Raw genomic sequence first — 71,117 nt, 5'->3', positions numbered from 1 at the left:
AGAGAAGCTCCCTGGAGAAAGAAACGAAAGTTCACCGCCGCTCTGTTCAAATTTTCATAAAATTTACCAAAAGTTTGGACCCAGAAGCGACCAAGAGTGTCATGGTTTAGGAGACACTGACTAAGAGCGATGCCAATAACATGGCAGCAACTTCACAGTAAACTGTTCGACATCTATCCATGAGCTAGAATACTCTGGGAAAGCCTGAGTTCAGATAAGAAGCCACAGAGGGGGTTGGAGAGATGGCTCAGCGGTTAAGAGCACTGACTGCTCTTCCAGAGGACCCGGGTTCAATTCCCAGCACCCACATGGCAGCTCACAACTGTCTGAAAATGCAGTTCCACAAGATCTGACACCTTCACACATAAAATAAAGTTAAATACATCATTAAAAAAAAAAAAAGAAGCCACAGAGGGTTGGAGGGATGCTTGCTGCATAAGCATTGAGGGTCTGAGTCCTGACTCCTAGAACCCATCTAAATAGCTGGGCACAGTCACACACACTTGTAACACCAGCACCGGCACCGGGGAGGCAGAGATAGGAGGATCCCTGGGGGTTGCTGGCTAGCTTGTCCAATCAGAGGGCCCCAGCTTCAGGGAGAGACTTTTTTTTGTTGTTGTTGTTGTTTTGTTTTTTTTAAAGAGGGGGGAGAGAAAATGATTGAAGATTCCTATCCCCAACTGTCACAACTCAGAGAAGAGTGGATCCTTGCACAAGTCTTCAAGGAGCGCATGAGTGCATGCATACACACACACACACACACACACACACACACACACACACACCAAAGGCAATAGGACACTGGTAAATAAACACAACAGATCTCCAGGAACTGGTCTTAAGTAAGAGATTTCTGTATTACCGGAAAAGAGATTTTAGATAATGGCCTGGACAGATAGATGGCTCAGTGTTTATGAACACTTGGTACTCTTCCAGACGACTTCAGCTTGATTCCCAACCCATACGGCAGTTCACAGAGAATAATGAAATATTTTCAATTTAAATAATTGTCTTAAAGACACCCAAAAGGATGACTCAGTATTGGGAAAGGAATGGATAAACAAAATGAGAATTTAACAAAGAGTGAAATAATTTTTTAAAAGATTTGCCTGCTTGTGTTATGTGCACCATGTGTGTGCAGTGCTCATGGAGGAGAAGAAAGCATTGGATCCCCTGGAACTGGAGTTACAGATGGTTGTGAGCCACGATGTGGGCGCTGGAATTGAACCCCAGAAGAGCAGCCAGTGCTTTTACCCACTGAACCATTTCTCCAGCTACCCCTCCCTAGTTTGTTTTTTGAGACAGAGTTTTATGTTTTAGATTGGTCTGTAGTTCTCTTTCTTAGTATTGTCTTTCTGTGGTTTGGGTATCAGGGTAATTGTAGCCTCATTAAAAAGAAGTTTGGCAATGTTCTCTCTCTTTCTCTTGTGTGGAATAATTTGAGGAGTATTGGTATTAGATCCTCTTTGGAAGTTTTGTAGAATTCTGAGCTGAAACCTGGCCTTTTTTTTGGTTGGGAGACTTTTGATGACTGTTTCTATTTCTTCAGCAGTTATAGATCTGTTTAATTTGCTTATCTGGTCTTGATTTAATTTTGGTAAATGATATTTATCCAGAAAGTTGTCAATTTCCTTTAAGTTTTCCAATTTTGTGGAGTACAGGTTTTCAAAATATGACCTGATGATCCTCTGGATTTCCTCCATGTCTGTTGTTATGTCCCCCTTTTCATTTCTGATTTTGTTAATTTGGATATTCTCTCTCTGCCTTTTGGTTAGTTTGGATAAAGGTTTGTCTATTTTATTGATTTTCTCAAAGAACTAACTCTTTGTTGCATTGATTTTTTTTGTATTTTCTTTGTTTCTATTTTGTTGATTTCAACTCTCAATTTGATTATTTCCTGCCGTCTAGTTTTCTTATGTGAGTTTGCTTCTTTTTGTTCTAAAGTTTTCAAAAGTTCTGTTAATTTATTAGTATGGGATTTTCCCAGTTTCTTTAAGTAGGCATTTAGTGCTATGAACTTGTCTCTTAACACTACTTTCATTGTGTCCCATAAATTTGGGTATGTTGTGTGGTCATTTTTATTGAATTTTAGGAAGTCTTTAATTTCACCCTTTATTTTTTCTTTTAACCATTGATGATTCAGGTGAGCATTGTTTAATTTCCATGTGTTTGTGGGTTTTCTAGGATTAGTGTTGCTATTGACTTCTAGTTTTAGACCATGGTGATCTGATAAGGGTACATTGGGTTATTCTAATTTTTTTTGTATTTGTTGAGGTTTGTTTTTTTACTGAGTATGTGGTCAGTTTTTGAGAAGGTTCCATAAGGTGCTGAGAAAAAGGTACATTCTTTTCTGTTTGGGTGGAATATTCTATAGATGTCTGTTAAGTCCATTTGAGTCATAACATCTGTTAGTTCTCTTATTTCTCTGTTCATTTTTTGTCTGACTGACCTGTCCAGTGGTAAGAGGGGAGTGTTGAAGTCTCCCACTATTAGTGTGTGAGGTTTAATGTATGATTTAAGCTTTAGAAGTGTTTCTTTGACAAGGAGGACGCCCTTGTATTTGGGGCATAGATGTTCAGTATTGAAATTTCCTCTTGGTGGATTTTTCCTGTGACTAATATGAAATGTCCTCCTTTGCCTCTTTTGACTGATTTTAGCTTAAAGTCTATTTTGTTAGATATTAGGATAGCTACACCTGCTTGTTTCTTAGTTCTATTTGATTGGTATGTTTTTCCGAACCTTTTACTCTGAGATGATGTCTGTCTTTGAGGTTGAGATGAATTTCTTTTATGCTTAAGAGGGATGGATTCTGTTTTTGTACCCAATCTGTTAACCTGTGCCCTTTTATGGGTGAGTTGAGTCCATTTACATTAATGTATATTAATGACCAGTGGTTGCTATCTCCTGTTAATTTAGCTTTCATCGTTGGTGATGTTAATTTGTGTATTTTTTTCCTTCTTCGGGATTTGCTGTAATGAGATCATCAATTGTCTGTGTTTTGTTGGTGTAGCCATCTTCCTTGGTTTGGAGTTTCCTTCTAGTATTTTGTGTAGGGCTGTGTTTGTGGCTAGGTATTGGTGAAATCTAGATTTGTCATGGAATATCTTGTTTTCTCATTTTATGGTGATTGACAGTTTTGCTGGGTGTAGTAATCTGTCCTGGCATCCGTGGTCTCTTAATGTCTGCATAATGCTTGACCATTACCTTCTGGCTTTCATTGTCTCCACTGAGAAGTCAAGTGTAATTCTGATAGGTCTACCTTTATATGTTACTGGCCTTTTTCCTTTGCAGCTCTTAATATTCTTTCTTTACTCTGTATGTTTAGTGTTTTGATTATTATGTGGCTAGAGGACTTTTTTTTGATCCAGTTTGTTTGGTGTTCTGTAAGCTTCTTGTATCTTCATAGGCATATCTTTCTTTAGGTAGGGAAAGTTTTCTTCTATGATTTTGTTAAATAAATTTTCTGTGTCTTTGAGTTGATCTTCTTCTACTTCTTCTATACCTATTATCCTAAGATTTGGCTTTTTTATGTTGTCTTATATTTCATGGATCTTTTGGGTTAAGCTTTTGTTAGATTTAGTGTTTTCTTTAACTGATGAGTCTATTTCCTCTGTTTTATCTTTAGCGCTTGAGATTCTGTCTTCTATTTCTTGTATTCTGTTGTTTATACTTGCGTTTGTGGTTCCTGATCTTTTCCTCATGATTTCTATTTCTATAATTCTCTTGTCTTATATTTTCTTTATCTTTTTTCTATCTCAGTTTTCAAGTCCTGAATAGTTTCTTTTATATGTTTGAGTTCTTTTTCTTGGTTTTCTTTAAGTGATTTGCTGATATCTTCCAATTTTTTGTTTGTTTTTTCCTCCATTTCTTTAAGGTAATTTCTCATTTCATCTTTAAGAGTTCCAAACATGGGGGCTGGAGAGATGGCTCAGTGGTTAAGAGCACTGGCTGCTCTTCCAGAGGTCCTGAGTTCAATTCCCAGCAACCACATGGTGGCTCACAGCCATCTATAATGAGGTAACCCAGACACAGAAAGACAAATATCATATGCACTCACTCATAAGTGGCTTTTAGACATAAAGCAAAGAAAAACCAGCCTACAGTTCACAATCCCAGAGAACCTAGACAACAAAGATGACCCTAAGAGAGACATACATGAATCTAATCTACATGGGACGTAGAAAAAGACAAGGTCTCCTGAGTAAATTGGGAGCCTGGGGACCATGGGAGAGGGTAGAAGTGGAGGGAAGAGGAAGAGAGGAAAGCGGAGAAAAATATATACCTCAATAAAAACAAACAATAACAACAGCAACAAAAAAGACTCAGCAGGGCGGTGGTGGCGCACGCCTTTAATCCCAACACTCGGGAGGCAGAGGCAGGCGGATCTCTGTGAGTTCGAGACCAGCCTGGTCTACAAGAGCTAATTCCAGGACAGGCTCCAAAACCACAGAGAAACCCTGTCTCGAAAAACCAAAAAAAAAAAAAAAAGATTCAGATCACTGGGGAACTAAGGCTGATGGTCGACAAATGGGACCTCAGGAAGTTCAGGCAGGATCTCTCTGTAGGGCCAAGGGGATGGAAGCCGAGTGAAAAGACTGCGTAGAGGATAGCGAAGAATCTGTTAGTGACTGGCATCATTTTACTGCCTTCTTCTTCGACCTTGGCTTTGTCTCCCCTTATTTACCTTCTGGGCAATGACTAGACAGAATTTCCTAAATTTTTTTAGGAACAATAAGTTTTTCAGTGTTTTCCATAGGTTCCTGTGTGTCAGAGTCCACCTTTCACACACTCGGCCTTAACCTTCAGATCCTCTATTTTAGGGCGTCTGTCTGCTCCAGTGGCCATCGAGGGGAGGGAGCGCTGAGGACAACGAAATGCCGCTGTGAATCGCCACTAGAGGTCAGCGCTCTATCCCAGTCTCCTGGAAACTGGAGGGACTTTCCTCGGGGTGTCTCCTCCAGGACCCTTTCATAGAAGCCTCAGGGAGTGAGAGACCTGGAATGATCTTTCTTTACAATCTTAGACTCCACTTGTCTGAGCCAAACATGACAGCTCAAGACTTCGGGAATCCTCCTGTGGAAATCAGTCTTTCTTTTTCCAATCACAGAGAGGGAAATGCAGTCTCAGCCCGGAGCAGGTGCGTGCGTGCGTGTTGGTAAAAGCATGCCGATGGCGCTCCTGTGGAGGACAGAGGAAAACCTCCAGTGTTGACCCCCCACCTTCCACTTCGTTTGAGTCTACCTCGTTTGAAGTAGAGCCTCTTTTGTTTTCTACAGCAAACACCAGGCTAGCTAGACAGTAAACTTCCGGTAGTCTCCTGACTCCTCACATCACTCCCTTTCCGCCCGCCCCCACACTAAGATTACAGATGTAATACGGTACACATATGGGCTCTGGGTATTTGAACTCAGCTTCTCACATTATTGCGGCAAGACTAAGCCACTGAGATATCTCCCAGCTCCTGTGAGGCAGAATGGAGTGTTGGAGATGTGATTAGGTGAGGAGGGTGGGACTCTCATGGATGGTATTAATGGTCTCATAAAAGCAGTTTTCTGGCTCAGTGATTAAGAGTGCTTGCTACTCTTCCAGAGGACCTAAGTACAATTCCCAGCATCCACATTGGGTTGTTAACAATCACCTCTAACTTGAGCTCCGGGTAGTCCGATGCTTCCTCTTCTATTTCCAGGCACTTGCACACATGTGCTCATGCTCAGGTGCATACAACACATGATCTGCACTGTGGAAGCTTTCACCAGAAGCTGACTGTGCTGTGCTCTGACCTCACACTCCCAGCTCTTAGGAAGAAATGTTTATATCCTGCCAAACCTACATTCTTCCCTACAGCATCCCACAGTGACAAAGCCTCCTCGAGACGGTCCATCCAAACCTATACACTTTATCACAGCATCTCATAGTGACAAAGCATCCTTGAGATGGTCCATCCAAACCTATGCACTTCACTACAGCATCCCACAGAGACAAAGCCTCCTCCAAACCGTCCTTCCAAACCTATGCACTTTACTGCAGCATCTCATAGTGAGAGACTCCTCTAGAGGGAACCAGTTCCTCTTTGAGTCACTTCTGATCTGTGCACTCCAGTCAGTCTTCTGGCATGTGCAGGTGGTGTAGTGTCCCAGCTCCTCCACTGGGCTCCTAGTCCTATCTATCCCTCCAGAGGATCTGGCTTCTCTCTAATGCAACTTATCCTAGGGGGAAGAAGAGACGAAAGACGCTTGTCTCTTTATATTACAAAATTTGGGTGAGGGTTTTTTCTACAGCTGTTATTTTAAATATTTGCTCAATTATTGCTTTATTTTGTGTGTACATGTGTATACTATTTATTTATATCTATGAGTATGTGTTTCTGTACACGTGCATGCATATTCATGCCTGCAGAGCTCAGAGGACAACTTTCACGAGTTAGTTCTATCCTTCTAGTGCATACCAGGGATTGATCTCAGGTTGCAGGTTTGGGTGCAAGCCCCTTAACCTGCTCAGCTATCTCTCCAGCCCTGAACTTCTTACAAAGACAGTGATCTTATTTCTGATGGACCCACCCTCATGACCTGATCACATCTCAAAGTATTGGGAGTAGGTGTCAATATTGATAATTGGGAGGGGGCAGTCCATCTCAAGAGCACAGGAATCATGGATAGTGTGAAATGGAATTTACAGAGCAGTCACAAGTGTGCGCTTGGTGATGGCCTCATCTCTGAAAATACCCGAGTGATGGTTAGTTTTAATTGCTAACTTGATATCTACCTAGAATCACACCAGGGTCTGGAGAGATGGCTCAGAAGTTAAGAGTACTTGTTGGTCTTGCAGAGAATCTTGATTCAGTCTCCAGGAATAATATGGTGACTTACGACCACCTGTAACCCCAGTCCCAGGGGAATCTAGCACCCCCTTTTGTCCTTTCCGGTAAGCCACGACCTTGTGGTAAACACAGATCAACAGAAATGGGTTAAATCAAGATGTGAGAGTTAGCCAATAAGAGGCTAGAGATAATGGGCCAGGCAGTGTTTAAAAGAAAACAGTTTCTGTGTGATTATTTCGGGTGTAAGCTAGCAGGGCGGCTGGGACCAAAAGCAGGCCCTCTCTCTCTCAACACATGTAATTTTTTAAAATATGGCAGTCTCAATGAAGGATTATCTAGGTTAGGTTGTGGGGTATTGTCTGAACTATGTTCACTGAGGTGTGAAGATCTGCCCACTGTGGGTGGCACCATTCCCTATGCAGGAAATACAGGACGAGTGGAGAAAGCGAACCGAGCCCGTGCCTGCATGCATGTATGCATTCACTGCTTCCTGTTCCTAATTACAGTGGTGATATGACTAACTTCTGCCACAGCGGCTTCCCTACTGTGATGGACTGTGACCTGGAACTATGAAATAAACCAAAACCTTTCTTCTCTGAGTTGCTATTTTTCAAGGAGTTTTATCATAATGAGTAGAAATGAAAGGAAGACAACCTGCCTACAGCTTGTTCTGAGGCTGGTGTCTGGCATCTGTCTTTGTGGGTCCTCTTCTTCCTCCAAGCTCCTGCTGGATGTAGGTCTTGGAGACAGGTCCTGATGATGAGCTCTTATAGAACCTCTTATGTGGCTTCAAAGACTCCCCTACTCCGCCAAGAACAGACTTCACAGATATAAGTTTGGGAGCTGTTGGGAGTGTCCTATGGAGGGACTGGTTTCCACATGAATAGCCCATACCATGACTGTTGTTGAGACTTCACTGGCCCACCCAGGATTTTCTGTGGGTTTGTCCCCAAGCCATCACCACCTTATCCACCTGTCTATATGAGACCTCTTAGCTCCAGACAGAATCTGGGCCCAGGAGCTCACAGAGAGGTGAACTCTGGCCATAGACAGTAGCTAGCTCAGTACCCCTAAAGCCTCATGGACCATCTGCTGCTGGAATGAGGAGCCCGATTTACAGGCTGGATGATATCAGTGACAGCTTGTCCCGTGGAGTTCAGTCCACTCTTCATATTCTCTATCAGGTATCTCCTAAGAGCTGGGCCTTGTGGTATGGGCTTGTAATCTCAGCTACTCAAGAGGCTTGAGGCAGGAGGATGACACATTTATGGTAAGACTGAACAACTCAGTGAGGCCATCTCGAAATAAGAATTAAAGAGAGGGTTCAGGCTACAGTTTAATGGTAGAGCACCTGCCTAGAATCCCCCAGCGAGGGTTTGGGGTGTTGCTCAGTGGTAGAGCCCCTGCTTAGAATCCTCCAGTGAGGGGCTGGGGTGTGGCTCAGTGGTAGAGCACCTGCCTACCATGCAGGAGATTGTAGGTTTAATGCTTTACACACACACAGTAATTTTTTTTAAGGAGGAGGACTGTGAGCAGAAACTCAGCCATAGTGTCACTTTGTGAGGCCATCTGTGATTTTGTCATGGAGGTGAACACCTGCAATCTCAACACGAGGCTGAGACAGGAGGAAGGAGAGGTCCAGGCCAACCTGGGGTACATTACAAGGTCCTATCTCAAAACCCCCAAATGCAAGAAATTCCTACCTTATCTAACTCAGCGTCCCCTTCCTAGGTCCTGAGAAAAGCTGAGCCTCCCACTGTGGGGAAGGTAGGGCCAATCACCAGCTGCAGTGGCCAGAGATAATCATAGACCGAATTCACAGGTGGGCCTGGTGACGTCAGGGTCTGAGGCCGGAGAAATTTCAACTCTTTGGCCAGGATCTCCAAAGCAAAGAGCACTATTAGCTTGAGGAAATAACTTTTATTTTTAAATGATGCTGCATGTGGGTCTGGTGAGGTCCGCATCTGTCCCCACTGGGATACTGCTGTCCACCCCCAGCCCCTCCAGCAGCTGAAGCGCCCTGGAGAGGACAAGAAGTGGGTCTTGGGAACAGGAGTGGGGAGCCCCCAATCCTGCGACTGGTAGGCCCTCATGAGGCCACAGGTTCTCCTCCCCAGCTTCTGGACCACACAGAGGGCCCCTCACGAGCCAGGCGGACAGCGGGGGCCAGTAAACGGGTTGTCTTCCCTCCACAAGCCTCTTTCTCCTTCAGTGGGGATTTCTGATGAAGAGCGACAAGTTTAGCTTGGTGATGCTGTCAAGGAAGGGGGACAGTTTCCCAGCCAGGGTCCCTATGTTGTGGCCATGCCTAGGGAGGCGCTAAAGTCCGGGAGAGTTAAGATCAGCTGTCCTCTTTGCATAGCGGGTCTCCTGGGGAGTTCAAAGGGTTGGGCATCCAGGACTAGACCACGCCCATCGAACTGACTTCCTTTCAACAGCCCACCCGATTCTCTGCATCCTTGTCGTTATTCTGTCGCTGTGTGGGTCTCTGCCTATGCCTGCCTCTTTACCTCTCTGCAGGCCCCCAAATTCCTCTCTCCCCACACCCACCAACCCTCTCAGGGCGTTGGAAACCTTCAAGTACGCTAGGAAAGCTTTCCTGGAGGTCGATAGCCGGGTGAGGGGCGCCATGGGCCACAGGAAGTAGCAGGAACAGCAACACCAGTGGTGGCCACATGATGCCCGAACAGGGCGCTGCAAAAGAATGGGTTATCAGTCAGAGGCCCTCCCTGCCCAGCCGTCCTCTAGTCCCTCCCTCTTCTGCACGTCAAGCCCACCCAGCTGTGGTCCTGGAAGGCCCGCCTTCTCACTTCCGAGGTGCCCTGTGTCAGCCCTCAACCTGATCAACGGTCTTCAGCTCTCCAAGAACTGTCAGATGCGGACAGTTGTGATCCAGCGTGTCTCTAGAACTACTGGTCTCCTCGAGCCAGCTCACAAGTCCTGGCCACACCCCTCATCCAGAGCCACGCCCCTTAAGTCTGAACTGAGCCACCCACTCCAGCCACACCTTTTAGCCCAAGCCTTACACACCCACCCAGAATTGTTCCCTTATACAATGTCTATCCCTAAAGACTTAGCCACATCCACTCCTTAAAGTCTTTCTCCACTGGCTGGTCACATCCTCCCGCTGAGAAATATACCTCGGCAGAGCTGCTCAGGTTTTTGTTGAACACCATCCTGGATACGGGCTTGGCTCTTCTCGTTAGTCCTTTGCAGAACAGGTCCCACCAGCACAATTGCCAGAACTCTAGGGGCCCATGGTCCCTTGTTCCTTTCCATGCTCTTTTCCTTTTGCATATATGGAGTCCGTCCTTTTTCCTTCTGTCCGTCTGCTATGTGTTCCTAAGTGACCAGTGGACGGATTCAAATACCTTTCTTTATCAGGCTCCACCTTTTCCTTTGGGCAGGGTCTCTGCCTGAACCAGCAAGTCAGCAAGCCCCGGCCATTCTGGCCATTCTCCGGTCTCCATCCAGCTCAACGCTGGGATCACAGGCAGGTGTGGGAGAACACTGGTTGCCTGAGAACGGCTAAGATATGCTTTAACTTATTTTGTACCTATATGTATGGGGGGCATGCATATGTCATGGCATGAGTGTGGAGGTCAGAAGACAGCTTGCAGAAGTTGATTTTTTCCTTCCGCCATGTGAGGAGTCCCAGGTTGTCAGGTTGGGCAGCTGGGATCTTTACTGGCTGAACCATGTGTCGGGCCTCCTGAACATTTCTTAAGTATAATCCTTCATCAAATTAAGCACTTTATATTCACCCCAAAGGAATTTAAATCTTAAATTTAGAAATATAAAGTTCTCAAAGTTGGGAAATATGAGAAGTGATTCACATCCAGACACATACACACCACATACACACAAAATAAATGTAATAATAAATATGAACATTATGGTGGCAAACACCTTCAAACTCAGCCTCTGGAAAGCAGAGGCAGGTGAATCTCTGTGAGTTTGAGGTCGGCCTTGTCTTCATAATGGATTCCAGAACAGCTAGAGCTACATAATTAGACCCCGTCTCAAAAAAAAAAAAGTACCAACACATTTGTATATGTAAAAATATGGGGGCTCTTCGACCTTTTCAAATATTTTACTCAAAACATACCATAATGGTAAGCTTCAAGGTTGTGGTGAAAGAAGTCATAGTAGGTGCCCCCAAAGCTGATGTGACCATAAGAAGGAGCTCTGAGCAGAGTTACAAGGACTAGATATATAGTGTATTGCTAGACATCAGAGAAGTAGGGCGAGGGGCATGTTAGCAGAAATACACAGTGCAGAACACACCAGAGTGTTTAGCACCAGATTAAAAATGGGCAATGGCAGAAATCAGATAAGTAGCCTCTGCAAGCCTCAGCTAAAACTAAATGGTGTACTGATTGACCGACCGCACAGACGTTTCGCCTGTGTTCATCCTTCACCCAGAATCACACTGTGTGGCTGGGCTTCAGCATCCTCCCTTCACACTGTCCAACAGGATTCCACAGTGGAAACACACCCCTTCTACTACATACGTGAGCCTTGAGTGTTCTGGGATTTTTTTTTAAAGTTTCACCTTATGTACATCTCTAGTACAATCATGTGTGACTCTGTGTATGCGCCGTGTCTATGTGTGTTTCTGCATGGTTTGAGTAAAAGGGTATATATACACTCGACTGAAAGTGTCAGTTTTCCAAAGTGTGTGATCAGTTGTCCCCTTAGGCACAAGTTCCTGTTATAGGGCAGGAGGGACGGTGAGGCAATTGACAACTGTTCTTGCAGTTCATACAGTAAGGGAAGAGGAATGGAGTTTGGCTCAGCACTCAAGTGTGGAGCCTCACGACTGCCTGGAATTCCTGTCCCAGGGGTTTCAATGTCACCTTCTGGCCTCTAAAGGTACCAGCACACATGTTGCACACACACACTCACACACACACACACAAGCACACACACACAAATTAAAAATGAGTATCTTTTTTAAATGTTCCTGTTGTATACATACTTATAAATACCTGATGCTTTTTGTGCTTTCATTTTAACTGCTTCAGTGAGCAGATTTTAAAAATGACCGTGTATGCTGTGTGAGCCTGGGCACGCACATGCCAGTGTGTGCGGTTCAGACGGAACCTTTCAGGAGCTGGTTTTCTTCCTTCCACCACAGGTTCAGGTCATGGGAATTATGCAACCACCTCACAGTCCTTGGTGGCTGGGTTTTAAACCTACATTCCCTTGATTATTAATAAGCTAAAACATCTTTTCACATACGCATTGCTACGTAGACTTTAGTTTCCTTTAGTGATGTGGATGGCCATGTCTTTTGCTTATGTTCTCCTCTTGTTGATGAGGAGGTGTTCTTTATATATTCTAGATAAAGCACCAGAAAACCAGGAGTTCCAAGGCCAGATTTTGACTGCCTCCCTTGTAAATAACGGCTCGGTAGGAAATAGCCATGCACACTTGTCTGTATACTCTATGGGGTTGTCTGTCTACTATAAGAGGAAAGCCAGGCAGCTGGGAAGGGACTAATGCTACAGGGTTAACCAACTGGCTCTTTACTGGAAAAGTTTACCAATGCCTTTCCCTTCCTGTATGAACTGCAAGAATGGTCAACCTTTCTGTTCAGGAAACTTTGTCTTCCAAATCACTTAAAAAAAGATTTATTCTTAGAGCAGGTCTGAGGCAGTGAACTCCACAGAAGCAGGACTGAGCCAGTGACCTGGACCAGAGCTGGCCTGGGACTGTGAACTCCAAGGGAGCAGGATCGGATCCAGACCAGGGACATTTGCGGAGGTAGGACCAAGCCAGTGACCTGGGCTCAAGCTGACCTGAGACAGTGAACTCCACAGGAGCAGGTACAGGGGAGCAACTGCTGAGTGAGTGGGCCAGAGCCAGAGACCACTGCAGGTCCGGGCCTAAATCTGGAATCTTTGAGGGAGTAGACCACAGCCAGGACCTCTTGTGGGTCTGGGCAAGAGTCTGGCACCTCTGAGGGAGTAGGCCTGAGCCACAAATATCATAAAATATCTCAGAGTAACTATAACCATCAAGTGGAAGACTTGTATGACAAAAACTTTAAATCTTTGAAGAAAAAAATTGAAGACACCAGAAAATGAAAAGCTCTCCCATGCTCTTGTTTAGGTAGAATGAACATAGTAAAAATGGCAATATTACCAAAAGCAATCTACAGATTCAATGCAATGCCCATTAAAATCCCAGCAAAATTCTTCACAAGACCTCAAAAGAATGATACTCAACTTCATATGGAAAAGCAAAAAACCCAGGATAGCCAAAACAATCCTTTACAATAAAGGAACTTCTGGAGGCATCACAATCCCTGACTTCAAACTCTACTACGGAGCTACAGTATTGACAAAAGCTTGGTATTGGCATAAAAACAGACAGGAGGACCAATGGAACCAAATCAAAGACCCAGATATCAACCCACACACCTTCGAACACCTGATTTTTGACAAAGAAGCTAAAAATATAAAATGGAAAAAGAAAGCATATTTAACAAATAGTGCTGGCATAACTGGATATCAACATGTAGAAGAATAATCATGCAGACTCATATCTATCATCATGCACAAAACTCAAGTCCAAATGGATCAAAGACCTCAACATAAAGCCAGCCACACTGAATCTCACAGAAGAGAAAATGGGAAGTGTGCTTGAACACATTGGCACAGGAGACCACTTCCTAAATATAACCCCAGCAGCAAGACACTGAGCAACGATTAATAAATGGGACCTCCTAAAACTGAAAACTTTCTGTAAAGCAAAGGACATGGTCAACAAAACACCAGCCTACAGAATGGAAAAAGATCTTCACCAGCCCCACATCAGACAGAGGTCTGATCTCCAAAATATACAAATAACTGAAGAAATTGGTCATCAAAAGAACAAATAATCCAATAAAAAGTGGAGTACAGACCTAAAAAGAGAACTCTCAACAGAGAAATCCAAAATGGTTTAAAGACACTTAAGGAAATGCTCAACATCCTTAGCCATCAGAGAAATGCAAATCAAAACAACTAGGAGATTCCATCTTACACCTATAAGAATGGCCAAGATAAAAAACACTGATGACAACTTATGCTGGAGAGGATGTGGGGTAAAAAGAACACTTCTGCATTGTTGGTGGGAATGCAAACTGGTACAGCCCCTTTGGATATCAGTGTGGCAATGTCTCAGAAATTTAGAAAGCAACCTTCCTCAAGACCCAGTAATACCACATTTGGGTATATACCCAAAGGATGCTCAATCGTGCCACAAGGACATGTGTTCAACTATGTTCATAGCAGCATTGTTTGTCATAGCCAGAACCTGGAAACAACCTAAATATCCATCGACCGAAGAACGGATAAGGAAAATGTGGTACATTTACACAATGGAGTACTACACAGCAGAAAAAAATGACAGCTTGAATTTTGCAGGAAAATGGATGGAGCTAGAAAACATCATTTTGAGTGAGGTAACCCAGACATAGAAAGACAATTATCACATGTATTCATTCATAGGTGGTTTTTAAACATAAAGCAAAGAAAAACAGTCCACAAATCACAGTCCCAGAGAATTTAGACAACAATGAGAACCCTACGATAGACTTACATGGATCTAATCTACAAGGGAAGTAGAAAGTAGAAAAAGACAAGATCTCCTGAGTAAACTGGGAGCATGGGGACCTTGGAAGAGGGTAGAAGGGGAGGGGAAAGGCAGAGAGGGGAGCAGAGAAAAATGTAGAGATCAATAAAAATCAATAAAAAATATACAATAAAAAGATTTATTCCTAATTTTGTGTGTTCTGCACACATGAGTACCAGTGCTCACAGGGACTAGAAGAAGGCATGAGATCCCTTGGAGGTGAATTAAACATGGTTGTCAGCCATTTTGGGTGCAGGGAAATTCTCTCAGGTCCTCTGCAGGAGCAACAAGCACTCCTAACTGCTGAGCCCTCTCTCCAACTGTAGGGATAGCCCAGCCCATTGGGGTAAACATCGCCTTGGGCTAATGTTTACGTATAAATCTGGTGGACATGAGCCCCGCCACTCTCTTTTTTGTATCTCCTGCTCATCGCTGGATCTGTGGTGTTGTAAGCTATCCCTTCATTAAAATGTTTGCTGTTTCACATTAAGCTAGCCTGGTTATTACACTGTTGAAATATGAGCGGTGGGCTACTTTCCCGCCACCCAGCCGCCCGCAAGGCTAGCTTTATACCCGAAATAATTACACGGAAACTGTATTCTTATTAGCTAGCTCTTACATATCGACCTAACCCATTTCTAATAATCTGTGTAGCTCCACAAGCTGGCTTACCAGGAAAGATCTTACCCTGCGTCTGTCTGGAGTGGGAGAATCATGGCAACTCCTTGACTCAGCTTCTTTCTCCCAGCATTCTGTTCTGTTTACTCTGCCTATCTAATTTTTGTCCTCTTAAAGGGCCAAGGCAGTCTCTTTATTTAACCAATGAAATTAACACAAGCCTCTCAGCACAGCTCCTTGCAGGTCCACTCTGCCTGATTACAGCGGCAGAAGCAGCTGAGCTTCTGAGTCACTGAACATCTGCAGCGACTTGATTTTTCCTGGCGCTTGCTAGAAAGTTGGCAAAAGGGACTCCTGAAGGGCGACTCAGCCCTGCCCACCATACTAAACAGGACCTAGCAAGTGGTGCAAGCGCCTCTGTATTCAGCCTCCCCCCCCCCCCCACCAGGGCACCTAGCAGTAAACAGCATGATTGGTACACAACGCCACTCCGCTCTGCTCCGGCCTTGGCTCTGCCCCGTTTCCTGGTCCTCCCCCCTGCTGCTTACAGTTAACTTTCAGTTTTGGGTTTTGAGTAGACTTTTCAGACTGGCTCTGACTTCGGCCATGTGGACTCAGGTGCATTTCACCACCACTGGCAGGAAACGGTCATTACAGGTAAAAATTTTCTTTTATAAATAAAAATAAATACTGATTTGATTGAAAATGTTACCATTCAAGACTTTAACAGCCTTTTTGATTGTACCATGTGGGAGATTTTACAAAAGGTGTCTGTCACCCCACATCTATGGATCTTTCTGGGATTCGTAGTTTTCCTTGGTACTATATGGTTTGATAATAGTAATATGATAAAGTCTTTACGAGACGAATCCAGGATTCTTAAGGCAGAGGTTGAACGCTTAAAAACAATTGAGAATGACAACAATCTTCTCAAGAATCAGTTTGAAGTTCTCCAGGAAGAGAACAGATCATCAGTCTTTGATTGATGACTCGATCAACTGAGCAAAATTTAGAAAAGGTACAGGCTGATATTAAGGAGAAATTCATTACTATAGAAGAGGGAACAGCTGATTTGGATCATAATCTTCAGTCCCTTTCTGTAGGAACTGAAACGTTAACAGCTGATATTAAGGAGAAATTTATTACTCTGGAAGAGGGAACAGCTGATTTGGATCGTAAGCTTCAGTCCCTTTCTGTAGGAACTGAAACTTTGACTGAGAGAATCAAAACTGCTGAATGTGACAATCGGATTTTGTCTAAAGCTTGTGACAGATTGGCAGAAAGATTGTCAATTCAAGAAGGCATGGTGCCAGGCAGTGGTGGCGCACGCCTTTAATCCCAGCACTTGGGAGGCAGAGGCAGGCGGATCTTTGTGAGTTCGAGACCAGCCTGGTCTACAAGAGCTAGTTCCAGGACAGGCTCCAAAACCACAGAGAAACCCTGTCTCGAAAAACTAAAAAAAAAAAAAAAAAAAAAAAAAGAAGGCATGGTTTATTCCATGAAAATTCTGTCCAAAGATGAGATGTTATCTCTAATGGACAAACTTCATACTTTAGAATCCTCAATGAAGGCTTTGGAACATAATTCTGGACAGGAGATTCAGACATTGCAGAAGGCAATGGTGAATTGATTTGAAAAGATTGAGGAATTTCTAAATTCTGATGAAGAGGAGCAAAGAGTAGACAGGCAAATTTTAACTACATCTGTGGGTAAATCTCTCTGAGATAATTCCCACAAAGCTCTACCTACAGCTCTACCTGCCTTTCCAGTAATAACAACAGAGTAAGTGACTGGTTCCAGAAACCCTAGGGTCATCAAGGAAGATACATGGGAGCCTGTCCGTATGAATAATCTCAAAGAATTTAAACAGGCTGTTATGACTTTTGGTATGCACGCCTCCTTTGTTAAAGAGATGCTAAAATCTTGGGCCACAATAAACAAGGCCACGCCTTTTGACTGGCTTCAGTTAGCCTCTGCAGTACTTGAGAGTGGACCACAATTAAACTGGAAATGCTTATTCAGGCAAGAGACTAGACTTTTAGAACAGCAGGAAAGAGTGAAGGGAATGGAGATTTCCCTAGATCAAATTCTAGGTGAAGGGCTCTTTTCCGACCCTCAGGAACAAGCTAGTTTTGATGAAAACACACTCTCCATATGTACTACAGCACCCTTAAGGGCTTGGGACAGGGTGCAAGACCCAGGACAGAGAATGGAATCATTTGTCAGAGTTAAGCAGGGTCAGAGAGAACCTTTTAGTAACTTTTTACAAAGACTAACTAAGGCTGTACGAATAGGGATATCTGACCCAGAAGCAAAACATATAATGATTGAGTCTTTGGCTTATGAAAATGCAAATGTGGAATGCAAAAGGATCTTGAGGCCTTTAAAGCTCAGATCAGCGCCCTTGGAAAAATGGGTCTTGCATACACTGAATGTTGATACATTTGACAATAGCACTGAAGCATGGGTAGAAGAAGCAATTTCCAATGGTAAAAGGAGACACCAGAATACCAAATGTTTTAATTGTGGCAAAATGGGTCATATGAAAAGGAATTGTAGACAACAGATTTTCAGAAATAATAATAATGCATCTTCTAGAAATAACAGAAATAGAAGGACTCAGCCTTCAGGTTTATGTAGAAGATGTGGGAAAGGCAGATACTGGACAAATGAATGCAGGTCTACAAGAGATAGACAAGGCAACCTGTTACAGATAGGAAACATGAGGGGGGGGGCTCACAGGCCACCATGACAAACATGGTTCAGTCATTTCCAGTTACTGTAGAGAACATGCCTCATCAGGACAATTAGGAAGCCCCATGCCTACTGTTACAAGCAATAATGATCAGAAGGAGGAGTTCCGTGTGTTTTGGCAAACTTCTATAAGTGATCAAAGACCAAAGCTAAGAGTGTGTGTAAGTGGCATTTTTATTACTGGCCTGCTGGACAGAGGTATGAATGTAAGTATCATTACCCCAGAATCTTGGCATCTGTATTGGCCTCTTCAGAATGTAAATGTTCAGCTCCTGGGAATTGGAACCCTAACTCGAGTAAGGCAGAGCACGAGATGGGTTGAATGCATAGGGCCAGAGGGACAAATAGGAAAATTAAGGCCATATGTAGCCAATATTGCAGTGAATTCATGGGGTCATGACCTATTACAACAATGGAATACTCAAATTAACATTCCTGCTACTTCTAGAGCCTATATTTCTGAGAATAATATTAAAAGATATTACAAATGGAGAAAAAAGGCCATTCGGGCTATACAAGAACACAAAGCAATTGATAACCCTTCAGAGATACCAACAGCCTGCCTCTAAAATGGTTGACTGGGAAACCAATATGGACAAAGCAATGGCCTTTAGCTGAGGAAAAGTTACAGGTTTTAGAACAGCTGGTACAAGAGCAATTGGAAAACTTATGTGGAAAAAGTCTCTGAGTTAATTATAAAAGGCAAGTTGAGACTTCGTCAACTAGCAGGCATAGACCCAGCAGAAATTATAGTGCCTTTCACTGCTGATGAACTAAAGAAATTATGGGAAGATAATGAACCATGGCAAAGAGCTTGTGCTAATTTTTTGGGAGACATTAATAACAATTATCCAAAAAGCAAGAGGCTTAACTTCATAAAGAGAACTTCTTGGATCCTTCCTCGAATTGTCCGTGATGCTCCAATAACTGGAGCCCATACATTTTATGCTGATGCCAATAAATCAGGGAAGGCAGGTTACAAATCAGAAGACTTGGGTAAGGTGGAACAAAGTCCTTATGATTCTGTCCAGAAGGCAGAATTATATGTCATTCTTATGGTGCTAAGGGATTTTAAAGAACCTATTAATATAGTTACTGAGTCACAATACGCAGAAAGAGTTATTTTACATATTGAAACTGCTGAATTTATACCTGATGATACAGAACTAACCTCATTGTTTATCCAGGTACAAGATATGATCAGGAACAGGCTTTGTCCTATGTACATAACACACATCCGATCCCATACGGGTCTGCCAGGTCCTCTAGCAGAAGGTAATGCAGAAATTGATCAATTATTGATTGGTAGTGTGCTACAAGCCTCTGAATTTCAAAAAAAACCCATCATGTTAATAGCAAAGGTTTGAAGAAAGAGTTTTCTATCACATGGCAACAAGCTAAGGAGATTGTAAAGAAATGCCCTACTTGCTCTTTCTATAACCAAACACCACTGCCTGCAGGGGCTAATCCAAAGGGCATTCAAAGGAATGAAATTTGGCAGATGGATGTGTTCCACTTTGCAGAATTTGGCAAATTAAAATATGTTCATCACACCATTGACACTTATTCAGGCTTTCAATGGGCAACTGCTTTAAGTTCAGAAAAAGCTGATTCAGTAATTACTCATTTATTAGAAGTCATGGCTATCATGGGTATACCTACACAAATAAAGACGGATAATGGTCCTGCTTATGTCTCTAGGAAAATGAAACGGTTTTTTGATTATTACAATATCAAGCATGTTACAGGTATACCATACAATCCTACAGGTCAAGCAGTCATAGAAAGATCAAATCGAACTATAAAGGATATGTTGAACAAACAGAAAGGGGTGGGAAACACCCCCAGAAATAGGTTACATAATGCTTTGTTAACCTTGAATTTTCTCAACGCTAATGAGAAGGGAACAATGGCTGCTGAAAGACATTGGATAATGGAAAAGTCTACTGAACTAAATCAACCAGCTTATTTCAACGATGTGCTGACCTCACAATGGAAGCCAGGATATGTGCTGCGTTGGGGAAGGGGTTTTGCTCTTGTCTCCACAGGTGAGGAAAAATTGTGGATACCGTCAAAATTAATAAAGAATCGGTTTGAAGAAGAGAAGTCACTTGGAAAAGATAAATAACAATTCATTCACAAGGATGGCTAGCATACTGATGGTAAGAAATACAGATAGGTTGAGGGCAGGGTTCTTTTCTTATCTCCACAGGAAAATACCTATCTTCAAAGAATTTAAGGGACCCTGAATATTTAATTACTGATGGATGGAAACTAGTTACAACCCACTAAGGATCAACAATAAAACTATACATGTTCTGTAAGTATTAATTTTTTTATATGTCTTATTAAACATTTCTTTATAAATATGTAGAGCTGGTTTTGGAGTTGGTCTATGGCTCAGTCCCTTTTCTATTCCAAGCCTATTGATAAGAGATATCTCAGAGTTTCTGTCTCAGGTCAGGAGCAATGAAATGGGACAGTACTTGATAAACTTTCTTTGCCTTTCCTCATATCTGTGTCTTTCTTTATATGTCAGTAGATGTCCTTGTTGTTAATGTTTAAATTTCCCATAACAAGCAACAAATTTTCCTACGGTAATCTTTGAAGTTTCCAGGATGAAGATGGGGCCCCATGACATCAACTCAATCTGGTTATTATGACGTCATGAATATTTTTTTAAGTGCTAAAATTAGACCTGTTTTTTGGTACCAACTGCACGAGACAATTTCGAATGGTGCACGTTTTTGACAACACTCTGGCCGGATCTTCTCAAAATGCTCAGAGACTAGTTACAATTTTCTTAGGTCAAAGGTTAATTTGGGAATTTTACCATCATTTGCTTTCACAGGACCCCCTAAGAAGAACGTCGCCCCCATGTCAGCTAGAAGCAATCTTAGAGGAAGATGTCCCCTCTCTCAACAGAGTTTGCCCTCAGGGTTAGGGACATCATTTAGTGGTTGGTTTAGGGTTGAGGGGATGGGGAGATATTTTATGGAATTAGGAGTATTTAAAAAAAAAGGGGGGGGACTAACTGGTTTGATGGGATGATTGGTATTTATGAATTACTGTTTTTAGAAAATTGTATTGGTACTGTTTCTTGTATATTGATATATTGAATATTGAATGTGAGTGTTCCTACCTCTATTTTTGTATAAGAGTATGCTTATAACTTTGTCTATATTGTATTGATACATTTACCATATTACAATGTACATTTCTACCTCTGATATTATTTATATAATAACATTGTTTACAGTTGATATGTAATGACATTGTTTACAGTTGAAGATCATTGTCTTCATATATTGCACAGTTGTTTATTCTCTTAGTCTTCAAGTTAGATAGGTATTGAGAATTAATCAGGTCTTTTAGATACATAGAGATTATATTTAGTATAGATAGCATAATCTTCAGCCTCTTCAAAGAGCTGTAGAAAATGGCCTTTAATCTAACCTAGAATTCTGTGCCAATGAGACACAATCACCCCTGGCGACATCACTCTACTCCCGAGAGAACGTTGAGCACCAAAGACACTCCACTGGGAGCTTGTCTTCTTGGCAAAACTGGCCTTTGGGTTAAGAAAAGCACATACCTCAACTACTGACAAATATACAGAATAGCCATAAGTGGATGAAACAGGATTGTCTTATCTTGCCAAGACAGGGTAGGATAGTTCTAAGAAAGTTCCTTGCCTTTAATAATGGTATGTCAGTTATGTTAGGCCTTAGCCAAAGTTGGTTGACTCAACATTGCAAACAAGACTTTGGGTGATTGCCCAGGTAGTCAGTTGTCTCTGTCATTTGTTGCACATTTTGGATATCTCTCATTTGTTAAGTAATATTAATTCCCTTCTCAGATCTTTGACTGAGTTGAAGATTATATAATTGTAGTTACTCTCTACATTATTTAGACTCCTTGAGATAGAATGTTTAGCAAAACTTTTGTTATATGTTTCTAGCTCAATATTGTTTGTTATATTTATTAGTTACTATTGTATATAGTTGTATTTGGTTTAGTCCTGTCTTATTTAGACAAAAGGGGGAGATGTAGTGATAGCCCAGCCCATTGGGGGGGGGGCATGTTCGCCTCGGGCTGATGTTTACGTAAAAATCTGGCGGGTGTGAGCCCTGCCGCTCTTTTTTGTATCTCCTGCTCATCGCTGGATCCCTGGTGTTGTAAGCTATCCCTTTATTAAAATTTGCTGTTTCATATTAAGCTAGCCTGGTTATTACGCCGCTTACATCCAGCCCTTCCTGCTCACTCTAAACTGTATCTATGTATATGTGCCAGTGAGCGCGAAGACCAGAGGTGTTGGCTCTGGACCTGGAGCTACAGGTGGTTGTGGATGTCCAAATTTTAGTATAACCCAAAATAAACTTTTATGCTTTAATGCCTTTTTGATCTTGCTTGGAACGCTGCCTACACCAAACACATAAAATCTAATAATTCTGAGACAAGTTCTCATCATGTAGTCCTGGCTGGCCTGTGTGGATCAAGATGACCTCCACTTGCCTCTGCCCTTGAGTGCTGGAAACAGTAGGAGTGGTCACCAAACCTGCCCCTTCTGTTTTCATAAAACGTTGTTACATTTCATAAACACACCGTCTTACTTTGGTTTTCCTGGTTTTTGTTATAGTAGACAGTGCAGCTGACACAGCGTCAAATGGAAGCGACATCTTCTCCCTCTACTTTGGTGTCACCTGTTGAGTCAGGTGACCCACATTTCCGGGCCCTGTAGAATATTCTATTCTGTTCTCATGGGCAACCTACTTCTATGCCATAACTTCTGTGACTTTCTAACAGGTCTTAGTATTGACAAATAGAGGGGGTTTTATTCTGTTTTGATTCAGGGTCTCCCTCTGTACACATCTTGTCACCCAAGTCTTGAAGTCATGGTACTTTTGCCTGCTACTGTATCCTGAGTGCTGGGATTGCAGGCTTAAGTCAGCACAGACAACATGAAAAAATATTTTAAAATTATGTGTATTGTGTGTGCGCGCACTTGACTGCATGAGCCCATAGAGGTGAGAAGAGGGTGCTGCACCCCCTGGAGTTGGGAGTTACCGGTTGTTGTAAGCCACCCCATGTGGGTGCTGGACCAAGCCCAGGTCCTCTGTAGGAGCAGCACACTTGTGACTGCTGAACCATCTCTCCAGCCTCCACACGCAGCAGCAGTTTTACAAGTTAGCTTCTGTAATTATTAACGATTGTTTCTGTACACTTCAGATTCAGCTCGTTCATTTCCAACAGATAACTAAAATTTGAGATTCCACTACTTGTGGGCTAACTTTGGGGAAACTGATATCCCTTTGAGCTTGCGTCTCCTGGAAACCACAAGGTTTCCTACTCTGTGGCAACGTATTTTTTCTAGATAAAATTTTTGTGTTTAGACAAAATTCTTGAAATATATTTTTTCCTTATACATTTGAAGGTTTTTGTAAAGGGTATCACTCTCAAAATAGTCAATGCTTAAAAAAAAAACCCTAGTGTTATAAAATGACCTTGATGCAAGAATCTTGTTTAATTTCCTTATTATTTATAACTCATATATCAGAATATCCCCCGGAATGTGCTTTGGGCAAGGTTATGCCAGATAGAAGTCCTACTCCTTTACTGATTTATTCCTTTCTTGTTTTTTCCATCGTTTCCTCTGGCCGTGTCCTGTGCGATGTTGCATCAGATCACTGGTGCCCTATTTTACCTGGGGAGAAACTGCCAATATGGCCCTCTTCTGAATGGTCTTGCCGTAGCTGAAGTCACCCTTTCTCCAGTTAAGGAGGTTCTTCTCCCTAGTTTGCTACGATGATAAATATTTTTTTCACTTGTCTTTTCTTCATGTGTCTGTTAGCTTTGGGAAGCTTTGGGAATATCCAACCATCTCTCTTCTTGGGGTAGGGAGGGTCTGATCACCATCTGCAGAACAAGCATCTCCACTTGGTTTGTCTGGATTCAGGTCATATAATCAAGTTATAGTGGCATCTCCTCTTAACAGCAAGTCTGACTTTCTGTAGTCTTAAGGATCTGTGGGGTGGGCTGTCAGTCACAGCTCAAATACACTAAGTGGAAGCAACTTATTTTGCAACAATATTTTGGGGGTGGGCACAGAATCAAAGAGAGAGTCTCCTGCATGGTAGGCAAGTGCCTTTCTACTGAACAATATTCCTAGCCCTCAATCCCTAAGGTTTAAACACATCATTTTATGGAGTGTTGAAGAAATCTCACTGGAATGTCAATCACCCTTCTGTCCAGTGATTCCACACTGTAGTCACTACCTGCCCATCACTAAGCAGGTATCTTGGTGACCACACTAAAGTACTGCAGAACCACAGTATGCACGGCTTGGGGCTATCTTGCTGCAGGTAATGACTAGAGGTCTTGGGCCAGATCTACTGAGGGCAGCGAGAGGTTATTGAACAAGCAATCAGAAGAGTATCATGATTATTGATATAAACTGCTTGCTCTCAATTCTCACATGGAGAAATGGTAGGCAAATTCTTTTAGCAGGGAATAATGCCGAAAAGTATCAACCAGAAAATGTCTACCAGAAGCATATTTCATTCTAAAACCCTGAGAATAGTGGACGATAAATAAAAATGATACCATATTTATATTATGTAACACTCTTTTTAGTGAAACTGTCATGAGCAACTCCAAATTATGTTTGTGTATGTGGTGCTTTGAATAGGAACGATCCCATAGGCTCATCTGAATCCTGTCACCTGGTGTGACCTTGTTGGGATGGGTGCGGCCCTGCTGGAGGGAGTGTGTTACTGGGGGTGGACATGGGGCTGCAAATGCTCAAGCCAGGCCACATCTCTCTGTTCTGGCTGCCTGCTGCAGATGGATTAGAACTCTGAGCTACTACTCCAGCACCTTGTCTGCCTGCGTGCCACCATGCTTTCCACCATGACAATAGTGGACTGAACCTCTGAACTGTGAGCAGCCCCAATTAAATGTTTTCCTTTGTAAGAACTGCCATGGTCCTGGATTGGAAGGGTGAAGAGGAGGGAGAGAAGGGAGGGTTGGGATGTAAGATAAATATTTAATTAATAAAAAAATTAAAAGATTTGCTATGATCATGGTGTCTCTTCATAGCAATACAACACTAAGACAGAAAAGTTTATCAAAATAGTATTTTTAAAAAATTGCTCAATTCCAGTTGAAAATTTTTAACAAAACCAGTCTACTGGTAAGCATTCACAAAAAAATCATGTGCTTTCCCATTATATAACAATTTCACCAATAAATCCCATTGTAACACTTGCCATTCTAAGGCTCAATATCATGTTTTCAAAATTATTCACAGCCATGGTTGTGAAAGATTGCATAGAATTACTATTAATTTGCATTTCTAAAACATCAGAGATGCCACATATTTGGTCAGCCTTAGGATCAACTCCCAACTTTATAACTTCCTTTTTTTTTTTTTTTTGGTTTTTTTGAGACAGGGTTTCTCTGTGGTTTTGGAGCCTGTCCTGGAACTAGCTCTTGTAGACCAGGCTGGTCTCGAACTCACAGAGATCTGCCTGCCTCTGCCTCCCGAGTGCTGGGATTAAAGGCATGCGCCACCACTGCCCCGCTATAACTTCCTTTTTATAAGTTTATTCAGAACAGATAACTTCTTGCATATTTTCTATAAACACCTGTTTTTATATCACAAATATGGCTTTTAATAAGTTTCCAAAGTGTGTTACATCACCTTACTGATGTTTCTTAGCAAGATTCCCTGATTTGTAAATACAATTTAAATCAGAAATAAATATTAAATACTTTGAAAGTTTCACTCCTGTAAATATTATCTAGTGTCCCATTAGTGATATGGTCATGGTTTGTTTCTTGCTGAATTTCTACAGATTCTTTTCTGAAAATTCAGGTTAAGATGGACTTTGTTTTAGGGCTTCTCACATGGAGCATGGATGCTCTACTCTTGAATCATTGGGGTGCAGCTCGATTTAGAGCATCTATAGCATGCAAAAGGCCCTGTATTCAATCCCAGCACCACAAATATAAAAATTAGGGGGAAAATCCATACTTGACTCCCCATTAAACTTCCAATGTTCATTATAACCAAATGTCTGTTTTAAATTGAGATGTCAGAGATTTTCCACACCGAGTGCACTTATATCCCCCTTTTATGAATTCTCTGATGGCTATTGAAGGCTGATCTGTGGTGGAACTTCTTCCCACATTCATTACATTCATAAGGCTTCTCTCCCGAATGAGTCCGGTAGTGGACAGTGAGGTAGGACTTCTGAGAGAAGACCTTCCCACACTCGTTACACTCGTAGGGCTTCTCTCCCGAGTGGCTTCTGTAGTGCACGGTGAGATTGGACATCCGGGAGAAGGTCTTCCCGCACTCGCTGCACTCGTAGGGCTTCTCCCCCGAGTGGATGCGGTGGTGGATGGTGAGGTAGGACTTCTGCGAGAAGAACTTCCCGCACTCACAACATTCATACGGCTTTTCACCTGTGTGCACTCTCTGATGTCTAAAGAGGGATGAATTATGAGAGAAGGTTTTCCCACACTCACTGCACCCGAAGGGCTTCTCTTCAGAATGACCTCTGTAATGTACAGTGTAGCATGACAAATCAGAGAACGACTTCCCACATATATTACAGTCGTACGTCTTCTCCGCTTCTGGAACAGACTGGGGCCCACTGAAGGCGGAGCTTTCAAGGACGGTCTTCCCACACTCACTGCATTCATAGTGTTTCTGTCCTAAGTCATTCGTGCGATCAGGGAGACACTGCAGTTGGGAGAGCTTCCCGCATTCACTACACTCAAGGACTCTGTCCTCCGAATGCACCTTCCGATGGCGAATGAAGGCTGAGTTCAGATTGAAGGTCTTCCCGCACTCCGCACACTCGTACGGCTTCTCTTCTAAATGGCTCCTGTAATGGATGGTGAGGTACGACACCCGGGAGAAGAACTTCCCGCACTCGCTACACTGGTACGGCTTCTCCCCTGTGTGCGTTCGCTGGTGTGTAATGAGAGTGGACTTTCGGTAGTAGGATTTCCCACACTCGTTACACTTATACAGCTTCTCTCCGGTGTGTGTTCTCTGATGGTCATTGAGGGCAGACTTCCGGGAGAAGGATTTCCCACACTCGTTGCACGGATAGGGCCTCTCCCCGGAATGGTTCCTCTGGTGGAGAGTGAGGTGCGTCTTTTGGCAGAAGGTCTTCCCACATTCACTGCACTCATAGGGCTTCTCTCCTGAGTGAGTTCTCAGATGCTGTGTGAGATGTAACTTCTGACAGAAGGTTTTCCCGCATTCAGTACACTTATAGGGTTTCTCCTCTAAGTGTGACCTCCGATGGACAGTGAGGGTCCCCTTCTGACTGAAGGACTTTCCACACACATTACACGCATACGGTTTCTCTCCTGTGTGAGCTCTCTGATGTATGATGAATTTGGACTTTTTACAGAAGGACTTCCCACACTGTGTACATTCAAAGGGCTTCATTTCCAGTTGTGATCTCTGATATGCACTGAAATCTGACATCTGGATGAAGTCTGGTCCAGAATCATCATCCCATTCATAGGGTTTCTCCCCCATGTAAGCTCTCTCGTGAGCCATGAAAACAGCTTCGCTGTCTAAGGCTTCCATGCACTCATAATCAAAGGGCTTCTCCACAATGGTGATTTTCTGCAGAATGCTTTCATCATGTTGAGCAGAAGTATCTCCATTTTGATTAGAGTCGCCCGCTTTCTCTCTGCATGCTGTCCCACAGTCACCACACTTGTCGGGCTTCTCCGATGCATACCGTCCATCACTACTAATCAGCGCTGCCACGGGTTCCAGGGTCTGCCCACAAGACACACAACGGGGAGCCCCTGTGCTTGAAGAAACGAGGCGCAGTTCCAGGCGATCCGTTTTATCAATCGCGTCCCCCTTCTCTGCTCTTCGGCTGCTGAGATCCTCAGTTCGCCTCATACATTTGCCTTCGCTTTCTTGGATTTTCTCTATGGTGTCATCAACTTTACTGATTTCTGAAAAGAAGTAAGATTGAACAAATGTTGTCAATATGAATTTACAGAATACAGAAGGAGCAGTACCTAAATGTCTTATCTGTGGGCAATCTATGAGTAAAATTATCATGAGTGTATAGGTCTGTTTTGATTTATAACATGTAATATATATCTGTGTATGTGTGTGGGGATAAGAAGTGGGAAGACAGCCGGGCGGTGGTGGCGCACGCCTTTAATCCCAGCACTCGGGAGGCAGAGGCAGGCGGATCTCTGTGAGTTCGAGGCCAGCCTGGTCTACAAGAGCTAGTTTCAGGACAGGCACCAAAGCTACAGAGAAACCCTGTCTCAAAAAACCAAAAAAAAAAAAAAAAAAAAAAAAAAAAAAAAGAAGTGGGAAGACAGCCGGGCGGTGGTGGCGCATGCCTTTAATCCCAGCACTCGGGAGGCAGAGGCAGGCGGATCTCTGTGAGTTCGAGGCCAGCCTGGTCTACAAGAGCTAGTTCCAGGACAGGAACCAAAAAAAGAAGTGGGAAGACAGTAAATTTATATTGAAAACAAGCACTGTACTTTACAAATCAACTTTGAGAGAAGAAAATGAAAATGACCTAAGAATGATGAGCAGAAAGCCCAGTTCCCGAAAGGGTGATAGACTTAGATAGAAGTGGGGGGACTCGCGGCAAAGGGGAGCAGGGGAAAATAGTTATTGGGCATATACGAAAAAGAAATGTTCTAATGGCCCTTTATATCAAGCGGCAACACATCACCACACCAGAGGACTGCCATCCCAGACACTTCTGCATTTACACTGTGGCAATTCATCACCACACGGGAGACTGTGCCTTAGGCACTTCTGGAATCCTTGCTTTTGTTTTTGCTCAAGTTCTGAGACTACAGACCTGAGCCACCATGTCTAGTGAAGTCTTCATCTTTCTATCTGGTACATAAGTCAAAACGTTCTGAAAGTTCCATTTTCCTCCCACGTAAAGAGAGTTTCACAACCAGGGCTTAAACAGCTTGTGACACAAAGAAAATGTTCACTAAGTCCAGCTTTTCATTTCAAGTCATTTTTTTTAAAACTCTGAATACAAATAAACCCCCATGTTTCTCGATTTTGCCTGGTACAAAGCACCAAGTTTCAAAAGCTCCCCCTACAGTATCAACTGGAGAGATTACCTTGTAACATTTCACCCTCCTGTCACTCACCCACGTGACTCTGCACATGGCAGTCGCCTTCCAGCATCCACGGTTCTTCTCCCTGCTCCAACTTAATAATCACGTTTGGCTTGGTGACATCATACCCTGTTAACAAGAAAAGGAGAAGGGCTGGGACTACCGGGCCGCAGAAATCACTCCGACACAGGAAGATGCGTCACAAGTTACACCACACCCCTCTCATTTCTTACCATTTTCTGTACAGGGTGCAGCTAAGAGGCAGAGGACTTGCTTAACATATAGGAGCTGGGTTCAATATCCAGAGCCACAAGGGGGCAAAAAGTAGACTCTTTCAATGGAGCAGCAAAGACAGACTTCATGTCTACCCAGAAGGACTAAGGAGCCCTGGTTCCTTTACACTGGAGACAATCACTGAATTCGCAGCATCTAGAAAGCAACGGGTGCTCACCCACGGAGACGAGGTTGCTGTAGGTCTCCAGCATCACGTCCCTGTACGTCGTCTTCTCCTCAGAGCCCAGCCGCTGCCACTCCTCTTGGGTGAAGGCCACAGCCACGTCCCCGAAGGACAGTGGGCCCTGCAATGGCACTGTGATCAGAATTAGGGGATATAGAAAAGGCCAGAGAGAACAAGCTTTCCTAACCAACTGGTGCAGTGAGCCACCAACATTCCACACCTCAGCGCCACAGAGCCTGGAAGGGAAACAAACCATATGGTAACACGTTGTCTCAGGAAACAAAAGCAAAAGCAAAACCCTAATATAGCAGTTAACTATCAACCCGACATGATCGAGAACCACCTGTCTAATTAGGCTGGCCCATGAGGGTGTGTCTGTATTATGCTAGCTGCAGTAGGAAGACCTGAAGTAGGAAGATGGGTGGCCTCATTCCTTGGGGCAGAGATCCTACATTCTATAAGAGTGGACAAAGCCAGCTGAATGCTAGCAGCAGGCATTAATTCCGTGTTCTTCGCTCTCGACTGCAGATGTAATAAGTGCAGCTGTTTAACATATCTGCTGCCTTGATTTTCCCAGGATCATGGACCACAACCTGGAATCCTGAGCCACACCAGCCCTTCTCCCTCAGGCTGCCTCTCTCAGGGCAGTTTATTACAGCTAGTGAGAAGAAGCTGAGCCACCACGACAGTTCAGTTCCCATTTGCAACTGGACTGTGTAAACTGGAGAGGCCAGAAAACGTGGGAAACAACTGGGTTAGTGGCGGCACACACTGGAGGCAGAGGCAGCCGATCTCTGTGAGCTGGAGGCCAGCTTGGTTCGCAGAGCGAGTTCCAGGACAGCCAGGGCTGTGCAATAAAACCCTGCCTCGAAAAATAAACAAACAAAAGCTTTCAGCATGTGCGCAGCAGCAAATATGGGGGGAGAGGAAAACTGTCAGGCTCTTCTCTCCTTGCACACGCGCACTCTGGACCTGCACTCACGGAGTCGTCCCGCCAGACCCGTGTTTCAGCTGTTTGACTTCTACATACTTTATCTGATAGCCAACTGCGTGGGCTACTCACACAATGGAGGTTATTTCAAGTTTCACTGCAAACATTTCTTTCTTGCAGTAATATACAACACTGATAATGATAAAAGAGAATCTTACTAGAGTGAGATACACAGGGAAGGGGGAAGAGGACAGACTGAGCAGCACCAGCACAGAAGGAAAGCAGGTGGGGAGACACCAAGCAGGTGCTTTCCTACGACAGCTTTTGACAGGGAGAGCCAGTTTTAGATTAGGAGTAAACCAACCAAACACGATTATCTTCCTGATTCAAAAACCCAAGTCCAGGGCTAGAGAGATGGCTCAGTAGTTAAGAGCACTACTGCTCTTGCAGAGGACTGGAGTTCAGTTCCCAGCGCCGCGTCTGACAGCTTACAACTGCCTGTTAATACCAGTTCTAGAGAGTTGGCACCTTCTTCTGGCCTGTGGGCTCCTACGTGCACATGGTACACGTAAACTCTCTCTCACACACATATTAACAAAAAACAATACATACTTAGACATATCTTTAAAAGAAACAGAAAACACATTCTTCTAAGAGCACTGGAATCCGGGTCCTAACCACAGGGATGTCTCCACGATACCTTTCAGGTACAGAGAAGCCAGAGCCATGTGTCATGCAACTTTACATAGGGGCCACTGGTCTGCACTCTCCAGCAGAGCCCTCATAGAGTCCCAGCATGGGGACCATGGAGGAGCTGGCTGCCTCAGAACTCCCTAGACAGCAGTGTGGAATTGCTGCAGGGACAGGGCAGTCGAGTGACTGATGAATCGGATTCGAAGCCGGTGGCTTTGGCAATGCTGCCAGAGACAGCAGAGGACACAAGATTTCAGCCCTCCATCATCACATAACCACACATGTACTTTTCTATGTGAGATAAATGATACTCTATCTGTATGGGATTATCAGGAATATAGATCCAATCCGAAACTGTATCAGATCAAACAGGACATACACTTGACTAGCCACAGTGGACAGGCATTTGGTTTCCCTAAATGAAAACTTTCAGAAAACCGTTTCAGTGTGAATTAATTTGAGCAAATTAATCTCCTCTATGAACATGCCACCACTACAAAATGGCCCAAGGCCCTTTCAATTAGGTGTGATGGTTAACCATAGGGATCACCTTGAGACCCTGAATCACTGCAGAGACAGGCTCTCATCATTCCCATGGGGATCATCTTGATTAGGTTAGCTGAGGCAGGAAGGCCTGCCCACCATGCGTGGCTTCACTCCCTGGCTTAGATCTTGGACTGTACAAATAGATGAAAGTGAGTGAGCATAGCAAGCATGGTTTCCTGCCTTCTGATGGTGCCTCATGCGCCTGCTGCTGACGTCCCTGTTGGATGGACTGTGACGGGAACTGTGAGCTATCTTAAACTGTTTCCATCAGAGCAATTTTTAAAGATATCATTATTTCATATGTATGACTGCTTCCCCTGTATGTATGTACGTACGTACGTATGTATAAGTACACATATGCATATTGTCTGTGGCCAGAAGAGGGTATTTATTGGATTGCCTGTAACTGGGGATACACGTGGTGGTGAGCCACCATGGGGTGCTGGGATCAACCCTGGAACCTCCGGGAGGGCAGCCAGTGTTAACTGCTGAGCCATTGCTAGAGCCATGTCACAGTAGCAGAAAAGGTGACTAAGCCATTAGTACCCTCTCTACTTACTTCCAGACTCTGCAGCCATCACCCCGTAAAGAGGTGAGCCAAGCAGGAGGCACTGGAGTCCATCTGCATTGGCTGCTAATAATTTCCCTTTCTACCTGGCAGTGGTGGCGCCATCCCATCTTTAATCCCAGCACTCGGGAGGCAGAGGCAGGCGGATCTCTGTGAGTTTGAGGCCAGCCTGGTCTACAAGAGCTAGTTCCAGGACAGGCTCCTAAGCTACGGAGAAACCCTGTCTCGGGGGAAAAAAAATTCTCTTTCCTTGCCTAGAATGGAGAATCTAGACTCAACTTCCAGTACCTCAAATAAGAAAAATTCTCCCAAAATTTAATCAGAATATTAAGAATAATCAGATAGCTGGGCAGTGGTGGCACACACCTTTAATCCCAGTACTTGGGAGGCAGAGGCAGGTGTATCTCTGTGAGTTTGAGGCCAGCCTGGTCTACAGGACTAGTTCCAGGAAAGTTGAGGCTACATAAGGAAACCCTATCTGGTAAAACAAAACAAAACCAAAGAACCATCAGCTAAGGAAACTACATAAACAAAAGGATGGGCATCAAGATGAACAACTCAACACTAACAAAACTAAATTCACACACGAAAAAGAACTTCATTTCTGTCACATGTATGGGTGTTTTGCTGGTACACATGTCTGCACACCATATGCATGCCTGGTACTCAGAGGCCAGACTTTGAACCCAGATCCTCTGGAAGAGCAGCTAGGGCTCTTAACCACTGAGCCTTCTCTTCAGCACAGAGAAACTAAATTTTATCTATTGACTTATATTTAAAAAGTACTGTGTATGCGCATGTATGCACACTTAAGCCATGGCACATGTGGGCCAGGGCACAGCTTTGTGAATATGTTCTCTTCCAGCTGCACATGGGTCTGAAGAGAAACTCATGTCCCAGGGCACAGCTTTGTGAATATGTTCTTTTCCCGCTTCACATGGGTCTGAAGATAAACTCATGTCCCCAGGCTTTTGTGGCGAGCACTTCTATCTGCTGGGCCATCTTGCTGGCCCGACTCCTATTTTCGTTTTCTAATGAATTATGATATTACTTCCATAAAATCAGAGTGTATGGCTAAACAGGTGTTAGAAATGACTTAAACATGGGAGTCTAAATGGTTGACTTGGTTTCTAAAGCACAGTGTCGTGCACTAATGTACCCAGCTAAGAAGAAAACCCTGTGCCGTCCCAATGCTCACTGTTACCTCAGAGGGGCAATCGGGACCAGGAAAATCTATTCCTCTTTGTGGATGATGTGACAATTCAGAGAACTGATGGTGAAACCACCCCTATAAAATAACCGTAAAGTAAAAGGATACAAAAGGAACACACACAGCCAGGAGTGGTATGTGCATCTGTAATCCCTGCACTTGGGAGAGGGAGACAGGAGGTCCTTAGTTCAAGGCCAGGCTGGGCTACATAATAAGATTCCATTCCACAAAAGAATAAGCTGGGCAAGATGACACACACCTGTAATCCTGGCACCTGGGAAGCTGAGGCAGGAAAATCGTGAGTTCAAGGGCCACCTGAGATTATTGGGCAGGCTTCTGTTTCAACAAGTGTGTGTGTACACGTGTGTGCATGCAGGTACGTGTAGAGACCTAACTCAGTGATAAGAGTACTTACCTAGCACAGTTTGGCCCTGGGTTCAGCTCCAGTACTAGTGGGAATTACCAGATTACAAATGGAGACTCCAGGGCTCAGATGTAAGTAGGTGGAGCGTGAGCTTAGTGTAGCAGAGGCCCCAAGTTCAATACCCAGAACCAAAGATTTAAAGAGTTTGTTACTGGCTTTGAATAAAAAGAAGTAAAATAGGAAACGTCTTGTTTGCACCTCTGCAGCTGTGACCACACTGAGCAAAAGCAACTTGAAGGTGAACAGGTTTATTTGGCTTCAGGGTCATAGACTATCCTCAAGAACAACCAAGGCAGAGACAGAAATCTTTAATAAATAAATAAATTAAAAAAAAAAAAGAACAACCAAGGCAGCACCTCAGGGCAGGAATCCGAAGGTGAGAACTGACGCAGAGGCCATGTGGGAATGCTGCTTACCGGCACCAAAAACTGAGCAAATGACAGTTTTCCCTGAAAGTCTGCTGGCTCTGGTATTCCACTGTGGTGACGCAAGACTGTAAGAGCAGGAGATAACTGAACAAGGATAAAGCCACCCCCAAGCCTTTGCCAGCACAGAATGAACACCCACCGAATCAGTAATCTAAACGTAAAAACAAATGAAGCCAAATAGGAAAAAATAAAGGGATTTTCTTTGTAACCTTCTAAAAATGACTCCAAATGTATAACGGAGGACTTCCGCTCTCAGCACTGACAGGTGACTGCAGCAGGCCGTACTCCCCAGTGCGCACGTGCCCCCAAATGTGCAGTGTTCTGCTCTGTCCCATGACTGGGAGGGGGCGGTGGAAGCTGCGCCTCTGTCTCTTTCTCCACAGTTCTGTCAGGAACTGTACCACGCCAATGCCTGGGATTGTTAAGTCTGTCTACAATTTTTGTATTGAGACTCAATGTTGTGGAATATTTAACTGTGTGAAGGTGTGTTACATTTGTTTATGTTGTGGAATATTTGTGTGAAGGTGTGTTACGTTTATGTTGTGGAATATTTAACTGTGTGAAGGTGTGTTACGTTTATGTTGTGGAATATTTAACTGTGTGAAGGTGTGTTACATTTGGTTGTGCTGTGGAATATTTAACTGTGTGAAGGTGTGTTACATTTGTTTATGTTGTGGAATATTTAACTGTGTGAAGGTGTGTTACATTTGGTTGTGCTGTGGAATATTTAACTGTGTGAAGGTGTGTTACGTTTTATGTTGTGGAAAATTTAACTGTGTGAAGGTGTGTTACGTTTATGTTGTGGAATATTTAACTGTGTGAAGGTGTGTTACGTTTGTTCCTGCTGCACTTGTTTAATGATGTTAAGGATGTGATACATTTGTTTATGTTGCATTTGTTTAATTATGAAAAGATGCGTTGCTGTTTTGCCTTGCCTGCCTAAGGTACCTGATTGGTTAATCAACAGCTGAACAGCCAACAGCTAGGCAGAGGAGGGATAGCAAGACAGGCAGGCAGAGAGAATATGTAGAAAGAGAAATCTAGCCCCACTAAGAAGAGAGGAGGAGAGAATGAGGGAGGGGAAGAGGGAGACATGAGGGGCCAGTCAGGCAGCTGCCAGCCAGCAAACACAGGGCAGGATGTACAGAAAGAAAGGTAAAAAGCCCTGAGGCAAATCGTAGACAGAGAGAAACAGATTCAAATAAGAGCTAAGATGAGGCTGAGCATTTACAACAGGTATTCAGTCTCTGTGTCGTGATTTGGGAGCTGGCTTGTGGCTCAAAAGAAAAGACCTGATACAACTCTATGATGTATGAGAGTCTAGGATTCCACGCATGAGAGTCTATGTATACTACTATGGTTTTATATATGATTCTATAACTCTCTATATAAAACCTGATTCTATGTATGACTCTGTAATTCTATGGATGAGACTCTCCCAGTTGGATCCCCTAAAAAAAGGCCAAACAAAATCCTCAAGCGCTTGTTTGTTCTCTAGATTCAGCAATCACTCTGTCGCTGTGAACTGGATTTGATTACATTCAGTGCTGTAGAGTGCACACTGTCGATTATTTTAGCAGCCGTTCTGCTCTCTTGAGTAACGCTGGCAGGGTAGGCTAGTGAGACCGCTCAGTGGGTAAAGCACTCGCCACACAGCCTGATGATCTGGGGTCCATCCCCAGAATCCATGTGGAGACACTATGGAAGTGCTACATACTGCCCCATCACACACATGTAGGCACATACAAAATATTTTAAAAAGTTGTTGTTTTTTTAAAAGAATTGGTATCTTAGAGCAAAAGGAATGCAAGATTTCTTTGTATCATTCTTCTGTTTCTTTGTAACCTTTCTTTTGTTTAAAAAAAAAATTATTATGTATATGGTGTTCTGCATGCATGGGTGCCTGTAGGCCAGAAGAGGGAGCCAGATCTCATTATAGATGCTTGTGGGCCACCATGGGGTTGCTGGACATTGAACTCAGGACCTCTGGGAGAGCAGCCAGCCATCTGGCTGAACCACTAAGCCATCTCTCTAGCTCCTCTTTGCAACTTTTCTATGAATCTGAAATTACTTCAAAATAAAATGTTGAATAAAAAACAAATGCTGTCAAATATTTAAGAAGCGTTTCCCAAGAACTCAAAAGATACCTTAAAGGAATTATCTGGTCTCTACACTCAAGATCTGACTATCAAGGTTGCTCACCATCAACGTGCTGAGACACTTGAAACATTTCAAAGCACGAAGCACACTGCTCAGACGCCCACCCGGTAGTTCTAATCTGTCTTCCCACAGGAGCTATGCAGCCAAAATGACGAGTTCACGTTCACAAAAGTATTCAGTGAACAAATGAGTAGAAAATGGTACTAAGAGTGAGCTACCACTCAGCCTTCCCTAAGACCTTTGCAGACGGTGACAACAGCCATCACTGCATAACCGCTAAGCTCACAACAGCGGAGACAGGAACATCACAGAGGTTTCTAGAAGGAAACTCACAAATGCCTTGTACAACAGTTTTGATGTCAGTGCTGTCAATGGGATAGGTCATCTGGGAGACGGGCCTATGGGGACTGTCTTGATTACACAGTGGCGCTGGAAGACCCTACCGCTGTGGATGTCACCGTGCCCGGCTGGGATGCTGGCCTGCCAACACAAAGGGAGGTGTGTAGCAGCATGCTGTCCCTTTTCCTCCCTGACTTCAGACAAGACATTAATATCGGCCCCTCCCCGCTAGACGGACTGTATTCCAGAACCGTGAACCCAAATAAAACCTTTCTTCCTTAAGTGGCTTTTGTCAAGGTAATTTTCAACATGCAGATAGAAAAGTAATGGACAAGGTGGTGCACACCTGTGATCCCAGCCCTTAGATGTGGAGGCAGGAGGATCAGGAGTTCACCAGGATCAAGGTCATTCTCAGGCTACAATAGCACTCTGGAGGCCAGCCTGAGCTACATGAGGCCAGCCTGAGCTACGTGAAGCCCTGGCTCAAAACAACAACAACAAAAATGAATGGACACACTCCGACTAATCTTTCTGAGCAAAGAACCAATCTCACATGGAAAGCAAGGAATTTTTTCAACTACTTTAAAGGTAAAGACAATGGCAACAAATCCCAAAACTGTGAAACAACAAATAAACCATCCCATTTCTGGGAGGAGGAGGCAGAAAAAAAACCCTCTAAAACCATAAGAGGCATTTTAAAAGAACCATTATTAAAAGGGTTTCCTCAAACTACTACAACTAGAAAGGAAAGATGGAAATGGATCACACTGGCCCGTCACATATGGTCCCTGGAAAAACGTCCTGCAACAAGTTCATGGGCAGCGGGGCCTCTGCTTAAACAGGACTCCAAGGTTGTTATTATGAATGTCATTAATGATCACACTAACCTGAATAAAGAAAACTTGCCAAGTCCTAGGAAAATTTTGCTACCCATAAGCAACCAAAAGTGGCGTCTCCCAACAGTACTTGCAGGCAGGTGATGGAAAGGACGCGATCCTTCTTTCTCTCACAGTGTCAAGTAACTCCATTAGCCTAAAATTATGACACTGCTTACACAACAGGCCATGGCAATCCTGCCGCTCAGGCTATATTTTATATTGTAATCGCCTTTATAGTCTTCCACCTCCACACCATTTTAAAGAAGAGTCCTTTGTCAGTCTCCCAAATACATTACAAAGGAGAAAAGGCTCTTTACACACGGAAAAACTCACCCTCGATCGGCTCATTTTCTGCTGCTCTTGGGAAGCGCAGACGCTGCTGATGGCAGACCTAGGGGAGGAAAAGGAAATGGGGTGTTAACTGGTCTACACAGAGACACATCTCCTGCCTGGGAACTGCCAAATGAAGTCACAATCTACAAACATTCTGAAGAGGTAACACGGGTGACAGGAGGAACCAGTAACTCCAACAGTTGGATGGGCTACACTTTCTTTCTTCAAGGCAGGGTTTCTCTGTGTAGCCCTGGCTGTCCTGGAACTCAATCTGTAGACCAGGGTGGCCTCGAACTCAGAGACCCGCTTGCCTCTGCCTCCCAAGTCCTGGAACTAAAGGTTTGTGCCATCACCACCCAGCTGGGCTACACAATGAACTCAAAACTGCTTCTTTTTTCAGACCCTGGGCATTAGATGTAAAGGTGCAAAAAGGTTATTTTTCATTTTTCCTGTTTCCTATTTCTATTTCCTGTTCAAATTGGTGAAACTAAGTCATGTGAATGAAGAATTTTGAGCTCTGTACACTTGGAATTAATGTTCCATGAGGTGACATACATGTACTCCCAGTTCTCTGGAGGCTGAGACAGGAGGATCACCGCGTGCCAGAACAACCTGGGTAACACAGGGAGATCACGTTTCAAAAACAAAAACGTAAAAAGGAAAAGTGATCCAGATGGGCAGACGTCGTATAAACAGTAATAAAGCGTGGTTTCTTTTCAAACTATCCAACTAAACTCGGTTACTGCTGCCCATTTTAAAAAGGAATACGAGAGAAACTAGAAAACAATGGCACGCTTATCCCCAAACCCTTGCAGGACCTTGGTTAAGTCACACACCATCACACTGATTCCTCCACGAGCAAAAGCAAAAGCAGACTTCCTGCACTAGACCGTTATGATGCTGCAAGGCTAGACAAAGTGCTACAAAGGTAGGAACCAGCAGACAGAGCACTGGTGCTGATGGGCGCTGAGTGACACCGTGGGAATCTGGAACCGCTGACCCTCCCAGCGCCTGCACACCTCGTCCTCGGACCGTCCATGCACCCCAAAGCCGTGCAGCTGCTCCGCTGTCAGCCCGACCATTGGTTGCGTCCCTCCTGGGCTCCGCACAGGACAGCGGGGAGCCCAGGTTGACGCAGCTCGGTAGGACCTCGGCGAGCGACCGGCCAGGCCCAGCCTCCCTCTCGCGGACCCCAAACTGCGCCCACGGGCCTCACCGAGCTGACAGTCCCGCCGCCCCTGTCCTCGGCCTTCGCGCCGCGCTCCCGCTGGGCCCTCCGGCTGCAGACCGGAAAACTCCGGCCTCGGCCCTCACAGGATCTGCGACTTCAAGTTAGCGAAAGCAAAAGCTACAGGAGGGAGGGGAGCGTCGACCCTGGACCTTCAGGAAATGAGGGCGGCGCATAGGCCGTGTGCATGCACGAGCACGCGCATAGGTTGAGACACGCGCATGGGCAGCATCTTACCGGAAGCCCGAGTTCCAGGGCTCTCCTTTCTCACTAGGAGTAGAGCAGAAACTCTATCTCCCAGAAGTCTTTGCATCTGGGGACCGTCGCGCAAGAATATACCTCCTCCCAACCGCTTGAAGATGGCGCTCTGAGAGCAATGGCCGCCCCCAGGCCTGCTCTCACCTTCGTGTTTGTCCTCACTCCCTTTGAGGCAGGAGAAACGGCCTGCGGGTTTAAGACTCAAATCTTTTCCAGGCCTGGGACTCTTAAAATAGAAGGAAGAAGATTCTGACGTAAGGAAAAGGAAGCTGTGTGTCATTCTCAATTAACCAAACTTTCTTGAAATACTAGGCACAAGAAATACCCAGCAATGCTGTACAGAGAAGGAAGAGATAACACAACTGGTGGGTTTTCTAGATCGCACGACTAATGCATAAAACGCTACAAACAGAACCAGAAAAGAACACGTGGAAAGAGCAAAACAGTAATGCGGTATCTGGGGTCAGGCAATGATGACAAGTTCTCAAAAATGGTGAAAGTGTCACAGCTCAGAAGGAAAGGGGTCCTGGCAATCAGGAGCCTGGAATATTGAGTGTTACAGCTCAGGTGGAAGAGTGCTCTGGTAGTCGGGAGTCAGGGAACAGCACAGACCACAGTAAGCAGAGCAGCTTACAGCCCTGCTCTAGGGAAGGTTTCCCCAAAGTAGCAGCTCTGCTCCAGCAGGAGAGGGCTTCCCCACTGAAGTTGTTAGAGCCAAAGTGTTAAGAGTCCCGCTCTCCCCCATCTCTGCTTTGGGGAAAGGTCTTCACCCAAACCTCCTTTAAGAGATTTATTGGGAGGGAAGAATCCAGGAGATTGGCCGCCTTGCCAGGGTGGAAAAAGAGCAGTCTGAACCTGACCAGGCACTGGGCTTCTTAGGGGCAGCATTTTCCCGGGAAGAAGAGGGATTGGTTAGTTTTTCCTGCTCAGTGATTAGTTAGTTCTGTTCGTCAGGGGCAGAAATGGCGAATTTCAGAGCCAAGCTGTGTTTCTTTCACTGGCTTTTTAAAGCTCTTTGGCTCCAGTTTTGGGGCCAGGGCATAGTTCTTTCACTGACTCTGGTTCTGTTCCAGGGACAAAGTGTGTTTCTTTGGCACTGGTTTCAGAGTCAGGGTGCATTACTTTGGTTCTGGGTTTGAGGCTAAAGCATTTCTTTCACTGGCTCTGGTTTCAGGGCCAGGGTGGGCCTTTTACCCTACAAATAGTACAATATGATGAACAATTTATCAATTTCTTGCTGAAATAATGCAGCAGGGTTCTTGGCATAATCCTTCATAAAGACGTTGGTGTCAAAATTGGTAACAAAATCTGCCAACTCAGAAAGTTCTCTGATGCAGAAAGTAAAAGAATTTTATCATAGAAACAGCAGGAAGCCACCTTGAAGTGCCAATTTTAGGTAAACTATTGAGGAACCAGCCAGAGACAGAAGCATCAGATGCTGCAGGGTACCTCAGAAGGACTCCACTGCCAGGCTGGCTCCCTCTTCTCTCAAGTCCCTTCTGCTGTCACCTGGTATCTGAGGGGCTCATCTGAGCTGGTACTTGTCTCATGAAGCAAAAGCTCCCACATCCTTGTGACAAGCAGGTAGTTACATCTCTGAATGAGGGGCTCGGACTACACTCCCCAGGTGACAGGGAGATAGGAGCATTGCACAGAGGGGACTCGGGTCTTTCCGAAAAGGAATTCCTTCCTTGCAATGAGGATATTTCAAGCCTATATATATATATATATATATATATATATATATATATATATATATGTTTTTTTTTTTTTGTTTTTCGAGACAGGGTTTCTCTGTGACTTTGGAGCCTGTCCTGGAACTAGCTCTGTAGACCAGGCTGGTCTCGAACTCAAAGAGATCCGCCTGCCTCTGCCTCCCGAGTGCTGGGATTAAAGGCGTGCGCCACCATCGCCCGGCAAGCCTATATATTTTTGTATTAAGAAAAGATTTCAATGTGTACAGACAGAACAAGGGTCACCAGCCAGCAGGCTGAGGTTCTTCTACTCTGCTCAGTAGCAAGGAGAAGCTCACCCAGTGCCGGCATCCCAGGTGTGCCCATGGGCTACTGGCTGGACCAGCAGGCCTACAGGCTTTCAGCTACAAGTTCTGACCTTGAGGTCTACTGTGTCCAGCTTTATAAACTAGAGACTTAATGTCCCAGTGGCCCTGGCCCTGGCATGTGGCAGCTGTTGTCATATATGACCTCCAATAGCAGCAGCAGGTAGTAGCTGTGCCTGCCGGTGCTACTGATCCTCAATGGACTTAGGTGTTGTGGCTCTCAATAGAGTGTTACGGTTATTGGGTTCAAGACAGACTCATAGCTTGATTAAATTCCCCAGGTGACAGGGAGATAGAGATACATTTTTTCATTGAGGTTTACCTTGACAAGAAAAGAGACTCTCGGATCTTTCAGAAAAGGAAGTTCTCGCTTGAAATGAGGGCAGAAAGCTTATATAATAATAATAATAATCTTAAAACCAGATGTGTATCGAAAGCACTCTTTAAAATGGGAGGGGTGGAAAACTTTTTACCATATGGCAACAAACAAAATTTAATCTTTTATTTATACCTCATTGCTGAGCATAGAACCCAAACCTTCCTGTATGTTAGGCAAGTGCAATACTGCTAGGCCACACCCCAGCCCCTTATTGGGGGATTCTAGGCAGGGGCTCTACCTCTGAGCCACACCCCAGCCCCTCACTAGGGGATTCTAGGCAGGGGCTCTACCTCTGAGCCACACCCCAGCCCCTCATTGGGGGATTCTATGTAGGTGCTCTACCACTGAGCCACACCCCAGCCCCTCACTGGGGGATTCTAGGCAGGTGCTCTACCACTGAGCCACACCCCAGCCCCTCACTGGGGGATTCTAGGCAGGTGCTCTACCACTGAGCCACACCCCAGCCCCTCACTGGGGGATTCTTGGCAGGTGCTCTACCACTGAGCCACACCCCAGCCCCTCACTGGGGGATTCTAGGCAGGTGCTCTACCACTGAGCCACACCCCAGCCCCTCACTGGGGGATTCTAGGCAGGTGCTCTACCACTGAGCCACACCCCAGCCCTTCACTGGGGAATTCTAGGCAGGTGCTCTACCACTGAGCCACACCTCAGCCCCTCATTGGGGAATTCTAGGCAGGTGCTCTACCACTGAGCCACACCTCAGCCCCTCACTGGGGGATTCTAGGCAGGTGCTCTACCACTGAGCCACACCTCAGCCCCTCACTGGGGGATTCTAGGCAGGTGCTCCACCACTGAGCTACATTGCCCAGTCCAATCTTTTTTCCAAACCATGTAACACAGGTTAATAACATCAAAGAAGATGCTAAAATATGGAACCAGAAGTAATAATGTTGAGGGACTAGTAGTCATGATTTATCTTGATGTAAATATGTACTCTTGGGGCTGGAGAGATGACTCAGCAGCAGAGCACCGACTGCTATCCTAGAGGACCCAGACTGGATTACCAGCACCCACCTAGTGGGACCCAACCGGCTATAAGGCAGTCTTAGGGGATCTGGTGCCCTCTTCTGACTTCTATGGGCACTGCATGCTCATGTTGCACAGACAACCATGAAGGCAAAATATCCGTATACAAAATATGTTTTACAAGGACAGAAAGTAATGCACTGAGAGAGAACAATGCCAGAGAACATGGATTATTAATACACTTACACAAATATTTCATACCAATGCAAAAATACTTTAAAGGAAAGTTGCGAAGTAAAATAAATACTAACAAAGTTATGTGCTCTAAAAGACAGGGCAGTAACAAGCCTTTATAGACTAATAGAACATTTTCTAATGGAAAATTGGACAGGCAAATTCTGGAACATGTGTGATGTTGTGCAAGTTAGATAAACTTCCAAACAAGCTCCCTTGTTTGATAGTAAAGATCCTTAACTCTAGGTCATGCGTAAGCGTCAACCTCTCCAGATGCAACACCTGCCACCATCCTCTATTTGGGGGGACAGACACTGGACCCCATCCCAGAGCTCCCTGAGCAAACAGAACGTTCCATAGATCGCCCATCCCAGAAATTCAGTACAGGCAGACTTTCACATTGCAGTCAGAAATTGGAATGAGCGAGTTGTTAACCAAGATAGAATCACAGACTAGAGGGAAGAAGGGGGAAGAAACTGCATCTTGGAATGAAGGATTCCAATGTGTGCTCTTACCCCGGAGGGAGTGAAGGGAGGAGGCCACCTAGGAAGGATGCTCCATCGTGGGGGATGCAGTGGCCCATCAGGAGATCCAGCCTCCAGCTCCAGCTGTCAGTTATCACTGTGACTGGGCAGTCTTCTGGCTTTCAGTCACCTCAATTAAAGGAGGAACCCAGAGAGTAATTAGTTGTCTTGTCTCACACAGCATCTCCCATTCACAAGAACCGATGTTCTGACCATAAAATGGGATTTTTAAGGACCAACTCAGTGGTCATGAAGCAAGCCAAGAGGGTGCGCTTTGAGTAGAGAGGCAGCAAGAGGAGATACGTGGTATGGATGTGTGCACCTGCTGTGTAGATGTTATGTGTATGCACTAACATTTCACTCATCTTTAATTTTTTTCGCTTGTGTATGAGCATGCATGTGCCACGATGCGTGTATGGTCGAGAGAAGAACTTTGGGGGAGCTGCCGCTCTTGCTCCACTTGTTCTGAGGCAGATCCTGTGTTGTTCTTGTGCTAGGTACTCTGGGCTAGCTGACCAGCAAGCTCCTGAGGGCGGATTCTAGGTCTGTGAACTATTGGAATGCTGGGATTCCACACAAGCTACCACCTCTGCTTGTTTGTTTTGTTTTTGACCTTGGCTCTGGGGCTGTGATTCAGGTCATCTAGCTGTCACTGCGAATGGCTTTACCTACTGAGCCATCTCCCCAGCCCTTTGTCTTATCCTAAGGTTCCCTAACTGTGTGGATAGATCGCATTGTGTTTACGTACAAATTTGCCGACAGATACTTGCTGACCTGCTGATAGACGCTGGGAGGGTTGCTACTTTTTGCCTATGATGAACCAAGTCACAGTGAACACCCGTGTTCAAGTTCCCGCACGAGTACCTATGTAGAGATCGACCGGGTAGCATCCCGGAGTGGAACTGAAACATCGTCTGGTAATCCTTTGTTTGACGTCGTAAGGAGCCACCAACTCATTTTTCACATTGATGGCATCATTTTGCAGTCCTGCCAGCAATGTAGACTGCTCAGCGCATTCTTGCCAACGCTTGTTGTTCTCCAGCTTATTTATCACCGTCATTCTCGTTGTGTCAAGTGGTATCTCACGGTGATTTTCATTGGCATCCTGCTTTTAAAGAACATTCCCACTGGGGCGCTGGAGAGGAGACTCAGTGGTTAAGAGTACTGCCTGCTCTTCCAGAGGTCCTGGGTTCAGTTCCCAGCAACCACACTGTGGCTCACAACCATCTATAACTGTACTCCTATAGGATCTGAATGACCTCTTCTGGTGTTCAGACAAAACACCCGTACACATAAAAAACCCACACACAACACCCATACACATAAAAATAAACAAACTAACAAAGACATGTTCATTTGACTACCCATCAATTCATTACTGACTCCCCACCCCTGTGTGTGTGTGTGTGCGTGTGTATAGACCAGAGGTCATATATCTTCCTCAATTACTCTCCACCTTATCTTTTAATAAAGTGTCTCTCATTGAATTTGGAACTTGCTGATTCTGCTAGACTGGCCAGCCAGTGAACCCTAGGGATCTTCCTGCCTCTGTCTCCCCAGCAAGGGATTACAGGCAAATGCTATACCTGACTTTTCCTTTTTTTTTTTTTAACATGGGTTCTAAAGATTGAACCAGGTTCTTATATTTGGGCAGTAAAGACTTTACCAATGAAGAAGCCTGTCCCCCCACCATATGATTTCTTTGTTTTTGAAACAGGTCTCATTCTCTAGCCCAGGCTGGCCTGGAACTTGCAACAGTCCTCCTGCCTCAGCATCCCAGGCCTTGGGATTGTAGGTGTGTGTCATCATGGTCAATTGGATTCTGAATCTTGTTTGAGTGACTTGCTTAGGGTATGACTGTGGGGACTCGGTCCTGCAGTCACAGACCAGAATGGAATGTCACCATAATACCCCTGGCCTCTCCTCCACCAGCTTCCCCTGTGCTCTGGTTCTAGAACAGCAGCAAGGCCACAAACTAAATTGTTATCCTGTTGCAGGTAACCACACAGATGGTCGGGTCCTGGAGCTTGCCTCTGCGTGCCATGCCATCTAAATTCGCTTTTTTCCATCGTAAGTACTGGGTTTCCTCCATCTGTCTTGGCTCCTCAGTCCATCCACTGTTGGGACCCCTCCTGCACATGATTGGAACTTCTCCATGTGACTTCCAGGAGGTGGCTGCTCCTGTGTTCTCCCAGGGGCTAGGAAGATGAGCAAAGTGCTTGTCATGCATGCCTGTGGATCTGAGTTCAAATCCCCAGAACCCATGTAGAAAAAAAAAGAAGTGGGCGGTGATGGCGGACTCCTTTAATCCCAGCATGTGGGAGGGAGAGGCAGATGAATCTCTGTGAGTCTGAGGCCAGCCTGGTCTACAAAGTGAGTTCTAGGATAACCAAGGCTACACAGAGAAACCCTGTCCAGAAAAACAAAACAAAACAGAAAGACAGAAGGTAGGGTGGCCTGTAATCTGAGCTGGGGAGGTGGAGTCAGGAGACTCTCCTGCATCTGCTGACCAGCGGGTCTAGATGAGTCATCAGGCTCCAGGTTCAGTAGGAAACTGTCTCAAAAACACAAGGTGGAGGATTGGTGAGATGACTCGATTGGCAAAGGAACCCATTGCCGAATCTGACCGTTTGTCACACACGTGGGGGAACGAGAATGATAACTCCAGCGATTAGAATCAAGAAGCTTAACACAAATATCTGTATTTCTGGGGAAGCCACAAGTCAACATTGCATGTCTTCCTCTCTTCACGTGTGTGTGTATTCACACCTATGCATATCTTTGAGTGTGCAAGAGGCAGGGGGCCACTGGGTAGACTTTATCACTCTGTGCCTTATTTCTCATATCTTAGCTAGGCTAGCAGCCGAAAACCAGGTACTCTGCTGTTCCCTCCTGCACCACACACGCGCGTGCACACACACACCACACCACACCACACCACACCACCTGGGTCACTGTGTCTGGCTTGTGTGGTTGCTGAGATTTGAACTCAGGTTCTTTTGGTTGCACACCAATCACTCTTGATGACCGAGGCATCCCTTACCCAGTACACAAGGGGAAAGCAGAACTCAGACGTGGAAGATGGTTTTCTTCATGGAAGGAGTCTAGGTCAGTGGCAGGAGACATGTCAACCCTAGATTGTGAGAGAAAGTGGACTTATTAATCCATAAATTGCAAAGCTTTCTTTCAAGCTGGTTTTCAGGTTGAAAAGCTGACAACGTCACGGGCTCCTGCACTCCTCATATGAAGGACACACTCCATGGAATTAGGCAACCCAAATGACGATAGTGTCTTCTCAGAGCTCCACTCTTGAGATCTCCTCAAACTAGGGATGGGGCATCAGGCCTGGATCCCGCGAGAGTCCAGGAGGAGGGCGGGATAGACCGAAGTCTGGGATTTGTGGAAGGGAGGAAACATGTTGGGAGAATCGTGACCTCTGGCCAACTGACATTGTGTTCTGAGCGACAGAGTCCTCAGCTTGGCATCACCAGGCCCTCACCTGGGGTGCTGACGCATGGGGAGATCTCAGGACCAGCAGGTGAGGGGACTGGGTGAGGAGAGATGTGAGAGGGTGATGGCAAGGAGGAAGGGCGCAGGAGGAAGGAGGGAGGCCCAGGAGGCAGGATTGGGGGCAGGAGAACAGGGAGTCAGACACAGATGTCACATGGACTGAAAACCCGCAGTACAAGGAAGGGGCTAAGCACCAAGAGTCAGAGACAGAACAGAGAAGAGACTTTCTTAGTATGGGAACAATTTGTCTCTGATGAGGAAGAGTCTTGAGGAACGGGGAGAGGGGATGGGGACAAGATGAGAGGCAGGTGACCATCAGACCAGAGGGAATCCACATGATGGTTTGGGGAAAGGCAGTAGCTGAAGAGGTTTGGGGTGTTTGGAGTATCAAGGGGCAGGGCTGAGATTCACACACGCTGGGGTGTGGTTTCTTCACTTAGAACCAAGGGCGGAGGCCAACTCCCAGCCTCTGTCCACCAGCCCAAAGAGGAAGAGGAACTTGTCATCGGATTCTGAGGATGACCTGGCAGAGCTGCTGGACCCTGAACCTGAACCGGTGTGGTCCGTGGAGACACTGTGTGGGCTCAGGATGACGCTGAGGAGGAGGCGCGCATCTATGGTGAGGCCTGAACACCACAAGGTCTTCACCAGGCTGCTGGGTAGGTGACACCTGCATGGCTCCCTCATTAGGTGAAGGAGGAAGCTTCTAGTCAACCTCCTTCCCCGTGGGAAAGCTGCCCTCCCGGTCCAGAGCGGTCAGCCTGGGAGGCTCAAGCTCACCTGAGTCTCAGGGACGCATAGGTGTCAGGGGCTTAGGCTAGAGTTGACATGTGTCCCCACGGGGATGAGAGAAGCCAGAATCCACCACCCCAGCTATTATTTAGCTCCGACTTTGCTGAGCTGGGGGTGTCTTTGCCCACACAAGCTCAGCACATCCATGTTCATAACCTCTGAGACATCAGATGGGAACAGCAGCTGTTGAGACATCTTGATCCTTGGCTGAGGATGGAGCTCCGTGGTGGAGTCTTGTCCAGGATACAGAAGACCTGGGACTGATCCCCAAACAACACATACATAAAGGACATTTAAGCGTGTATGCATGGCACTGTATTCTAAGCCTCTCTCAGCATCTCCTCGCAGGAGGTCCAGGTGGGACTTCTGGCACATGTGCCCGTTCCATCCTTTGCTCCTGTGTCTATTCATGGGTTCTGACCTGAGCCATCCCCCAGGGAGGCAGCTCTCCTGGCTCTCCCCCAGGGAGGTGGTTCTCCTGGCTCTCCCCCAGGGAGGCAGCTCTCCTGGCTCTCCCCAAGCTCTTCCCTTTCACACCATGACACATGCGCTTCCTTCACAGAGGATCCTGTGGTGAAAAAATTCCTGGCCTGGGACAAGACTCTGAGAGTGTCTGATAAGGTGCGCCAAGCTGGGCTCCAGATCCTGTCCTGCCTGGGGAGGGACCTCCCTGACCACCGTCCTCTGTCCCTCCCCAGAGCCACCAGAAGTCACATAGTCCTGACCCTCCATATCCTGCCAGTGCCTCTCTTCAGGGCCTGGCAGTGTCTTACAGAGTGGACAGGAGACCCTTGCCTCACTGGGGTCTGAGCCCCATGGTCACCATCTTACCCTGGGAAATGCTTCTTCTCTCCCACAGCCCTCTGGGATCCTTTGTTCCCACCAGGCAAAGACCTCCTTGTCCCAGTTGTCCTAAGTCCTCCCTCAGAACTGACCCAGAGCCAGCCATGCTGAAACAACAAGGGCCTCCTGCCTCTGACCTGGCCTTCCTGAAGGCCCCTTTCACCCTCCCTTCCCCACTCCAGCAGGCACCCAAACCTCAGGGCTCTCTCTGAGCCTCACACCCCCTCAGCCCCCTTCCCCTATGCCTATGGTCCTCCTCTCCAGGGTGTGATGGCTCCTCTCCTATCTGCTCTCTCCTTCAGTACCTCCTGTCTATGGTCATAGCTTATTTCAGCCGCGCCGGGCTCTTCTCCTGGCAGTATAGGCCAATCCACTTCTTCCTGGCTCTGTGAGTATTTTGCCCCCTCCTGTTGGTCTCTGTTCCCTGCCCTGGATGTGGGTCAGGAGAAGTGGGTCTCTGACTTTTCATCCCTCCTATGCCTGGTTTTGTGGCTTTATGAGGGAAAACAAGCTAATGTATGTATGTATGTATGTATTTATTTATTTATTTTATACGCATTGGTATTTTTGCCTTCATATATGTGTGAGGGTGTTGGATCCTGTGGAACTAGATTCACAGACAGTTGTGAGCTGCCATGTGGGGGCTGGGAAGCTAATGTTTATTTTTAAATCTGAGCAAGGGACTGGAGAGATGGCTCAGTCGGTAAAGCATTTGCCGTACATTCATAAGGACCTGAGTTCAGATCTCCAGAGTCCAAATGAAAAGCCAGGATCCCTGGATCTCACTCCCCAGCCAGCCTAGACTTATTGGCAAGACTTGTGTCCCAGAGAGAGGCTCTAGGTAAAAACAAGGTGGATGGTTCCCGAGGATCAATACCCGATGTTCTCTTCTGGCCTCCACACAGGTACACATGCACAAACATGCACCTACATACCCACATGAATACATGCAGCATGCATACACACATATGCATATATATGCTCACACACATGCACACCACACATACACATATACGTATGTACACTCACGCACACTAAAAAAGTGAATAAGAGGCTGGAGAGGTGGCTTAGAAGTTAAAGACTTGGATTTGATTCCCAGGGTTCACCTGATGGCTCACAGCTGTCTATAACTGTAGTTCCAAGGGCTATGAAACCTTCTTCTTGCCTCCTTGGTCACTGGGCATGGACATGGAACACAAGCATCTGAGCAGGGAAAACACCCATGCACAGATACAGTAATAAAATAAATAGTGCAACAAAGCAAGAGGAAACAGGGAAAGATCTGGGATTTGGAGCCCAAAGAGGGCAGGTGATTTGTAAGAGGTTGCTGCTGTTTCTGTTTCTTCTCCTCCTCCTCCTTCTTGCTTTCCTTTCTCCTCCTCCTCTTTTTTTCCCATTTGTTTTGGTTTGGTGTTTGAGACAGTATTTCTCTGGGCAGCCCTAGAGATGTGTGCCTACCAGCAGAGAGCCTGTAACCTCACTTGGAGAACTGAAAACTCTGGGTACTTGACAGCTAGAGATTCAAGATGGCCTCTCAGAGGGCTGCTCGCTCATGCCCGTGTGCACAGAAGAGAGGGCATGACTCTAACACACAGAGCCCTCCTGGGGGGAGAAGAAGATGGAATAGAAGTGTCCCCAAGGACTGAGGTGCTGTGCTTCCTTTACTGACTGTCTCCCTCTGTTCTGAGCACCACACACCATCCCATCTTCTCCCCTGGATCCCATGGTCCATTTCAGGCCTCCTGGTACAGCTCCAGTCCCGAGTAAGATGCCCCCTGCTGCTTTCCCTTGCCAGCCTGTCCCAGTCTAGTGGGCTTGTTTTGTAAGAAAACGCAGGCAACTCCCTCCCAGGCTTCCAGAAAACTGCACCAGAAATCACTCTCCTCCTGAGGCTGGAGTGCCCAGTGTGAACTCCGACCTCTGTCCAGATGCTCTCCAACTTGGCTCCCCCATCACCCTCATACTCCCTCCCTTCCTGGCTGGACCCTTCCCAATTCCTTGTCCTCATTTTGACCTTGTGTTTTCTGTGTGCGTGTCTCACAGTTGTGTGCCTGGAGACACTTCACCCCCCTAAAATCGGTCCAAACTCTGAAACACTGAGACCAATCAGTGTGATGAGGAGCCTCCTGAAGCTCCAGAGATTTGGGTGGAAGGATCTCTTGAGCTCAGGCATTCGGGGCCAACTTGGGCAATATAGGAAGACATTTCAAATCAAACAAAAAGTAGGCGAAAGACCTCTTGGCTGCTTTCCTTAATCTTCTGGTTTTGCCTCCAGCAGTGTTGCAATAGAACACCACCATAGCAGGATATTTAGGGGTATAGTCTCTGATGTTGCCCCCTCTTTTTCCCGAGTCCTCCTACAGTGCACCTGTTGAAGGGGGGCTTCTCAAAATTCTGTCATTCTTGGGACACCTTAATTCTGTTTATGTTGGGGGTTGTTAGGTTATACTACCCAGTCAATGAAGTTATCAGTGTTAGATCATGCCTTGACTATCGCTTTCATTTGTTCATTCATTCATTCATTCATTCATTTGCTCTCCAGTTCATCAAACAAGTCCTACAAAGTGTGTTGTCTATACCATGAGGCAACTGAAGTAGAGAACTCAGAAACGTAGATTGTGTCAGCCATTGGACACAAGCTGGGGGAAGAGGGAAAGGATGGAGACGGGAATCCTGAGGCCATCTTGTGTCGAGAACGCCAAGGACAGCATTGGGCTCTGTAGATGCTTGAGTCTTCTGCTCCATGTGGCAGGCTCCTGTCTGCAGTGGACTGGCTCTCCCTTCACGCTGGGCAGGGCTGATGCCGTCCAGTGATGAAATGCTCCCTCAGCCCCGCTTCTGGATCCGCCTTGGTAAAAAGCCCTACAACACTCTGATTCCTCCCCAGGTACCTGGCCAATGACATGGAGGAGGACAACCAGGCCCCCAAACAAGATATTTTTTACTTCCTCTACGGGAAGAGCTATGCCCAGCGCCCCATGTTCCACAAACTGCGGTTCCAGTTCATTCGGTCCATGGGCTGGAGGATCTGGGTGTCCCGGGAGGAGTGTGAAGAGGTGGGTGGGTGTGGGGCACGTGGGGCGCAGAGGGATGGGCTGGACAGACAGAGAGCAGTGCGGTTAAATGTGGGAGGTGGGATTGGGGAATGGGAGAGCTGGAAGGTGGACCTGAGGATGAGGAGTCTAGAGCCAGCATCTGGAGTGTGGGTGTGAGGGCGGAGTCTTCCACGAGAGCCAGCATCTGGAAGGTGGGCCCGAGGATGTGGATTCGAGAGCCAGTATATGGAGTGTAGGTCTGAGGGCAGAGTCTCCCACGAGAGCCAGTATCTGGAGTGTTGGTGTGAGGATGCAAAGTCTTCCACTAGAGCCAGCATCTGGAACTTCTCACAGAACTGTTTGGTTTCGTTGTTGTTTTTCTTCCAGATCCAGGCTTACAATCCAGAGCTCTGGGTGTGGGTACGAGATCGCACCAATCTATCTTAGAACTCTAGGACCGTGGAGGCCTGAGTCATTGACCTGACATAGGTATGTTCTTGGTGTCTTTGTGTTTTGTTTTGTTTTGTTTTGGTTTGGTTTTTCAAGACAGGGTTTCTCTGTGTAGAAAGGGGCTGTCCTAGAACTCATTCTGTAGACCAGACTGACCTTGAACTCACAGAGATCCACCTGCCTCTTTCTTTTGAGTGCTAGGATTAAAGGCAAGTGCCACCACTACCAGGCCTGTCTTTGGTGTGTTTTAAAGTGTGTCCATCTGTCTATGGTCTAGTTAGGAAAGGTACAGAACCCACACACACACTTGACATACTGCATCCCACACTTACCTCCATACTGTGAGAAAACCCAGTCACACACACAGCGGGCCTCACCCCATCACTGCATACACAGAGATTGACAAGCAGGAGGCACGATCTTGGGGAGGCAGGCTATGAACCCGGAGGCCAGTCAGCTGACCTTGGAATTGACCGTTTTTCCCCAAAGACTTGAAATGGGTAGAAATGCTTGTACTTCAAGCAACTACGTCCAAATGTGTTTGAGGAAATGTGGATTTCTGTTCACCACGTGTGTTCTGCAGCTCTACAGTTCCACACCTCCATACTTTGCACTTGTTTGTCATGTTTTCTGAGTGTGTGTATGTGTGGTGTGCGTATGTGTGTATGTGTGGTGTGTGTATGTGTGTATGTGTGGTGTGCGTATGTGTGTATGTGTGGTGTGTGTATGTGTGGTGTGCGTATGTGTGTATGTGTGGTGTGCGTATGTGTGTATGTGTAGTGTGCGTATGTGTGTATGTGTGGTGTGCGTATGTGTGTATGTGTGGTGTGCGTATGTGTGTATGTGTGGTGTGCGTATGTGTGTATGTGTGGTGTGCGTATGTGTGTATGTGTGGTGTGTGTATGTGTGTATGTGTGGTGTGCGTATGTGTGTGTGTGTGTGGTGCACATCTGTGGTGGGGGCCAGCTGTTAATGTTGTGTCTTACTCGATGGCTGTCCTCTTTATTTATTGAAGTAGAGTCTTGTTGAACCCAGAGCTCACCACTGGCAGTAATCTCCTTAGCCCATGTTCTCCAGAGATCCTTGTCTGTACCTACTGTGTATCAGGGTTGCAGCTGGCTACCAGGCATGCTTGACTTTTCTGTGGGATCTGGGGTTCCAAACTCCAATCCCATACTGGTGTAGCAAGTTCATCCACTGAGACATTGCCCCGGTCACCAGTTACACCTTTGCACTCAAGTTTGTGGTTAAGTTTTCAGGGCCGCCTTTGTTAGTTACTTTGGGGACACTCCGGTCATACTTCGTGGAAGGAACAGAAGAGGTTTATTTTGTCACGATGGGCAAGGCATGGCCATGTGGCTCTGTCTATGGCGTCAGGATGTTCATCCAAGAGTTGACCAAGATGCAGCAAGGGACTGGAGTATGAGGGTGTCTGACCTTCAAAGGCCGAGGGCATGAGGGTGTCTGACCTTCAAAGGCCGAGGGCGTGAGGGTGTCTGACCTTCAAAGACCGAGGCGGAGAGATTCAGATGAGTCAGCAAAGCGCCTGCCCTGCAAGCGTGAGGGAGACCCTGATGCCCAGAGCCCATGTCAAATACAGCCTGGCATTGTGGCATGTGCCTGTAACCCCAGTACTGGGGAGCAGATGGGCAGATCCCTGGCCTGGCTGGATGACCAGCCTGAGGAATTGTTGAGAGCTAGGACAATGAGAGACAGTCGCCAAAAATCAGTTGGGGGCTGAGGAGGTGGCTTGGCATTTTCACTCTTTCAGGGGACCCAAGTTTGGTTCCCAGAACCCACAAGGTGCCTCACAATCATTTATAATTCCAAATCCAGAGGATCCAATGCCCTCATATGGTCTCTAAGAGCAGTACATGCCCAGGGTGCACAGACACGTGTGCAGGTGAAACACCCATGCACATAAAATAAAAAATGAGTAAATCTTTAAAAAAAGTGAAAAAGTGAATGAATGGCACCCGAGGACCTCTCTCTCTCTCTCTCTCTCTCTCTCTCTTTTATGCGCACGCGCGCACACACACACACACACACACACACACACACACACGTGACTCAATGGCCAGCAGGATAGCTCAGCAGGTAAAGGCGCTTGCTGCCGTGTAAGTTCTATCCCTGGGACCCATATGGCAGAAGGAAAGAACCAACTCCCGCCTATTGTCCTCCGACCTCCACAGTCACGCTGTGTCACAACCTGCCCCATAAATAAATGGTGATAAAAATTTAAAGTAAATGTGTGAAGAGAAGCAGACTGTGGATTTCCAGAGCCATACTCCGAGAATCTAGTCCACACCACGACAGACGCTCCTCTGGCCCTTGCTGTCATGTAGAGTCCTGGGCCCACAGTAGGCGGCTGGATGACCCTGGGAACCTCCAGTCAGCTGGTCTGGAGATCACACTTGAAAATGATGCTTCTGGTTTAGGGGTTAAAACCAAGAGTCAACTCAGCACCCGGGAGGCAGATGCAGGAGGCTCACTAACTGTTCAAGACCTACCTGATCTGAGTAGTGCACTCCAGGCCAGCCATAGGAATGCCCGCCCCAAAACAGCAGCAGGGCTCAGAGACAGCTCATCTGGAGAGAGCATCTGCTGTTCTTGCAGACGAGACAATGGCACAATAGTGGGTTGTGACCAGGAATCTGATGCCCTCTTCTGGCCTTCTCTGGCATTGCACTCACATGGACAACCCACCACCACCACCACCAATGCACACACTTTAAAAAGCTCTCCCAAACAATGACAACTACCAAGAATGAAGGGTTGCAAGCTGGGGTAGCTCTGTGATAGAACACTCACCCATCAAACAGGAGCCTTGGGGTCTAATCCTGGGCACCACAGAACAAACAGACAAATGAAAGAAAGGTTCGAGATAAGTTCCCATTTCAAATGTTCTGACCTCTAGTTAGGATTAACGTGGACATGAAGAACTGCATGTATGAAGTCTGGCATGGCTCCCTCTTCCCCCAGATCCCTGTGCCTGAGGGAGACACTCCGTGCCAACATTAAGAACTGCTGGGGAAAGGAGAGAGGACGCCTTCCACAGGAACTAGAAGAACCCAGACTCTTCTAGAAGGATGGAATGGAATCACCACACTGTGCTCCTGAGCGGGAACACATGTAGGGGCTCTGGTGGGGAAGCCAGACATCAGGATTCCTCCAGGGCCCACTCCACTCAGCAGCACCGTCTAAATGTCATCCGGATGTCCCCAGTCCCATCTCCCCAAGGCAGCAGCCCTGTGGTTCCTTATAATTGGTCTCCACAGGCTCAGGCCATTTGAAGGAGGCTCCTCAGGGCTCAGACGAGAAGGGAAATATCTTCAAACTATAGCATTTGAGCCATATATTTGTAATAAAAAACTTTAATATATTTCATATTTTATTGGAATCTGCAGATGTTCATCATAGAATTATTTATTTTGAATAGCTTTGATATATTGTGGATTTGATATTGTACAGTTCTCCCAGTTTTGTGATGGGTGCTATAACTTTCATATGTGTAAATAGTCTCACTCCTAGAGAAGATTTGGTTTTTATATATTCATTTTGTTTTTTTTTTTGAGACAGAGCCTCACTATGTATCCCTGCCTGGCCTTGAACTTGCTTCATGGACCAAGTTGGCTTCAGACTCACAGAGATCTCCTGCCTCTGCCTCCCCAGCGCTGGAATTAAAGGTGTGCATCTCTATACCTTATGGGTTTTTAGATTCTACTTATAGATACTTGTTTCATGTATATACAAATTCTTGTTTGAAATTTGCTCTTTATTATTGAGCTGTGAGCAAGTGGTAACTTAAATTTAACTTCCTTTGATCTAAAGATGATGTGTTTTTTGAAAACACATATTTTAATAAATATTCTTTTGTCAGCAGCCTAGTCTCTCATCATTTAATAGAGTCTGAGTTATTTATTTATTCACTTTCCCTTTTTCTTTTATGTGTATGTCTGTTTTGCCTGCATAGATGTCCGTGCATTGCATGCACACAGTGCCCATATAGTCCAGGACAGGACATTGGATGCCCTGGAACCAGAGTTACAGACGGTTGTGAGTCACCAAGTGTATTCTGGGAAATGAACCCAGGTCCTCTGGAAGAGCAGCCATTGCTCTTAGCTGATGAACTACCTCTCCAGCCCCTTATTTATTTGTTCTAATAGTATCTTCTCAGGCATTGTATTTTAATTTTTGCACATATGTATACATATACACAGTGTGTATATGATGCATGTATATGCCTCAGCACTCGTGTGTGTGTGTTTATAATGCATGCATGCACCTCTGCATTCGTGTGTGTGATGCATGCATATGCCTCTGCACTTGTGTGTGATGCATGCATATGCCCCTGTACTCGTGTGTGTGTGTGTGTGTGATGCATGCATATGCCCCTGCACTCTGTGTGTGTGATGCATGCATATGCCCCTGCACTCTGTGTGTGTGTGTGTGTGTGTGTGTGTGTGTGTGTGTGTGTGTGTGTGATGCATGCATGTACCCCTGTACTCATGTGAAGGTCAGAGGATAGTTTTCAGGGTTATTAGGAGTTGGTTTCCTCCTCCCATCATGTGAGTCCCGGGGATCAAACTCAGGTTGTCAGGCTTGGTGGCAAGTGCCCTTACCCAGTGAGCCTTTCCATATCATGTTTTTGTTTGTTTGTTTTAAGAAACCACGAAGCATTTTCTGTAAGGAACTACAATAAGGATGAACCATCTCCTGTTCACAAGCCTTCTAATCCTGTCAGTCTGAATTGTTTGCTGCTCAATGCTGTTTAGCAGAATTCTGCTCATCTGACCAATTTATTTACCCCATCTATCTATCTATCTATCTATCTATCTATCTATCTATCTATCTATCTATCTATCTGAGATGGGTCCTCAGATATTCTAAGATGCCTCAGATGGTCTATGTACCTGAGAACAACCTTGAACTTCTGGCCCCTCTGCCCTGAATTAGACTGTTTTATGGCGAAAAGCACTGAAGAAGACTGGGGAGATGGCTCCGTGAGCAGAGCTGCTAAAACAGCAGCACAGAGACATGCGTTCAACACCACCACCCCGAAGAAAGATGGATGTTGAGTGTGGTTGTGCATGACCCCAAACCCCAGTGCAGGGGTGGGGGTGATGTGTGGAAACAGGAGAAAACTGCGGGTTCTTTGGGGGATCCAGTCTCACAGGAATAAGGCAGGTGTCAAGGGACAGTACTTGACATCCTCCTTGGTGCACCGTTGCAAGCACACCCACACACAAGTGCACAGTTACATTCATACACAGGCACACGTGTGAATACCATACATATGTACATACATGTAAATGCAGTACACAAGCAAGTGTCACATACACAGGTGCATACACACATATACACAATATTTTTTTATTTTTTTTCTAGACAAGGTTTCTCTGTAGCTTTGGAGCCTGTCATGGAATTAGCTGGCCTTGAACTCACAGGGATCTGCCTGCCTCTGCCTCCCAAGTGTTGAGACTAAAAGCATGTGCCACCACCACCTGGCAACAATATTTTTTTTTGTTTGTTTTTCGAGACAGGGTTTCTCTGTAGCTTTGGAGCCTGTCCTGGAACTAGCCCTTGTAGACCAGGCTGGTCTCGAACTCACAGAGATCCGCCTGCCTCTGCCTCCCAAGTGCTGGGATTAAAGGCGTGCGCCACCACCGCCCGGCTAACAATATTTTTTAAAAAAAGAAAAACAGAAGATGTTCTACAAGGTACTGTAACTTTTTATTTTTTGACAGGGTTTATCTGTAGGTTTTTTGTGAAGGGTTTCTCTGTAGCTTTAGAGCCTGTTCTTGAACTCTTATAGACCAGGCTGGTCTTGAAGTCACAGAGATCTGCCTGTCTCTGCCTTCCGAGTGCTAGGATTAAAGGCGTGCACCACTACTGTTCAGCAAGAGATTGTCACTTGAACCCAGACATAAGAAGAAGCAACCGAGGGAGGAAATTCAGGAGTGCAAAAACAAAACAAAAAACTCAAAGTATGTTTTTAATATTAAAAAAAAGAAAAGTAAAAAAAAAATCCATGGGATCCTGGGAAAAGCCCTACCTCCCTTACAACAGAAAGTGCAGGCTACAGAGATGACCAAGGCTAAGTGCACTGACTGCTCTTGCAGAGGACCTAAATTCAGTCCCTAGCACTGACATGGCATCCCACAACTGTCTATAACTCCAGGCCAAGAGGATCTGATGTCCCCTTCTGGATCCCAAGGATACCTGCAGTCACGTACATGTTCTCCCACACAAACACACTCATATACATAATGTAATCAATAAAATAGAATCACATTGTCAGTCAAGATTAACCTTCTCAAGGCTGGATGTTTAGCTCAATGATAAAGGACTTGTTTGGCATGTGGGAGGCCCTGGCTTCAGCTCCCAATAAAACATACACGGGCGTACATGCGCGCGCGCACACACACACACACACACACACACACACACACACACACACACTCATGCACATACACTCAGAATAAATAAAATTCAAGTTGTTTTTATTTTAGATTAAGTGTTTCAGCTACACGTAGCTCTGCACACCACATGTGTGCCAGGTGTCCGTGGAGGCCAGAAGAGGGCATCGGATCCCCTAGACCTGCAGTTATAGATGACTGTGAGCCACTGTGTGGTCCTCTGTAAGAGCAGCTAGTGCTCTTAACCTCCGAGCAGTTTCTCTAGCCCCTAAAGTTGTTGTTTAAAACAAAACAAAAATCAAACAAAAACCCTCCAACTCTGCTTCACAGAGACTCATTCTGAAATCGTTTTCTGCACAAAGCCAAGGACCCAGCTTTACCTAACTCAGGTTCCCTGAAGGCAACAGTGTGAAGCCTTCTACTGATGACAGATACACGCTGGAATATATTATCTGGAGAAACTGGAATCCATGTTTCTGGGCCATGGTCACTCATATTTGGGTCTGAGAAGGGATGGTTTAATGGATAGCAACGCTTGCCACAAAAGCAAGTGGACCCGAGTTCAAATTCCTGACCCCTCATAAATCCAGGCGCGGCCATTGTGTCTGTGACCCCAGCGTGGAGGGACAGAGGTCCCAGGAGCTCACTGACCAGCTGATCTAGTCAAAGCAGCTTCAGACTCAGGGAGAAACCCTGCCTCAAAAATTAAAGTAGAAATCTATAGCAGACACCTGACCTTGACCTCTGGGCTCTGCATACACACACACGTACACACACACACACACACACACACAAGTACACACACATTTATACACACGCATACACACATATACACACACTCGCACACACATACACACACACGCACACACACATATATACACACATACACACACACATGCACACACACACACACACTCGTGCATGCACACTAATATTTTTTAGTAAAGTATCATAATTAAAGGATTTGGGTGAATGTACGGTACCTGAAGCTTATGTTACTGTCTTGGCAATTTTCTTGCAATCTGTAATTATTTTGAAATAAAAAAATAAAAATCTGAACAGAGCATTTAAGTGGACCACAAACTATAGATTTAGTGCTACAGAATTCTGATTTTAGGATACCTAGGAAAACACAATTCTAATCCAAAATCGGAAATGGCAGATTAAAGATGACCTAGAGCATGGGTTTGGGTTGGATTATGTGGGAAAAGTCCCAGGAAGATCTGTTTCATCACAATCAGAATGCCAACTACATGGCTTCCCCAGTTTTCTGTTGCAGACAAACCACTGTGGCAAAAAAAAAAAAAAGAGCAACTTATGTGAGAAAGGGTATAATTCCAAGTGACAGTCACCGGTAGCAAGGAAGTCCAAGCAGCAGGAACTTCAGATGGCATCAGCCCACATCCAGTCAGCAGCAGAAAAGCGTTTATGCACGCATGCTCAGCTACTTGCTTCTGCTCAGCTGTATTTTCATATAATGCAGGTAGAGTTTTTCCTCAGGACCACCCGTCCACTCTGACCCACCAGCCAGCTCCCAAATACCCATACAGAGACTCATTATGAATTATAAATGCTGGATCAAAAGCTTAGGCTTATTACTAACCAGCACTTATAACTTTAATTAACCCACATTTCTATTAAATTTCCATCATGTGACTCAGTACCTTACCTCAGAAGGGCGTATTCATCTCCTGTTTTCTCTGAATCTCCTTGCCACTTCTGAGACGCCTGTGAATCCTCTCCCTCCTCCCCGCGTCCTTGCTCCCTCAAAATCCCTCCTGGCTATTGGCCATCGGCTCTTTATTAGCCAAGGAGGGTAATACATATTCATAGTGTACAAAAAGATTGTTCCATAGCAACGTATAGTTCAGAATGCCTTGCCTAGGGAGCGCTGCAGCTCAAAATGAGCTGGGTCTTCCCACAACAATTAATTTAATTAAGACAATCCCCCACAGACATGCTCACAGGCCAATGTAGACAATCCCTCATAGAGACTCTTCCCATGCGATTCTAGGTTGTACCAGCTTAATATTTAATTACAACGATCATACAAATTTCTCAGACATTATCAAAATAAAATGAATGATTTTTGGTATAGATAATTCTTATTCTTTAATCAAGTTGATTTTTAAATATCTGTGCATGTGATACACATGTATGTGAGTGTGTGTGCAAATTAGTGTGTATAACATCAGGCGCACGCGTGTGATGGCAAGCGCGGAGGTCAGAGGGTAACCTCCAGCATCTCTCAAGGCAAGCTTTCTCTGTTACTCAGCACCAATGATTCCAGGCCTGTGAGCTCTGGTCTCACAATATGAGCCTCGGGGTCACAAACGTGCGCTATTGTTCCGATCTTTCCATGGGTTCTGCCGTCTGAACTGAAGTCCTTATACTTGTCTTTAACCATGGAACCTGCAGTGTTTGAAGGAGAATGGCCGCCATAGGCTCATAGGTTTGAATATTTGGTTTCCAGCTGGTCTAGCTGAATTAATAAGCTCGAGCTTCAATACAAAACCCTGTCTTAAAAAAAGATGGAGAGATGGCTCAGGAGTTAAGAGCACTTCCTGATCCTGCAGAGGACTTGGACTTGGTTCCCAGCACCCACACGGCAGCCCACACCATCTGTAACTCCAGCTCCAGGGGATCCAATGTATAAATCTGAGTTCTCTGGACACTGCCCACCCATGGCGCTCAGGCTTTTGTGCAGGCAAAACACTCACACACATAAAACAAGGATAAATATACCTTTAAAGAATAATGTGTAGAAAGATTGAGGAAAAGATCTGATGCCAACTTCTGCCCTCTACTTGCACATGTGTGTACCTGCACCCACAGGCGTGTGTACAGTCTACATAATCATAGGCAAACAACACACATGCACATGCGTGTACCTGCACCCACAGGTGTGCATACAGTCTGCATAAATATAAGCAAACAACACTCATGCACATGCGTGTACCTGCACCCACAGGCGTGTATACAGTCTACATAATCATAGGCAAACAACACACATGCACATGCGTGTACCTGCACCCACAGGTGTGCATACAGTCTGCATAAATATAAGCAAACAACACTCATGCACATGCGTGTACCTGCACCCACAGGCGTGTATACAGTCTACATAATCATAGGCAAACAACACACATGCACATGCGTGTACCTGCACCCACAGGCGTGTATACAGTCTGCATAAATATAAGCAAACAACACACATGCACATGTGTGTACCTGCACCCACAGGCGTGTATACAGTCTGCATAAATATAAGCAAACAACACACATGCACATGCGTGTACCTGCACCCACAGGCGTGTGTACAGTCTACATAATCATAGGCAAACAACACACATGCACATGCGTGTACCTGCACCCACAGGTGTGTGTACAGTCTACATAATCATAGGCAAACAACACACATGTTCCTGCACCCACAGGCGTGTGTACAGTCTACATAATCATAGGCAAACAACACACATGCACATGCGTGTACCTGCACCCACAGGCGTGTGTACAGTCTACATAATCATAAGCAAACAATACACATGCACATGTGTGGACCTGCACCCACAGGCGTGTGTACAATCTACACAAACATAAGCAAACAACACATACACAGTTGTGCACACAAGATCTTTCTTCGTTTGCTAGCATGTCTGTGTTGTTCCACCCTTGTAGGGAATTTCAGTCCTTTTCCTTTTTCTTCACTAATTTCAGTGATGTGACACACAGTCACCGCAGACAGATGGTCTACAGGAGAAAAGCATCTGAGAAATCGTAGTAGCTGGGATGGGAGGTGGCTCAGTCGTTAAAGCGTTTGCTGTGCAAGCCGCAAGCTTGAAGACCAGAGTTCAGATCCCCACTCCATGTAAATGTTGGGTGGGCACAGCATCTCTCCTGTAATTCTGGCTCTTGGAAAACAGATGGGGCCAATGTAGTAGTAGGAGCGGCGGGGCTGTGTCCCCGGCACCTGGCCGCCCACATGGCTAGCTCTAGGTTATGCCCTGAAATAATTACACGGAAACTTTATTCTTTTAAACATCGCTTGGCCCATTTCTATCTAGCCTCTTCTAGGCTAGCTCTCGCACCTGGACTAACCCATTTCTTTTTTTTTTTTTTTGGTTTTTCGAGACAGGGTTTCTCTGTGGCTTTGGAGCCTGTCCTGGAACTAGCTCTTGTAGACCAGGCTGGTCTCGAACTCACAGAGATTCACCTGCCTCTGCCTCCCGAGTGCTGGGATTAAAGGCGTGCGCCACCACTGCCCGGCCCTGGACTAACCCATTTCTAATAATCTGCTGTAGCCCACGAGCTGGCTTACCAGGAATGATCTTAACGTGCATTTGCCTGGAGTGTGAGAATCATGGCGACTGCCTGACTCAGCTTCTTTCTCCCAGCCTTTTGTTCTGTTTACTCCTCCCACCTATGGTTTAACCTATGAGGACCAAGCAGTTTCTTTATTGCTTAACCAATGAAATCAACAGATTGATATATGACACTCCCACATCAGGCCAATGTGTGTCCTTAGAACAAGCTGAGAGACTCGGTGTATTGGGAGCTCTGGGTTCAACAGAGAATGTGCCGTAATGGGGCTGGAGAGATGGCTCAGAGGTTAAGAGCATTGCCTGCTCTTCCAAAGGTCCTGAGTTCAATTCCCAGCAACCACATGGTGGCTCACAACCATCTGTAATGGGGTCTGGTGCCCTCTTCTGGCCTGCAGGCATACACACAGAATATTGTATACATAATAAATAAATAAATATTTAAAAAAAAAAAAAAGAATGTGCCGTAATGAATAAGGTAGTATGCCATCAAGGAAGACATTAGAAATCAACCGTACCCCCCCCCCCATATACGCCCTCACATATACACAGATTTACACACAGGCAAACATGAAGACATCCATGACTTCATAACACTCACACAGAAAGAGAGAGAAAGAGATAGAGAGATCCTGGGGAAGGACCTTGTGACATGGATGCTCTTTCAAACACACACCCTTTTTAAAGTAATATAAAAACATGTCCAAGCATGTCAAAGTATCAAAACTAAATGTTGACATTCAACAAAGAGAATAAATATGAAATAAGTGAAAACTTGTATTCACAAAGACCTAGGGTTCTGCTACCCACATAGAAGACAGATACACACATAAGTGTAATAGGTTTTTAAAGGTTAAAAACTCTCCATTGAGTCAAAATAGTCATGTGTGTATAAACATTATAAGAGCTATGATAAGACATAGGAGCAGCATGTTCTCAAAACATAAAACTAATATGCTAATTATTTTGTAGTCAGCATAGAATAACACAATAATGTTTATTTATTGATAATACAAAAACTTGCTATGTGTACTAATAATACAATAAAATTTGTGACGTGTGAAAGTTATTACAATTATATAGATCAAATACTGTTCTTTGAAGATATTTCCCTCCTTGTCTGAGCCCTGAGGAGCCTCCTTCAAATGGCCTGAGCCTGTGGAGACCAATTATAAGGAACCACAGGGCTGCTGCCTTGGGGAGATGGGACTGGGGACATCCGGATGACATTTAGACGGTGCTGCTGAGTGGAGTGGGCCCTGGAGGAATCCTGATGTCTGGCTTCCCCACCAGAGCCCCTACACGTGTTCCCTCTCCCAGCAGCACAGTGTGGTGATTCCATTCCATCCTTCTAGAAGAGTCTGGGTTCTTCTAGTTCCTGTGGAAGGCGTCCTCTCTCCTTTCTCCCAGCGGTTCTTAATGTTGGCACAGAGTGTCTCCCTTGGGCACAGGGATCTGGGGGAAGAGGGAGCCATGCCAGACTTCATACTGCAGTTCTTCAGACATGAACAAGAGTTTTGTTCACATTAATCCCAACTAGAGGTCAGAACATTTGACAAATGGGAACTTTTCTCGAACCTTTCTTTCATTTGTCAGTCTGTTCTGTGATGCTCCGGGTCGGATGCTGAGGCTGACACATGGGGGCTCTCTCATGGGGCAGCTCTGGCTTTAACATTAGATTCTTTTCTTAAAAAAGTGTGTGTGTGCGTGCACGCATATGTGTGCATGTGTGTGTACCTGTGTGTGCATGTGTGCATTGTGTGTGCATGCATTTGTGTGCGTATGTGTGCAGTGATGGGACTGATAAAGCTGTGCAAATGGGTTGTTTCAAAGGATGGAGTCGAGTGTGGGATGCGGGTGGGTTAGGCAGGGATTTAGTGGCTTTCCTTATCAGACCACAGACGGGACTCCGCACCTCAGAGAACATCAACATACCTTCCTTAGGCCGATGACCTCAGGCCTCTACAGTTCTAGGTTTCTAGGTGAGGTTGGTGCGATCTCGTGCCCACACCCACAGCTCTGGGTCGTAAGCCTGGATCTGCAGAGAGAATAAGATCCTTGAGCAATGCCAGTCTGCCCCTCCCCCAACATCCTTACATGCCCTGTTTATCCTCAAGGTTTCTCACTCCCCAAAACCCCACCTCCCACATTTAACTGCACTGCTCTCTGTCTGTCCAGCCCATCCCTCTGCGCCCCACGTGCCCCACACCCACCCACCCACCTCTTCACACTCCTCCCGGGACACCCAGATCCTCCAGCCCATGGACTGAATGAACTGGAACCGCAGTTTGTGGAACATGGGGCGCTGGGCATAGCTCTTCCCGTAGAGGAAGTAAAAAATATCTTGTTTAGGGGCCTGGTTGTCCTCCTCCATGTCATTGGCCAGGTACCTGGGGAAGGAATCAGGGTGTTGTTGAAAGGCTCAGAAGGACCCAGAAGAGGACCCGGGAGCCACCTCAGCACAGGATCACATCAGCTGAGCAGATGAGGATACGCCACTGTCAGAACCTGATGCTGTCTCTGCAGCTCTCACCGTGAGCCGATTCCACCACCCTCTCCCTTCCTTCTCTCCTTAATGTCAACTAGCATTTCTGAGGTCTCTCTCTCTCTCAGCGTCCCCTCATATTTTGGCATGAAGAGGGCACTGTCCAGAATGTGCTGGATGAATTGCTGGATGCGTGAATGAATGGATGGAAGTGATAGACAGGCAGACATATGCTGATGCTGTGCGTGGCTGGATTTATAACAGAAACACCTCTGGAATAAAACAGAATCGAGGTGTCTGGAGAATGGCTGTGTTTGACCAGATCCTGCTTTCAACACGTGTCCACTGTGAGGGAACTGGGAGAGAGGAGAGGACGCCAGAGGCTACAACCCACCTCTTACATGTTTTCTAGTATTTGTGTGTGTATGTGTGCATGCACACGTGGGTGCGTGTGCACATGCATGTGGATGTGCGCACATGCATGTGGGTGTGTACACGTGCATGTGGGGGGTGCATGTGAGTGTGGGTGTGTGCACACGCATGTGGGTGGGTGTGCACATGCATGTAAATGGCCTCAGAGGCCAGAAGAGGGCATCAGATACCCCTTGAACAGGAGTCCAGTGTACTTTCTTAGCTGCTGAGCTGTGTCTACAGTCCCTTAAATATACTTTTCATTTTTAGGTATGGATATGGGTATGTATGAGTATGTACAATGTGTGCAGGTGCCTATAGCGAGCGCTGGACCCCTGCAGTGCTGTGAGTGGCCTGATTTGAATGTTGAGAACAGAAATTCAATCCTATAGCTCTTAGCTGATGAGTCATCTCTCAAAACCCACAATTTCATCTTTTTTTTTTTTGTGGTTTTTCGAGACAGGGTTTCTCTGTGGTTTTGGAGCTTGTCCCAGAACTAGCTCTTGTAGACCAGGCTGGTCTCGAACTCATAGAGATCCGCCTGCCTCTGCCTCCCGAGTGCTGGGATTAAAGGTGTGCGCCACCACCGCCCAGCCTGCCAAAATTTCATCTTGATAGAATTTTAGCACACTTCTGCTGGAGGCAAAAGCTGGCAGATCAAACAGTGCAGATAAAAGGCTTCATTCATGATCAGGTTGATTTGAGGTGCCCTGCTATGTAGCTATGGTGCCCTCAAAAACTTGGCTCAAGGGATCATTCTATCTCAGCTTCCTGAAGGATTTCGGCTAGAGGGAGGCTCTGCCTTGTCCTGTTAGATTTCAGAGGATGAAGTAATTTGAAGGAAGGTGATTGTCTCCAGGCACCCCGAGATGATTAGAATGGAGGGTACTGCCTGGGAAGGAGACAGGGAGGAAGGGAGTACCGGGTGGTGGCTGGGTAGAAAGATGGCTGAGCTCACTTTGGTAATGCCAGCCTGCAGGTATGGGCTGGCTAATTTTAACTATTTATGTGCCACCCCCGAGAACCACCATGGAAAGAAGCCACTGAGGGGGAGTGAAGACAGGGACACAGATCACCTGAATGCTTGCGGAAAGAACTGAAACTCTACAAAGAGCTCTACGCTTCCTGGTTTTATTCGATGTGTCCTTGAGTGTGTGAGGGCGTGTGTGTGTGTGTGTGTGTGTGTGTGTGTGTCTGTATGTGTGTGTGTATGTGTGTGTGTATGTATGTGTGTGGAGGGGGGTGCACAATTGAGCACTTAAATTTAGTTCCAACACAACCCTGAGTTCTTCCTAGGAGCTATCTACCTTGTTTCACGGGACAGGGTCCCTCACTGAGACCTCAGTCACACCAGTTAGGTTAGGAGGCTGCTCTTCCTTTACCTGACTGCTAGCACCGAAATTGCAAGCACCTGGCCCAGCATTTCCTGTACGTTCTGAATATCTGAACAAGTCTTTGTGCTTGCATGGCAAGTGCATTACAAACTGAGTCATCCCTCTGGCCCTTGTTAAATTTCAAGCTGGTATTAGTTTGAAAAAACACACACACACACAAAACAAGTTTAAGGACATTTTGCTAAAAGGACATGTCAGACGCCCACTTTTTGTGATCCCCACATGCAGGGGAAGGAACAGTGACCAACAGGAGGGGGCAAAATACTCACAGAGCCAGGAAGAAGTGGATTGGCCTATACTGCCAGGAGAAGAGCCCGGCGCGGCTGAAATAAGCTATGACCATAGACAGGAGGTACTGAAGGAGAGAGCAGATAGGAGAGGAGCCATCACACCCTGGAGAGGAGGACCATAGGCACAGGGGAAGGGGGCTGAGGGGGCATGAGGCTCAGAGAGGAGCCCCAGGTTTGGGTGCCTGCTGGAGTGGGGAAGGGAGGGTGAAAGGGGCCTTCAGGAAAGCCAGGTCAGAGGCAGGAGGCCCTTGTTGTTCCAGCATGGCTGGCTCTGGGTCAGTTCTGAGGGAGGACTTAGGACAACTGGGACAAGGAGGTCTTTGCCCAGTGGGAACAGAGGGTCCCAGAGGGCTGTGGGAGAGAAGCAGTTCCCAGAGTAAGATGGTGACCATGGGGCTCAGACCCCAGTGAGGCAAGGGTCTCCTGTCCACTCTGTAAGACACTGCCAGGCCCTGAAGAGAGGCACTGGCAGGATATGGAGGGTCAGGACTATGTGACTTCTGGTGGCTCTGGGGAGGGACAGAGGACGGTGGTCAGGGAGGCCCCTCCCCAGACAGGACAGGATCTGGAGCCCAGCTTGGCGCACCTTATCAGACACTCTCAGCGTCTTGTCCCAGGCCAGGAATTTTTTCACCACAGGATCCTCTGTGAAGGAAGCGCATGTGTCATGGTGTGAAAGGGAAGAGCTTGGGAAGAGCCAGGAGAGCTGCCCCCCTGGGGGAGAGCCAGGAGAACCACCTCCCTGGGGGAGAGCCATGATAGCCGCCTCCCTGGGGAATGGCTCAGGTCAGAAGCCTGCCTCTGAGCTCCATCCCTGTCCCAGCCTGTGTCAACAACACCATGACATCCTCTCATTGCACCGAATGCACACCATCACAGGCCAGAAGCACTTAGGCCGACTGGTGTGATGTCATGTGACAGTGGGAACTTGGCTGGGTTGCCCTTGTGTGGGCAAAGACACCCAGCTCAGGAAAGCCAGGAAGAAGTAAGTTACTATCCTCTTCCTCACCTCCATGTGAACCTTTGTCAACTCTAGCCTAAGCCCCTGCCACCTATGCGTCCCTGAGACTCAAGTGAGCTTGAGCCTCCCAGGCTGACCGCTCTGGACCGGGCGGGCAGCTTTTCCACAGGGAAGGAGGTTGACTGGAAGCTTCCTCCTTCACCTAAGGAGGGAGCCATGCAGGTGTCACCTACCCAGCAGCCTGGTGAAGACCTTGTGGTGTTCAGGCCTCACCATAGATGCGCGCCTCCTCCTCAGCGTCATCCTGAGCCCACACAGTGTCTCCACGGACCACACCGGCTCAGGTTCAGGGTCCAGCAGCTCTGCCAGGTCATCCTCAGAATCCGATGACAAGTTCCTCTTCCTCTTTGGGCTGGTGGACAGAGGCTGGGAGTTGGCCTCCGCCCTTGGTTCTAAGTGAAGAAACCACACCCCAGCGTGTGTGAATCTCAGCCCTGCCCCTTGATACTCCAAACACCCCAGACCTCTTCAGCTACTGCCTTTCCCCAAACCATCATGCGGATTCCCTCTGGTCTGATGGTCACCTGCCTCTCATCTTGTCCCCATCCCCTCTCCCCGTTCCTCAAGACTCTTCCTCATCAGAGACAAATTGTCCTCATATAAAGGAAGTCTCTTCTTATGTCCCCTCTTCTCTGTCCTGTCTCTAACTCTTGGTGCCTAACCCCTTCCTTGTACTGCGGGTTTTCAGTCCATGTGACATCTGTGTCTGACTCCCTGTTCTCCTGCCCCCAATCCTGCCTCCTGCCTCCCTCCTTCCTCCTGCGCCCTTCCTCCTGCCATCACCCTCTCACATCTCTCCTCACCCAGTCCCCTCACCTGCTGGTCCTAAGGTCTCCCCATGTGTCAGCACCCCAGGTGAGGGCCTGGTGATGCCAAGCTGAGGACTCTGTTGCTCAGAACACAATGACAGTTGGCCAGCGGTCACGATTCTCCCAACCTGTTTCCTCCCTTCCACAAATCCCAGACTTTGGTCTATCCCGCCCTCCTCCTGAACTTTCACTGAATCCACACATGACGTCCCTTCCCCATCGAGGGAGAGGTGAGGTGTGGAGGAAAGCTCCAAGAAGATGCTGTTGTCCACCGAGCTGCCCACCACCATGGAGTGCTTCTCCTCCAATCAGGAGGGGCAGGCGCCTGTGATGTCATCAGCCTTCCAATCTGGCAACCAGTTTGAAATAAAACATGTGTAACTGACAGCTTGATGTGTCTACTTGTTCTGAGGATTAGGGCCCCGTCTGCATCCTGCCGTGACCTACACTCATTCCATCTCCAAACCATCCTCCATGTCTGTTCTCTTTGCAATGCACATGCTGGGGGTGCCGCCCTTTCCTATTCCCGGAAACATCTCAGCTTCCCCTTCACTCTGTGCATGCCCATTTGAAACTCAGTCTCTTCCCCATTATACACTCTTTCTGCACTTGGTAAAAAAGGAAACATTTTAATTAATTAATAATTAAATTCTTTTTGGTTTTGTTTTGTTTTTTGAGACAGAGTTTTTCTATAACCTTGGAGCCTGTTCTGGAACTCACTCTGTAGACCAGTCTGGCCTTGAACTCACAGAGATCTGCCTGCTTCTGCCTCCTGAGTGCTGGGATTCAATCAGGCATGCACCACCACTGTCTGGCCTTATATTTGATTTTTGAGTCAGGGTTTCTCTCTATCAATCCTGGAATCTTGTTCTGTAGATCAGGCTAGCTCCAACTCAGATGTCTGCTTCTTCTGCCTCCTGAGAGAAATTCCTTTTTTTAATTCTTCATTCCTCTTCCTTGCTCTGTAGATTTCCTGTTCACGTGACATTCACGTCCCATTGCCTGTCCCCCCTTCTCCAGTCTCTGGCATCCAGGGCCCCTCCTTTCTTTCTCCTACGCCCCTTCTCCTAATGGCCACCTGCTCACATCTCTTCTCACCCTGGTAACCTCACCTGACAGTCCTGGGATATCTCCGTCCACCACTGGTGATGACACCGTGGTGCTAAGCTGGGGACACTGCTCCTCCTGTGTCAAGGATGGGTCACCAGCAGCCATGATCCTCTGAGATGCCTCCTTTTCTTCTACAAACCCTAGACTCTTGTCTCCCCCACCATCCTCCTGGGCTCTGGCTGAATCCACTCCTAACTCTCCCTTCTGTCGTCTCTGGAGAAGTTCAGTGTGGAGGAGAAAACTGAGTTTAACCACCGAGCTGCCTAGCTCCACAGAGTTAGGCCCTTCCAATCAGGAGGGGCGGAAGCCTATGAGGTCATCAGCCTTCCAACCTGGCAACCGGTTTGAAGGACAACATGCATAACTGATGGATTGATGTGTCTACCTGTTCCGAGGATGGATGTGCAGGTTTGCAAATCCATAGTTGAAGAATGCAATGGGGATTCTACAGAAAGCACAGCCACTATTGATGAACACGACAAGGTAGAGTCTGTGGGGGACTTGTGATGGAGATCTGACATGCAGGATGATGTCAGGCCAAAGGTGCTTATCTGACAGCACCTTTGATCCAGTGCTTCTGGCCAGTAAGTGGTACCCATAGATGGAGTGTCCCTATGAAGAGGAAGACCTCAGAGT

At 46.0% G+C, this 71,117-nt stretch overlaps 4 protein-coding genes across 4 annotated transcripts in view; 1 reads left to right on the top strand and 3 right to left on the bottom strand.

The window, feature by feature from the left end:
- LOC121445869 (olfactory receptor 10AC1-like) overlaps positions 1 to 9,448 on the bottom strand; it is a 19,632-nt gene extending 10,184 nt beyond the window's left edge. Inside the window, exon 1 of the mRNA XM_041648021.1 lies at positions 9,328 to 9,448. Coding sequence (XP_041503955.1) covers positions 9,328 to 9,448 — 121 coding nt within the window. The remainder of the gene's footprint in view (positions 1 to 9,327) is intronic.
- Positions 9,449 to 24,843: 15,395 nt separating this feature from the next.
- Positions 24,844 to 39,250, bottom strand: LOC121444417 (RB-associated KRAB zinc finger protein-like). The gene is made up of 5 exons (XM_041646230.1): positions 39,141 to 39,250; positions 37,925 to 37,982; positions 29,409 to 29,535; positions 28,991 to 29,086; positions 24,844 to 27,808 (listed from the first exon to the last, which is right to left on the bottom strand). The coding sequence occupies exons 2-5, from the start codon at positions 37,937 to 37,939 to the stop codon at positions 25,935 to 25,937; spliced, it is 2,112 nt and encodes a 703-aa protein (XP_041502164.1). The 5' UTR covers positions 37,940 to 37,982; positions 39,141 to 39,250; the 3' UTR covers positions 24,844 to 25,934.
- A 6,352-nt stretch (positions 39,251 to 45,602) lies between these two features.
- LOC121446570 (speedy protein E4A-like) lies at positions 45,603 to 52,260 on the top strand. Its single transcript, XM_041649258.1, has 6 exons — positions 45,603 to 45,663; positions 47,544 to 47,762; positions 48,458 to 48,516; positions 49,041 to 49,126; positions 51,626 to 51,794; positions 52,161 to 52,260. Exons 1-6 carry the CDS (start codon positions 45,603 to 45,605, stop codon positions 52,218 to 52,220), a joined length of 654 nt encoding a protein of 217 aa, XP_041505192.1. The 3' UTR covers positions 52,221 to 52,260.
- A 12,679-nt stretch (positions 52,261 to 64,939) lies between these two features.
- Positions 64,940 to 70,586, bottom strand: LOC121446537 (speedy protein E4A-like). The gene is made up of 6 exons (XM_041649208.1): positions 70,484 to 70,586; positions 68,736 to 68,954; positions 68,128 to 68,186; positions 67,521 to 67,606; positions 65,183 to 65,351; positions 64,940 to 64,999 (listed from the first exon to the last, which is right to left on the bottom strand). The coding sequence occupies exons 1-6, from the start codon at positions 70,584 to 70,586 to the stop codon at positions 64,940 to 64,942; spliced, it is 696 nt and encodes a 231-aa protein (XP_041505142.1).
- Between the last annotated feature and the right edge of the window lie 531 nt (positions 70,587 to 71,117).

The sequence above is a fragment of the Microtus oregoni genome, unplaced genomic scaffold, assembly GCF_018167655.1.
Source record: "Microtus oregoni isolate MIOR12 unplaced genomic scaffold, Mior012 000003F_ref0000135, whole genome shotgun sequence".
In the NCBI taxonomy this organism is placed as follows: Eukaryota; Metazoa; Chordata; class Mammalia; order Rodentia; family Cricetidae; genus Microtus; species Microtus oregoni.
Note: the sequence above shows the minus strand (reverse complement) of the source record. Positions and strands in the feature narration are given on the sequence as shown.

Bases quoted from the DNA above. Each gene is read 5' to 3' on its own strand.
- LOC121444417 (XM_041646230.1), bottom strand. The intron at 29,087-29,408 runs GTGAGCACCCGT...TCTTGTTAACAG, and splicing joins CAGCAACCTCGTCTCCGTGG to GGTATGATGTCACCAAGCCA. The intron at 27,809-28,990 runs GTGAGTGACAGG...ACTTCTTTTCAG, and splicing joins CCATGTGCAGAGTCACGTGG to AAATCAGTAAAGTTGATGAC.
- LOC121446570 (XM_041649258.1), top strand. From the start codon at position 45,603: ATGGTCGGGTCCTGGAGCTTGCCTCTGCGTGCCATGCCATCTAAATTC. The intron at 45,664-47,543 runs GTAAGTACTGGG...TTCTTCACTTAG, and splicing joins TAAATTCGCTTTTTTCCATC to AACCAAGGGCGGAGGCCAAC. The intron at 49,127-51,625 runs GTGAGTATTTTG...ATTCCTCCCCAG, and splicing joins ATCCACTTCTTCCTGGCTCT to GTACCTGGCCAATGACATGG.
- LOC121446537 (XM_041649208.1), bottom strand. From the start codon at position 70,586: ATGGCTGCTGGTGACCCATCCTTGACACAGGAGGAGCAGTGTCCCCAG. The intron at 67,607-68,127 runs GTGCGCCAAGCT...TCTCTCCTTCAG, and splicing joins CGCTGAGAGTGTCTGATAAG to TACCTCCTGTCTATGGTCAT. The intron at 65,000-65,182 runs GTGGGTGGGTGG...TTCTCTCTGCAG, and splicing joins CCCGGGAGGAGTGTGAAGAG to ATCCAGGCTTACGACCCAGA.